At 46.2% G+C, this 72,089-nt stretch overlaps 1 protein-coding gene across 1 annotated transcript; it reads left to right on the forward strand.

Annotated features, from left to right (window-relative positions):
• The first annotated feature begins 12,607 nt into the window (after window positions 1-12,607).
• On the forward strand, window positions 12,608-57,232 carry LOC147092053 (putative G protein-coupled receptor 139). Its single transcript, XM_085975611.1, has 2 exons — window positions 12,608-12,875; window positions 56,328-57,232. The coding sequence occupies exons 1-2, from the start codon at window positions 12,737-12,739 to the stop codon at window positions 57,227-57,229; spliced, it is 1,041 nt and encodes a 346-aa protein (XP_085831737.1). The 5' UTR covers window positions 12,608-12,736; the 3' UTR covers window positions 57,230-57,232.
• Window positions 57,233-72,089: the final 14,857 nt, after the last annotated feature.

Consider the following 72,089-nt stretch of genomic DNA (forward strand, 5'->3'; position numbering starts at 1 on the left):
ACGGTACCACCCTACAGTATATATATAGGGAGAGAAAGAGAGAGATAGAGGAGGAACGAAAGAGAGAGAGAAGAGGCGAGAGGGAGAGACAAACAGCGAAAAGGCTGAGATTCAGAGGCAGAAAGAGAGACAGAGAGGGAGATCGGGGGGGACCGGGGTTGATTGATAGAGACAAACAGGGAGACAGAGACAGAGTGAAGCATAGAGACAAAGAGAGAACGGGAAATGGGAGACAGAGAGAAATAGATGCTGAGAGAGACAGAGGCAGAGAAAGAGAGAGAAAATGAGAAAGAGGGGAGAGAGACACACTCACACAGCGTGAACAAATGAAAGAGGGAGAATGAGAGCCTGAGAGAGGGAGATTGTGAGGAAGACACAGAGAGAGACGGAAAAGAGCAGAGAGAGAGCCAGAGAATGGGGAGAGACTAAGAGGAGAGGAGCAAGCGACATTGAAAGAAAGAGAGACAGTGAGACTAGAGATAGAGAGAGCAACACAGAGAGAGGCAGCGACAGACAGAGTGCCTAAAACACATTCCGAGAGTGAGAGGCAGATAGGGAGAGGGAAAACATAGGGAAGGGAGAGAAAGAAGGACCTAGACAGAGAGAGGGACAGAGAGAGGGAGAGAGAGGGTGAGAGAGAGAGAGAGAGAGACACAGCGACAGAGAGAGCGGGGCTATAAAAGAGAAAAGGATTAACATACAAAGAGAGAAAGAGAGAGTGGGAACGGGGGTGAAAAGAGAGACAAGGTGAAACAAACAGAGTGGGAGAGACAAAGGGTGATTCATAGCGAGAGACAGGGGCAGAAACAGAGAGATGGACAGTGATAGTTTGGAGAGGGCGAGAGACAAAGAGCAAGAAAGAAAGGGAGTGATAGACAGAGAGAGCAAGAGAAGCAAATAATGAGATAGGCAGAGGGAGGAAGAGAGAAAAAAAAGTGCAAGAAAATGGGAGATAAAGATGTTACCAGAGAATAGAAACATAGAATGGTTACAACACAGAAGGAGGCCATTCGGCCGGTCGAGCCCGTGCCGTCTCTTTGCAAGAGCACTTCAGCGAGTCCCACTCTCCCGCACTTTACCCTCAGCCCTGCAATTGTTTCCTTCAGTAACTTAGCCAATTACATTTTGAAAGTCATTATTTAATCTGCCTCCACCACCCTTTCAGGCCGTGCATTCCACTTCAAAACCAATTGCTGTATAAACAAGGATTTCCTCATGTCGCCTGTGGAACTTCTGCCAATTACCTTAAATCTCTGTCCTCTGATTCTCTACCCTTCCACTAATGGGACCAGTTTCTCTCTATCTCGCTTTCTCAACCTGCCCTGCCACCTTTAGCGATTTGTGTACATATGCCCCCAGGTCTCTCTGTTCCTGCACCCCTTTAGAATCGTACCTTCAGTTTATATTGCGCCTCCTCGTTCTTCCTACCAAAATGTATCGCTTCGCACTTGTCTGCATTAAAATTTATCTGCCTGGTGTCTGTTCATTTCACCAGCCTGTCTATGTCCTCGGGAGGTCTATCCCTATCCGCCTCTCTGATCGCTATACCTCCAAGTTTTGTGACATCCACAAATTTTGAAAGAGTGCCCTGTCCACCGAAGTCCATAACATTAATATATATCAAGGAAAGCTGTGGTCTGCGTACCGGCCCCTGGGGAATACCAATGTATACCTTCCTCCAGACCGAAATAACACCGTTCACCACGACACTTTGTTGCCTGTCACTTTGCCAATTCCGTATCCATGCTGCCACTACCCCTTTTATTCCATGGGCTTCGGCTTTGCTGCAAGCCTGTTATGCGGCACTTTATCAAATGCCTATTGGAAGTCCATGTAGGCCACATCAACCACATTACCCTTATCAACCTTCCCTGTTACCTCCTCAGAAAATGCAAACAATTTGGTTAAACATGATTAGCCATGAAGAAATTCGTGCTAGGTTCCCTTAATTAATCCACACTTGTCCAAGTAACTGTTAATCTTTTCCCCGATTATCGTTTTGAAAAGCTTCACTACCATCGAGGTTAAACTGGCTTGTCCTTCCGCCCTTTTTTGAACAAGTGTGTAACATTTGCAATTCTCCAGCAGTCTGGCACCAGCCCCGTACTCGAGGAGGATTGGAAGTTTATGGCCACAGTACATCCGCAATTTCCACCTTTACTGCCTTCAGCATCCTAGGATGATTCCGTCCGGTCCTGGTGACTTATCTACTTTAAGTACAGCCTGCCTTTCTAACAGCTGATTTTATCAATTTTTATTCCATCCAATATCTCAATTGCCTCCTCTTTCACTGTGAGAATAGGGAGAGGAAAACAGAAATGGGAGAGAGAGGTAGACGCAGCGAGAGACACACAGAGTAATAGAGACAGAGAGATAGAGAGATACAGAGTGGGACAGTGAGAGACACAGAGTAATAGAGACAGAGAGATAGAGAGATACAGAGTGGGACAGAGAGACACACAGTGTAATAGAGACAGAGAGATAGAGAGATACAGAGTGGGACAGAGAGAGACACACAGTGTAATAGAGACAGAGAGATAGAGAGATACAGAGTGGGACAGAGAGAGACACACAGAGTAATAGAGACAGAGAGATAGAGAGATACAGAGTGAGACAGAGAGACACACAGAGTAATAGAGACAGAGAGATAGAGAGATACAGAGTGGGACAGTGAGAGACACATCAGAGTAATAGATACAGAGAGATAGAGAGATACGGAGTGGGACAGAGAGAGACACACAGAGTAATAGAGACAGAGAGATAGAGAGATACAGAGTGGGACAGAGAGACACACACAGAGTAATAGAGACAGAGAGATAGAGAGATACAGAGTGGGACAGAGGGAGACACACAGAGTAATAGAGACAGAGAGATAGAGAGATACAGAGTGGGACAGAGAGACACACAGTGTAATAGAGACAGAGAGATAGAGAGATACAGAGTGGGACAGTGAGAGACACACAGAGTAATAGAGACAGAGAGATAGAGAGATACAGAGTGGGACAGTGCGAGAGACACACAGTGTAGTAGAGACAGAGAGATAGAGAGATACAGAGTGGGACAGAGAGAGACACACAGAGTAATCGATACAGAGAGATAGAGAGATACAGAATGGGACAGAGAGACACATAGAGTAATAGAGACAGAGAGATAGAGAGATACAGAGTGGGACAGTGAGAGACACACAGAGTAATAGATACAGAGAGATAGAGAGATACAGAGTGGGACAGAGAGAGACACACAGAGTAATAGAGACAGAGAGATAGAGAGATACAGAGTGGGACAGAGAGACACACAGTGTAATAGAGACAGAGAGATAGAGAGATACAGAGCGGGACAGTGAGAGACACACAGAGTAATAGAGACAGAGAGATAGAGAGATACAGAGTGGGACAGTGCGAGAGACACACAGTGTAATAGAGACAGAGAGATAGAGAGATACAGAGTGGGACAGAGAGAGACACACAGAGTAATCGATACAGAGAGATAGAGAGATACAGAATGGGACAGAGAGACACACAGAGTAATAGAGACAGAGAGATAGAGAGATACAGAGTGGGACAGAGAGAGACACACAGAGTAATAGATACAGAGAGATAGAGAGATACAGAGTGGGACAGAGAGAGACACAGAGTGTAATAGAGACAGAGAGATAGAGAGATACAGAGTGGGACAGAGAGAGACACACAGAGTAATAGAGACAGAGAGATAGAGAGATACAGAGTGGGACAGAGAGACACACAGTGTAATAGAGACAGAGAGATAGAGAGACACAGAGTGGGACAGAGAGACACACAGTGTAATAGATACAGAGAGATAGGGAGACACAGAGTGAGTGAGAGACACACAGAGTAATAGATACAGAGAGATAGAGAGACACATAGTGGGACAGAGAGCGGCTGTGAAAAAAACTACAGAGAAAGTGAGAGAGACAGCGAGTGAGTGAGAGAGACACACAGAGTAATAGAGACAGAGAGATAGAGAGATACAGAGTGTGCGAGCGACACACAGTGTAATAGATACAGAGAGATAGAGAGATACAGAGTGACACAGAGAGAGGCTGTGAAAAAAACTACAGAGAAAGTGAGAGAGACAGCGAGTGAGTGAGAGAGAGACACAAAGTGAGTGAGAGAGACAGACAGAGTAATAGATACAGAGAGATAGAGAGATACAGAGTGGGACAGTGAGAGGCTGTGAAAAAAACTACAGAGAAAGTGAGACAGACAGCGAGTGAGTGAGAGAGAGACACAAAGTGAGTGAGAGAGACAGACAGAGTAATAGAGACAGAGAGATAGAGAGATACAGAGTGGGACAGAGAGCGGCTGTGAAAAAAACTACAGAGAAAGTGAGAGAGACAGCGAGTGAGTGAGAGAGAGACACAGAGTGAGTGAGAGCGAAAGATTGAGTGAGAGGGACAGAGAGTGAGTGAGAGAGACATTGGGTGTGTTTGAGAGACAGAATGAGTGAGAGAGAGGCACAGAGTGAGTGAGAGAGACAGCGAGTGAGTGAGAGAGAGACACAGAGTGAGTGAGAGCGAAAGATTGAGTGAAAGGGACAGAGAGTGAGTGAGAGAGACATTGGGTGAGTTTGAGAGACAGAATGAGTGAGAGAGAGGCACAGAGTGAGTGAGAGAGACAGCGAGTGAGTGAGTGAGAGAAACAGAGTGAGTGAAAGGGACAGAGAGTGAGTGAGAGAGACAGAGGCCGAGACTAAGTGAGTGGGCGCGACAGAACGGAAGGAAGATGGACAGAGTCACAGAAATAGAGAGATAGATGGAGATAGAGAGAAGAGAGATAATAGATGTAGACAGGGAGAGAGAGAGGTGGTAACAGACATAGAGGAGAGACAGATGGAGATAGACCGACGTGATATTATTAGATAGATAGCGGGTGAGACAGAGATGGAAGGCAGATCGACAAACGCAGACAAACACGGAGCGAGAAGCAGATTATAGACAGAGGTAGATGTGTTTCCCTCTTGGTTCTGTAAATTTCTGTGTGCTGTGGGCCCTTTGAGCTATTAATGATCCTTTGAGATAATGTGCTTTATTACTGGGTGTGATCCCTGATTTTTTATCTTCAAAAATGGCACAGAACTGAGCTGTTGCCAGCTAAACAATATCAACTTGTTGGAACGACAGTAGAGTTATTTCCAGAAGAAAGTGGATTAATTTAAATATACTGCGATGAGCGAAGCAGGAATGATACCTCAACACTGATCTGACAGAGAGACTGAATCAAACCATTCCAAGGAGGGACACCACTGAGATTTTGGGGAGGCAATGATAATTGGGAAATGCCCAGGGTCCATCATGGCCTGCGTTGAGATAGCCTGATCTCACACCCGCTGTGGTACTGAGGCCCCCAATAGACACTCAGAGCAGGAGAGGCCCAGGCTCCATCCCCGGCCTTTGCTTAGTGAGCTGATTTCACAACCGCTGTGGCACTGAGCCCCACACACGCACACACACACAGAATGGGACCTTTTAGAGCGAGCTTTGCTTTACATCTCACCAAAGCTGTATCTGCCCTGGGCGAGTATCAGGGGGCAATGTAGAGGGAGCTTAACTCTGTATCTAACCCCGTGCTGTACCTGCCCAGGGAGTGTTTGATGGGCCAGTGTAGAGGGAGTTTTACTCTCTATTTAACCCGTGCTGTACCTGCCCTAGCAGTGTTTGATGGGAAAGTGTAGAGGGAGCTTTACTCTGTATCTAACCCGAGCTGTTACTAACTGGGAGTGTTTGATGGGAAAGTTTAGAGGGAGCTTTACTCTATATCTAACCCGAGCTGTAACTACCTGGGAGTGTTTGATGGGACTGTGAAGAGGGAGCTTTACAATGTACGTAAACCTGTGCTGTACTTTCCAGAGTAGCAGTTTAAATTAAGATAAGTGTCATTCCCCACGCATCACATTCCAGAGCATTAATCTGAAACAGTGTTTGTGTTTGTCAGTCCTGATATTACAAAGCTCCTTCTGTTCACCCTGTAAGATTATGTTTCTCGGTTGGGTCCATGTTCCTCAGGCAGTTCATTCATGGGTCACTGCTGAGTCATAGAGTCATCGAGTTATACAGCACAGAAAGAGGTCCTTCAGCTCATCGTTCCACGCCGGCCATCAAGCCCTGTCTATTCTAATCCCATTTTCCCGCACTTACCCCAAAGATTTGTATACTTTGGCGTTTAAAGTTCTGATCTAAATGCTTCTTGAATGTTGCGAGGGTACCTGCATCTACCACCCTTTCAGGCAGTGTTCCAGATCCCAAACACCCTGTGGGTGAAAAAGTTTTTCCTCAAATCCCCTCTAAACCTTCTGCCTCATGCCTTGAATCTATGTCCCCTGGTTATTGACCCCTCTACTAAGGGAAAAGTTCCTTTCTATCAATCCTATCTATGACCCTCAAAATTTTGTACACTTCAACCGGTCCCTCCTCAGCCTTCTCTGCTCTAAGGAAAACAACCCCAGCCTCTCCAATCTCTCTTCCTTGCTGAACCGCTCCTGTCCAGGTAAGATCCTGGTGAATCTCCTCTTCACCCACTCCAATGCAATCACATCCTTCCTATAGTGTGGCGACCAGCACTGCACACAGTATTCCAGCTGTGGCCTAACTAGCGTTTTGTACAGTTCCATCATAACCTCCCTGCTCTTATATTCTATGCCTCGGCAATAATCTCCAGTTTAATACCCTTTTATATTGCGTGCTATCTGGAGAATATTCCAGCTTCACTTGTCTCTCCACATAAATTAAGTCCTTCAACCTTTGTATCATTGTAGTAAATCTCCTCTGTGCCCACGCCAAGGCCTTGACATCCTTCCTAATGTGTACTGCCGAGAATTGGACACAACACACCAGCCGAGGCCGAACCAGTGATTTATAAAGTTTCAGCATTACTTCTTTGCTCTTGTTCTCTGCCCCTACTGACAAAGTTAAGGATCCCATGTGTTTTTTTAATAATCTTGTCAACTTGTCCTGCCATCTTCAAAGGCTTGTGTACGTAAACTCCCAGGTGTCTCTTTTCCTGCTTGATACAATTGTACAGTTTAAATTATATTGCCTCCTCATTTTCCTCACAGATTTACCCTTCACTCCTCTCTGCATTAAACTTCAGCGTTTTTGTTTAAATTTGTATTATTTCATGGGATGTGCCATGGCTAGCTTGGCCAGCATTTCCTGCCCATCCCTCATTGCCCTTGAGAAGGTGCCATTGAGCCGCCTCCTTGAACCGCTGCAGTCCGTGAGGCGACGTTTCTCCCACAGTGCTGTTACAAGTGGAGTTGTAGGGTTTTGACCCAGCGACGATGAAGGAACGGCGCTATGCTTCCAAATAAGGAAGTTGTGTGACTTTGAGGGTAACTTGGAGGTGCTTTGTTTGCATGCGCCTGCTGCCCTTGTCTTTCTACGTGATAGAGGTCGCGGGTTTGGGTGGTGCTGTCGAAGATGTCTTGGCGAGTTGCTGCAGTGCATCTTGTAGATGGTAAACACTGCAGCCAATGTGCACCGGCGGTGGAAGCAGTGAACGTTTAAGGTGGTTGATGTGTTGCCAATCAAGCCAGCTGCTTTGTACTGGATGATGTCGAGCATATTGAGTGTTTTTGGAGCTGCACTCATCCAGAAACCTGGAGAGTATTCCATGACACTCCTGACTTTTGCCTTGTAGATGATGGAAAGGCTTTGGGGTGTCAGGGGCTGAGATAATCGCCGAAGAATACCCAGGCTCTGACCTGCTTTTTTAGAGACAATTTTTACGTTGCTGGTCCCGGTCCAGTTAAGCTTCTGGTGAAAGGTGACCCTTAGAATACTGATGGTGAGGAATTTCGCGATGATATTGCCATTGACTGACACAGGGAGGTGGCTCTTTTTGGAGATCGTCTTTGCCTGGCACGTCTGTGGTGCGATGGCTACTTGCCACCATTCAGCCCACGCCTGAAAGTCGTCCTTGCTGCATGCGGGCATGGACTGCTTCATTATCTGCGAAGTTTTGAATGGAAGTGAACACTGATATTGTAATTGAACTAGCCCTTGCCTGACCATACGTTGGAGGGAAGGTCATTGATGAAGCAACTGAAGTTGGTTGAGCCTAGGACCCTAACCTGAGCAAGTACTGCAGCGATGCTTTGGGGCTGACAATATTGACTTGCAACAAATACAAGCCATCTTAATTTGTGGTTGGTATGACTCCAGCCAATGGAGAGTTGTCGCCCTCATTCCAATTGTTTCAATTTTACGAGGTATCCTTGATGCCGCACTTGTTCAAATGCTGTCCTGGATGTCGAGGGCAGTCACTCTCACCTCAGCTCTCGAATTCTGCTCTTTTTCCATGTTTCGACCAAGGCTGTAGTGAAGTCTCCAGCCGAATGCTCCTGGCTGTACGCTAAATCAGCATCGGTCAGTAGATTATTGCTGCGTAAGTAACACATAATAGCACCGTCGACGACACCTTTCAATGCTTTGCTCATTTCACCAGATTGTCTATGTCCTCCTGAAGTCTACTACAATCCCACTCAGTGTTTACTACATTACCAAGGTTCGTGTGATTTGCAAATGTTCAAGTTATGCCCTTTATATTTATATACTAGCTGAAGTGCCCGGTGGTGCCGAGGGTCTTTTGAGGGCATGTTGTTGTTGGAAGAGAGAGAGAGAGCGACTGGGGGGAAGAGAGAGAGCGACTGGGGGGAAGAGAGCGAGCTACTGGGGGGAAGAGAGAGATCGACTCGAGGGGAGAGAGAGAGCGACTGGGGGGAAGAGAGAGAGCGAGAGACTGGGGGGAAGAGAGAGAGCGACTGGGGGGAAGAGAGAGAGCGACTGGGGTGAAGAGAGAGAGCGACTGGTGGGGAAGAGAGAGAGCGACTGGGGGAAGAGAGAGAACGACTGGGGGTAAGAGAGAGAGCGACTGGGGGGAAGGGGGGGAACGGGGAGGCGGGGGAGGAAAGGAGGAGGGAGTGGAAAGGGGGAGGGGGAAGGAAAGGGGGAGGGGAGGGGTGGAGGAAAGGGGAGGGGGAGGAAAGGGAGAGGGGAGGGTGGGAGGGGAGGAGGAGAGGAAAGGGGGCACGGTGAGGGGAGTGGGGAGGAAAGGGGGAGGGGTGAGGAAAGGGGAGGGGTTTGGAAAGGGGGAGGGGTGGAGGAAACAGGGAGGGGGGTAGGAAAGGGGGAGGGATGGAGGAAAGGGGGAGGGGGAAGGAAAGGGGGAGGGGGAGAGGGGGAGGAAAGGGGGAGGTGGAGGGTGGGAAGAAAGGGGGTAGGGGGAGGAAAGGGGGAGGTGAAGCGGGGAGAAATGGGGGAGGCGGAGGGGGGAGGAAAGGGGAAGGGGGAGGAAAGGGGAGGGGGAGGAAAGGGGGAGGAAAGGGGGAAGGGGGGAAGAAGGCGGAGCTGGGAATGAGGGGGAGGGGGAGAAGGGGGAAGAAGGGGGAGGTGGTAGAAGTGGGGGAAGAAGGGGGAGGGGGGAAGAAGGGGGCAGGGTGGAAGAAGGAGGAGGGGGAGAAGGTGGAGAGGGGAAGAAGGGGGAGGGGGAGAGGGTGAGGGGGGAGAGGGGGAGGGGGAGTGGCGGAAGAAGGGGAGGGGGGCAGAAGGGGGAGGGTGAGGGGGGAAGAAGGGGGAGGGGGAGAGGGGGTAGAAGAGGGGGGGGAGGGGTAGGAAGGGGGAGGGTTGAGGGGAGGAAGAAGGGGGAGGGGGGAGGGGGGAAGAAGGGGGAGGGGGGAAAAGGGGGGAAGAAGGGGGAGGGGGAGGTGAAGAAGGGGGAGGGGGGAAGAAGGGGGAGGGGGAAGGAGGGGGAGGGGCGGAGAAGGGGGAGTGGGGGAAGGGGGATGGGGAAGATTGGCGAGGGGGGAAGAAGGGGGAGGGTGTAAGTAGTGGGAGGGGGAGAGGGGGGAGGGGGAAGCAGGGGGAGGTGGGAAGAAGGGGGAATGGGAAGAAGGGGGAGGGGGAATAAGGGGGAGCAGGGAGGGGGGAAGAAGGGGGAGAGGGAGGGTGGGAGAAGGGGGAGGGGGAGGGGGGAAGAAGGGGGAGCGGGGAGGCGGGAAGAAGGGGGAGGGGCTGAAGAAGGGGGAGGGGGAGGGGGGGAGGAAGTGGGAGGGGGAGGGGGAGGAAGGGGGATGGGGGAGTGGGGAAGAAGGGGGAGGGGAGGAAGGGGGACGGGTGAGGGTGGAAGAATGTGGAGGGTGGGAGGGGGACGAAGGGGGTTGGGGGAGGCGGGAAAAAGGTAGAGGGGGGAGGGGGTAAGAAGGGGGAGGGGGAGGGGGCAGAAGGGGGAGGGGGAGGAAGGGGGAGGGGGAGTGGGAGGAAGGGGGATGGGGGAGTGGGGAAGAAGGGGGAGGGGAAGAAGGGGGGCGGGTGAGGGTGGAAGAATGTGGAGGGTGGGAGGGGGACGAAGGGGGATGGGGGAGGCGGGAAAAAGGTAGAGGGGGAGGGGGGAAGAAGGGGGAGGGGGAGGGGGGAAGAAGGCGGAGGGGGGAGGGGGAAGAAGGGGAGTGGGGGAGGGGGGAAGAAGCGGGAGGAGGGGAGGTTGGATGAATGGGGAGCGGGGGAGGGGAGAAGAAAGGGGAGGAGGGGGGAAGAAGGGGGAGGAGGGGGGAGGAGGGAAGAAGCGGGAGGGAGAGGGTGGAAGGAGGGGGAGGTGGTAAGGAGGGGAGAGGGGGAGAGGTTGGGAGGGGGGAGAGGGGGGCGAGGGGAGCGCCCTCTCAGCCCGAGACCTGCCACCCGCCCCCCCTGAGCCACGGCCCCCTCCTCCCCGAACCCCGCCCCCCGATCTCCCGATTCCCGCCCCTCGATATCCCGCGGCCCGATCTCCCAAGCCCCGCCCCCGATCTCCCGAGACCCGATCTCCCGAGCCCCGCCCCCCGATCTCCCGAAGCCTGATCTCCTGAGCCCCGCCTCCCGCCCGCCCTAGCCCCGATCTCCCGAGGCCCGATCTCCCGAGCACCGCCCCCCGATCTCCAGACCCCGCCCCCCATCTCCCGATGCTCGCCCCCCTCCGATCTCCCGAGGCCTGATCTCCCGAGCCCCGCCCCCCCCGAGCCCCGATCTGCCGAACCCCGATCTCCCGAGCCCCGCCCCCCACCCGAGCCGGCTTCAGGAGCGGAGAGAGGCCACCGCGCAACCTACCGCGTGAGGCCCGGACGGACTCAAGTGGCGTGTGCTGACGCCTACCCCACCCGCCTTTACTAAGATGGCAGCGGTGGCGATGCTCGGCTCAGGACCGCCCCTCCAGCCTTCACAAAGATGGCAGTCATCACGAGCCGCTTGTTGAGCGTGATGGGAGGTGCCTAGCTCGGGCGTGGCTGGGCAACAGAGGCCCAGGCTTACAGGCCTGGAAAAACGGTGAAAGGTAGGAAAATTCTAGATGTTAGAGAAAAGATTTACAAATAAATTAACTTTTTTAAAAAACAATTTGTGTTTTAAATGCAACTTTTTTTTTGGTGGAAATGTAGATTTGAAAAGAAACCCGCAGAAAGTGGGAAAAAGAAATGAAGAGTTTGGAATCAAGATGGCGGCCACTCGCCTCGGTTCAGAATGATAAGGCCCGCCCACACATGCACCAATTGCTCAACCGTCAGGTCACTGAAATGTAGGATTGATCAATTAGCACGTCACTCAACTGTAGGGTGGCCCGCCCGCACACACAATGAACCCGCCCCCACTCGATGCAAATGAGCGGATAATGAGCATAATTTTGAATGTTTTTTCGATGCCATCGGCAAAATTTTTGTCCGACCGTCAGCACAATTTTTGTCTGAGCAAAAAGTAAATACGCCTACATGAGTCACCTAATGATGAGCTTTCTTTTGATATAACACATGTACGCTCTATAACTTTTCATTTTATAGCCGGACAGAGAGACAGACAGAGAGACAGGCAGAGAGACAGACATAGAGACAGACAGAGAGACAAATCCTTTTATATATATCGATACGTTAATGTTTAATATTTATCAAAATGATCAGCGATCCGAATAGCGACCCCTGGGTGACATCACTGCAGAATTCCCTCCAAGCTGAACAAAAAGCATTTACCACTGCTCTTTGGTTTCTGTCTCTTAGCCAATGTCAGAACCGCACTGTTACTGTCCCTTTGGTGCTAACAAGTTTATTCAAAGGCACTTTGTAAAATGTGTTTTAAAATTCCATATAAACAACGTCAACCACATTATGCTCATCAGCTCTCTCCATTACTTAATCAAAGAACTCAATCAAAATTATCGGGAATAAGACCTCTAGAAGATTCCCCACCACTGACCTTTGCCTGACTGGCCTGTAGTTGCAGGGTTTACCGCTCTCTCCTTTCTTAACAGTAGCAATTTTTGCAACCCTACAAGCCTCTGGCCGCACTCCCATATCCAATGAGGACTGAAAGGTTCCGGCCAGATCTTGCTCAATTTCACCATTCCTTCCCTCAGCAACCCTCATATATCCTAGCCAGACAGAAGAAATGTTCTACTTTACTGTGTTACAAAACGTGCAGGATTGAAAGGGGTTAACTGAAGTTGTTTGTTCAGTGACTGTAATTCATATCAGTCTCCAGGGGTTAACTGAAGCTGTTTGTTCAGTGACTGTATTTAATGTCATTCTCCATGACCCTTAATTGCATCAGAGCAGGGTTCCCCTCTTTTATTAATAAGGGACTCCTTTCATTTTGTTATCCCATAGTGTCAGTGAGAGCATCACCTCTGGCACTAACAGGGATCAGTGTGCTGCTCAACAGAGAGTGAGTCGGTATCTGAGAACAGTCGATTGGAATGTTACAACAATGGGCAAGAGTTTCTCCTGGGCGTTTGACTTTCTTTCTACATATTATGATTATCTATCATTAGCAAATAAGATCTATTACGGGCTTATGACAATTGAATGCATTTACTATCCACTCCTTGCTGTTGTTGGTGTACCTGGTAAGTCTCTCTATCCTGTTTTATTTGTCTAAACCTTGATTAACTGCATTACTGTTCTTGCCTTGTACTCTCCCCTCCTTGCTGCGAATATTGTTCCTGGTAAGTCTCTGTATCCAGCTATTAACTTTGCCTACTTTATTACAATTCTCATAAGTTACTCTCTCGTCCTTGCTGCTGTTGTTGTTCCTGTTACTTCTCCACATCCATCAATTAGATAGGTACACCACGTCTCTCTGTATTGCTGTGTTTGTCATTTAAATTTGGGAAGACTAAAGCCATTGTCTTCGGTCCTTGTCACAAACTCCCTTTTTTATCTGCCAGTTCATTTCTCCTTCCAGAACAATGCCTGAAGATGAACCAGACTGTTCGAAACGTTGGCATTCTCATTGACCTGAGCTGAGTTCCGACCTCATATTCTCTGAAACATCAGTCCTGCCTACTACAAGCTCCATAATATCGACAGTCTCAGTCCCTCCTCAGCCTATCTGCTGCATAAATCCTCACCCGTGCCTTGGTTAAATTCCAACATGGCTATTCCAATACTCTCCTGGCTGGCCTCCCAGTTACAAGCCTCCATAAGCAAGAGCTCATCCACAACTCTGCAGCCCACATCCTACCATGTCCCGTTCACCATCACCCTTTTGCTCGCTGAGCAGCATTTGCTCCCGATCGGGAAATGCCTCGTTCTGAATATTCACAACCATCAGATCAATTCCCACCATGGCCTCACCCCTCCAATTTGTCCCATTCCCCAGTTCTTTTTCTATAGTCCTCCAAATTGTTACCTCTCAAGTATTTATCCTATTCCCCTTTTAAATTAATTTCTTCACATCTGTACCTCTCCCAGTCATTCTGTCTTTTTTTTCTTTCTCTCTGTCACTCACTCTCCCTATTCTATCTATCTGTCTCGTGCTCATACAAAGATCGAATGGTACAGCACAGAAGGAGAACATTCGGCCAAACATTTCCATGCCATCTCTTTCAATGAGCTGTATTATCAGTCCTACTCTTTAGCCAGAGCCCTGTAAAAAATGTTCCTCTTCGCTAATTATTCAATTCGCTTTCGAAAGTTACTATTGAATCTACTTCCACCACGTTCTCAGACAGTGCATTTCAGATCGCAACAATTCACTGTGTAAAGTAAGTTCTCCTCATCTCTACTCTGGGTCTTTTGCCTACTACCTTAAATCTGTAACCTCTGGTTACCCACCATTCTGCCACTGGAATAAAATAGATTTATGTAATCTTTCAAATCCAATCAAAATTTAGGTTATCTATATTAAATCTCCCCTTATGTAGAAGGACAAAGATAGATCAGGTGTAAAAGTTTTCAATTGTGGAAAGACCAATTCTAAGAAGCTGAGATGTCATTTAGCAAAAGTGAACTGGAAAAATATACTTGAAGGTAAATCAGTGTCAGAGCAATGGGAGGCATTCAAGGAGGAGATAGTAAGGGTTCACTGCCAATATGTTCCCACAAAGAAAATAGGAAAGGAAAGACTTGCATTTATATAATGCCTTTCACGACCACCGGACGTCTCAAATCGCGTTACAGCCAATGAAGTACATTTGACGTGGAGTCACTGTTGCAATGTGGGAAATGCGGCAGCCAATTTGCACACAGCAAGGTCCAACAAACACCAATGAGATAATGACCAGATTATCTGATTTTTTACGGTGATTGAGGGTAAATTATTGGCCAGGACACCGGGGCTAACTCCCCTGCTCTTCTTCGATATAGTGCCATGGGGTATTTTACATCCACCTGAGAATGCAGAAGTTGCCTTTGTATACCATCTCATCTGAAGGCCGGCACCTCAGACAGCGCACACTCAGCAATGTACTGGAGTGTCAGCCTAGATTTAAGTACTCAGGTCACTGGAGTGGCATTTGAACCCACAGCATTGTGACTCAGGGGTGAGTGTGCTACCCACTTAGCCACAGGTGACAAAAAGGATGGGACTGGACACTCAAATCTAGAGCCCACTGGATGTCAAGAAGCATACAGGGAAACATACGTGAAATAAGGGAATCCTTTGACAGAGACTGAGAGCTCACTTATACAGAAAGCCTTGAGGTGTATAGAAAGAGCAGGGGTTGCATACGATTACATAGGATACACGGTGCAGAGACAGGCCATTTGTCCAAATTAACTCAGCTGGAGATCAAGCTGCACTCGAGACTCCTCCCGTGTTCCTCGTCTAATTCTATCAATACAACACTCTATGTCCTTCTCCCTCATAAGTTTATCTAACCGCCCCTTAGCAGAATCCATACTATTCACTTCAACCTCTCCCTGTGGTAGCGAGTTCCATATTCTCCTCCCTCTCTGGGTAAATAAGTTAATTCTGAATTCCCTATTTGAATTCTTGGTGACTGTCATATATTGATGACTTCCAGTTTTGATCTTCCACAAAAGTGGAAACAATCTCTCTGTTTCTACTCTATCAAAACCTTTCATGATTTTAAAGACTTCATTTAGGTCACCACTCAGCCTTTTCTGTTCAAGAGAAAGGATACACAGGCTGTTCATCCTTTCATGATAGGTGTCCCCTCGCATTTCTTGTATCATCTTTGTAAATCTGCTCTGCACCCTCTCACGTGCCTCTATTTTATTTTAATTATTATAGCGACAAAAGTTGCACAGAGTAGTCCAAGTGTGGTCTAACCAAGTCCTTACCAAGGTTCGATAGAAGTTTAGCAGAACTTCCCTACTTTTCAATGCTATCCATCTACAAATAAACCCTAGTGCATGGTTTGCTTTTTGTATGAATTTGTTGAACTCTGTCGATAATTTTCAGTGATGTGTGTATTTGTGCTCCTAGGGCAGCATGGTGGCATAGTGGTTAGCACTGTTGCCTCACAGCGCCAGGGAACCGGGTTCAAATCCAGCCTCGGGTGACTGTCTGTGTGGAGTTTGCACATTCTCCCCGTGTTTGCGTGGGTTTCCTCCGGGTGCTCCGGTTTCCTCCCACAGTCCAAAGATGTGCGGGTTAGGTTGATTGGCCATGATTAAAATTGGCCCTTAGTGTTAGGGGGGATTACATACGTGGGGTTACGGGGTTATGGGGATAGGGCTTGGGTGGGATGGCTGTCGGTGTAGGGACCGGGTGCTAGGGTTTGGATGATCAGCCATGATCTCGTTGAATGGCAGAGCAGGCTCGAAGGGCCGAATGGCCTACTCCTGCTCCTATCTTCTATGTTTCTATGTTAGATCCCTTTGCTCCTCTACCCTTTTATAGATTTATATTTTCCAAGTAATATGTAACCTCGCTATTAGTCTTATCAAAATATAATACATCACATTTATCTGTGGTAAATTTAATTTGCTCATTCTATAACGATTCTGCAAGTTTTTAATGTGTTCTTGTAATTTGTTGCAGTGCTCCTCAGTATTGGCCATCCCCTCCAATTGGGTGTCGTCCACAAATTTAATAATTGTGTTTTTGATTCCAATGTCTAAATCGTTAATATAAATTTTGAACAACAGTGGTCCCAGCACTTATCCTTGTAGATCACCACTACCCACCTTCTGCCTCTCTGAATTGCTACGCTTTACCCCACTCTGTGTTTCAGTCTTGAATCCAGCTAGCTATCCATTCTGCTACTTGTCCCCTGATTCCGCATTCCCTGACCTAATTTATTAGACCCTTATGGGATAGTGTATCAAAAGCCTTGTGAAAATCTAGATGGATTACATCTACTGCGTTACCGTTGTCTACTCTCTCTGTTACCTCTTCAAGAAATTCAACTAGATTGGTTAAGCAAGACTTTTCCTTTTGAAATCCATGCTGAGTATTTCTAGATGTTCTTCTATTTTCTCCTTTAGTAGCGTTTCCATTATTGTTCCTACCACCGATTTAATCTGACTGGTCTATAGTTCCATGGACATGGTCTATCTCCCTTCATTGATAAAAGTGTTACGTTAGCTATCCGCCCGTCCTCTGGCACTACACCTTTTTCTAACGAATTATTAAATGTGTGTTGTGATGCCTCTGCTATCTTTTCCCTAGATTCTCTTAAAATGCGTGGATGTAATCCATCAACACCAGGAGTTTTATGCCCTTTGATTTTGATCAGTTTATTTAGTATATCTCTTCATTTTAATTTAATTACAGTTAACTCATTATTAACCTCATATTCCAATGTCGTCTCCACCTGTTCTACCTACCTGGTAAATACTGAAGCAAATGAATTATTTAAAATCACTGCCAATTCTATATTGCTGCCTGTGATATTATCCTCTCCATCGCTTACTGGCCCTATTCCAAACCTGACCTTCCTTTTTTATTGCTATACCTGTAAAATATTTTAATACTTTCTTTTATGTTCCTTGATAATTTAATTCCATAGTTCGTGGTTGCCTTCCTAATTGTTTTTTGAATTCTCCTCTAATCCCTTCATGTTCTACCTTATCATACTCTCCCCTGTTGTCCATGTACTTAATGTATGCCACATTCCATGTGTTCAATTTTTCCCTTCTGTCTTTATTCATTCACGGTGACTCTTGAGTGTTTATCTTGTTCTTGTTCATAAGCAGAATATATTTTTCTGGATTCTATTGAATACTCATTTAAATGTTTCCCATTGCTGTTCTAAGTCACTGTTTGCCAATGTTCTCCTTTTAATTTCCAAGTGCTAATCTCAGCCCCTCAAAATCAGCCGTTGTCTAACCTATTACCTTGCACTTTGTCATCATTATGTCCTTCTCAATTATTATCTTAAAGCATATTATATTATGGTCAATATTGCCTCGATGTTCCGCTTATCTGTTCTGGCACATTCTCCATTACTACATCCAATAGTGACACATCACTTGTTGGGCTTTTTAAATGTTGTTTTCGAAAGGAATCTTGTACACATTGTAGGAACTCCATGCCCTTATCCCCTTTACCTGCCTCAATTGTCCAAATAATATCTTGGTATTTGAAATACCCCATGATTATTATTCTAGGTTTTTTACTAATTTCCCTAATCTGTCTGCATATGTATTCCTCCAACTCTCTTCCACTATTAGGTGGACTGTTGACTACACTATTAATGTGACTGATCCTTTCCTGTCTTCCATCTCTATCCACATGAATTCTATTTATGTCTTGCTGAGAGCTGCATCACTTTTTTCTACTGACATTATGATATTTCTAATAAGTAGAGCTACACCACCTCCACTTACTCCCTCTCTCTATAATTTCTGAATAACTTATACACTGCAATGCTTACTTTCCAGTCATGATTTTTCAGTAGCCATGTCTCAATGAAAGCAAAGAGAGGGAATGAAAATATATTAACAAGTTGAAACAAGGAAAATCCAAAGATCTTTTATAAATACATAACAAGCAAGATGATAACTAAGGAAAGAGTATGGCCTTTTGGAGACCAAAAACGTAACCTGTGTGTGGAGGCAGAAGACATGGGTAAAAAATTAAAAGCCCATGGGATCCAAGGAAAGTGGCAAGTTGGATCCAATATTGGCTCTGTGGCAGGATGCAAAGGGTAATGGTCGACGGGTAGTTGTATGACTGGAAGGATGTTTCCAGTGGGGATCTACAGGGCTCAGAACCAGGTCCCTTGCTTTTTGTGGTATACGTCAATGATATGGACCTCCATGTAGGGGGCATGATTAAAGAGTTTGCAGATGATTCAAAAATTGGTCACAAGAATATAAGAAATAGGAGCAGGAGTTGGCCAATCGGCCCCTCGAGCCTGCTCCACCATTCAATAAGATCATGGCTGATCTGATCCTAACCTCAAATCTTCTATCACTCTCCATCCCAACCGAACCCATGTGATCTCCCGGGAGAGGTGAAAAACCAGATAAAAAACCCAATGGCCAATTTGGGAGAAAAAATCTGGGAAATTCCTCTCCGACCCATCTAGGCGATCGAAACTCGTCCAGGAGATCACTCTGTCCCTATATTTTCTACAGTACTTACCTTCTGCAAAGGCGATCTCCACCCCAGCCAGGAACAGGAATAAAACCATCTCCTGAAATCTAACACAGAATTAGAACACAAGAAGTAGGAGCAGAACCAGGCTACACGGCCCCTGGGCCCGCTCCACTACCCACAGGGCCATGACCACTCCGAACCTAGACTCATGTCCAATTTCCTGCCTGCTCCCCGTAACCCTTAATTCCCTTTACTTCGAGGAAACTATCTATTTCTGTTTTAAATATATTTAATGATGTAGCTTCCACAGCTTTCTGGAGCAGCAAATTCCACAAACCTACCACCCTCTGAGTGAAGAAGTTACTCCTCATCTCAGTTTTGAAAGAGCAGCCCCTTATTCTAAGATTATGCCCCCTAGTTCTAGTTTCACCCATCATTGGGAACATCCTCACCGCATCCACCCGATCAAGCACCTTCACAATCTTATATGTTTCACTTAGATTGCCTCTCATGCTTTTGAACTCCAATGAGTAGAGTCGCAATCTACTCAACCTCTCCTCATATAACCACCCCCTCATCCCCTGGATTAACCGAGTGAACCTTCTTTGTACTGACTCGAGAGCAAGTATGTCTTTTCTTAAGTATTATTCTGCCCTTGCAGCGCGTTCCTATGCAGAGCTAGACAGGTAGCTAATAACTTGATATCTTCCCATAAAAATCACAAGGCTTGACTTTTCTTGTAAACTTTACCGAAAGATTCTTATTGTGAAACTGAAATACAATACAGAAATGGAAGCACACATTAGTATTCAAGCACATAACTGATATGCATACACAAATTTAGGTACGCCTGAGCAACACAGTACATTTGGCATGCAACTTACCAAACATGTGGAAACACAGCTTACTGTGAATATACATTTAGCAAACTGGAAGGCATTCTCTTTAAATTAGCCCTGAACATAGTGCATCAAAATACAGCTACAAGTTAACCAGCTGGACAGAGAGCGAGCACTTCATGGCTAGCTGTGTAAGTTTGCTTACAAAGAAAAGTTACAAACTAAACATTTTCTGCAAAATATAGTGTACACTAATCATCTATAACATTCTCAAGTACTTACAGACAAATGGTGTCCAAGGCTGGACCGTGACAACAATATAACTTCCCAGACCCTGTGTGGCTGCAGGTCTGTGATATACAGTAGTTTACTTTACTGCACTTTACTGTGCTTTACTGCAGTTTACTGCGCTTTACTGCACTTTACTGCGCTTTACGGCACATGCCAGGTACCAAATATCCACTAGGTGGCGGCACACAATGGAAACCGACCCAAATTACTCAAACCACTGAATTAACTGGAAAACTAACATTAATTCCTAAAGGAAGGCACCACACTCCCCGCTTGGTACCACTACAGATACAAAATAAAACCTAAAGAAAACGTCCTTTGGCTTCAAACATACTCAGAATCCTTTCGCTAGGTTTCTTCAGAAAGGAGGACTACGATCTCGGAGACTGGCCTCAGAAACACTTTGACAGTACCCTCGTTGACAATCTTCACCTCCACCTTCCGGCCTTCTTGTCCCTGCTCGGCAGAGTTTTGACAACCAGTCCCACTGGCCATTCATTTCTGTGTGCTTGGCTGTCTTTCAGCAAGACAACATCTCCCACTTTGACATTTGGCTTGTCTTCTGTCCATTTCCTACGGCTCTGTAGGGTGGACAAATACTCTCCTCTCCATCTCTTCCAAAAAGTGTCTGTAAGACACTGGACTTGCTTCCACTGCTTCCCGTGCAGCTCAGCCATGTCGAAGTTTCCAGAGGGGGCTGAAATAGCACTCACCTTTGGAGTCAGGAGCATCGCTGGGGTGAGGACTGCAGGCATGTCTGGGTCAGTGGACACCGGCACCAGGGGTCTTGCATTCATGATCGCCATGACTTCAGCCATGAGAGTGCTCAAGACGTCGTGTGTGAGACGAGTAGATCCCGTCCGAAGCAGCATAGCATCCAGAATACGCCTGGCAACACCGATGAGCCTCTCCCATGAACCACCCATGTGGGATGAATGCGGTGGGTTAAACACCCACGTGCATCCTTTCTTTTGGAGTTAGCTTCTTACTGCTGCATTGTCCGTGTGGATGTCCAACTCCTTACAGGCACCCACGAAGTTAGTCCCTCTGTTGGAGCGGAGAAGTTTGGCTGGACCACGTATTGAGAAAAACCTCCTCAGGGCATTGATGGTTAGGAAAGCTTTGTCGTCCATGGATAGTGCTGGCTTGTCATCATCCTTGGACCTTTCAAACACTGAGCATCCTAGGCTGTCTGTGCTCACAGTGAGGCCTGCCTCTTCCTCACAGGCAGAGGCGGTTGACCAATGATGCTGCGTCGTGCCATCGTAGCCTTCCTTTACCTTAATCTTGTTTGGGCATGGCTCAGACAGGATGTGCGACCGTTGTGCAACATGTTTGCTTTATAGACGTTGACATCCGCTGGTTTGTTGGCTGTTCCCAGGCAAACTCCACCCACGAGGGCCCATCCCAGGTCAAGCCGCTGCGCAAGAGGAGCATTGTGCGGCCCGTTGATTTTCTCACGCAGCTTGTGCACCCTTTAGAAGTCTCTTCTCAAGAGCAGGAGGATTGGAGCGTCCGGGTCCACAGCTGGAATCTTGTTGGCAACTGACTGTAGGTGGGGCTGATGGCGTGCGACCTCTGGGGAGGGAATTTCTGTCCTATCATCTGGCATCATGTCACACTTAATTAAGGTGGGGAGGGGAAGCTGTAGTTTCCCATCCATGGACTCGATCATGAAGTTGCCGACTCTCCTACCCGTAGTCTCTGTTGTCCCTGAACAGGCTTTTAGCATGTATGGAGCTGCGCTGGCCTTGACTTCAAAGAGACTGAAGAATTCTGTCTTCGCTAGAGACTTGTTACTTTGCTCATCAAGCACTGCATACATCTTGATTGCTTTCTCCTTTCTCCCTGCAGGATATGCTTTAACCAAGCAGAATTTGGAGCATGAGCGTGGGCTGCTTGCATTTTCACAAACCTCTGTACACTTGGAGGTGACTGAAGAAGATGTGCTTTCGCTTTGCTCTCCGCTCTCCTCTTTATCAACCGCAGCACTCTCAGTGTTCGAAGGAGGAGGAGCTGGATGCAGTGCTGTGCTGTGTTTTTCACTGTTGCACTCAAAGCACTTGATTGTCGCCTTGCAGTCTTTTGCCATGTGCATAGTCGACCCACAACACCTGAAGCAGATGCAATTCTCTTTCAGGTATGATTTGCGCTCATCAATAGGCTTGCCTCTAAAGCTTCGACACTTTTTGAGTGGGTGGGGCTTCTTGTGTATTGGACAATAACGATCTGGGTCATGCACTTTATTCCCAGCAGAACTGGATTGGTTGACTGATGGTTCGGCTGGAACATTTGTTTTGTGCACGCTCACAGAGGCTTTGTTGCTGTACTTTGTGCGTTTCTCTGTTCTCGAAGGAGCGTAAATGTTGGAGGTGGAGAAAGTGAAACTTGGATCTTTCCTCACCTTTGCCTGTTGTTGGACGAACCTGGAGAAGAGAGAGAAGGGGGGAAATGCCACCCCGTATTCTTCCTTGAATTTGGATCCCTTAGCTATCCATTTCTCTTGAAGGTTGTAGGGGAGCTTTTCGACTATTGGGTTTACCCCACGAGCTGTTTCCAAATACGAGAGGCGTGTCAGGTAACCGCCTCCCTTAGCATACTCCAGTTCGAGGAGGATGTCACCCAGTTTTCGAAGATCGACATTATCTTTGTTGGTTAGCTTCGGAAAGTCCTCAATCTTCTTAAGCAGTGCGTGTTCAATGACTGCTGGTGTCCCATAACCGTCTTCGAGATGTTGCCAAACCAGGTTGAGGCCTGCTGTGGGATTGTGGACGTGTGCTGAGCAAATTCTCTTTGCCTGTTCTGACGACTCAGCTCCGAGCCACTTTGTCATCAAATCTATTTCTTCTCTGGGTGACAGATTCAAGTCCTTGGTGGTACTCAGGAAGGACGCTTTCCATGACCAATAATTTACAGGATGGTCATGAAATTCTAGAAGACCTGAACTTAACAATTCTCGGCGGATGAGGTGCCTAGCGAGGTCTTGTGCACCTTATGGATCGGCTGAGGACTGCTTGGCTGGATAGGCCATGTGCTGTGGAGGTCTCTGCAGGTAATTCTTACTTGTTTCTTCTTTTTAAGCTCAGTGCCTCCGAAAGCAGGCTGTGTGTTACTGTGGTGAGTAGCTGGTTCTGCGTCGAGCTACCTGGATGTTTCCTTGAAGGACAATTTGGAGTGTTGTTGGACATACTCACTTGTACGTTGCACTGGACTGAGGGGCTTTTCTGGAACATATGGTTCATGGCTGTGCTCCCCGCCTTCATTCTCCTCACCTTCTTCATAAGCTGCAGCTTCAACTTCAGCGGCAGCAGCAGCTCTCTGGCTTTGGAGAATGTGGAGACTGGCGTCGAGGTCAGCTCTCTGCTTTGTCACACTAGCGTCGAGGTCAGCTCTCTGCTTCATCACTCTAGCTTCTTTTTCAGCGAAGGACAATTGAGCCTGGGCAGCTTCTGCCTTGGCATGTGCTTTGGCGACTGCAGAAGCTGTCGATGACGACGGTCTGCTGGACCGCCGAGATGACCTGGAGGATTCTTTAGAGGACTGTGACTTGGCATCATTTGCTCGAGGATGCTCATGCTACTCGGTTGGCTGGACGACGTCCTCTATGGTATATTGTCTTCCTGAGCGTAGACTCATGGTAGCTGAGTGGTATCTTCTTGTGCTTGAGCCCGCTGTGCTGTTGTCTTTTCACTATTCTGCCCTTGCAGCACTTTCCTATGCAGAGCTAGACAGGTAGCTAACAACTTGATATCTTCCCATAAAAATCATAAGGCTTGACTTTTCTTGTAAACTTTACTGAAAGATTCTTATTGCGAAAAGACAAATAGTGTCCAAGGCTGGAGCGTGACAACAATATAACTTCCCAGACCATGTGTGGCTGCAGGTCTGTGATATACAGTAGTTTACTTTACTGCACTTTATTGTGCATTACTGCACTTTACTGCTCTTTACTGCACTTTACTGCGCTTTACTGCACTTGCTAGGTACTAAATATCCACTAGGTAGCAGCACACAATGGAAACCGACCCAAATTACTCAAACCCCTGAATTAACTGGAAAACTAACATAAATTCCTAAAGGAAGGCAGTACAAGTATGAAAACCAAAACTGTATGCAATATTCCAGGTGCGGTCTCACAAATACATTGTACAACTGCAGCAATACCTCCCTGTTTTTATATTCTATCCCCCTAGCAATAAAAGCCAACATTCCATCGGCCTTCTTGATCTCTTGCTGCACCTGCATACTAACTTATTGAGTTTCGCGCACCAGGACCCCCAGATCCCTTTGTACTACGGTATTTTGCAGTTTCTTGCCATTAAGATAATAACTTGCTCTATGATTTTTCCTGCCAAAATGCATAACTTCGCACTTTCCAGTATTGTATTCCATCTGCCAAATCTCTGCCCACTTACTTAGCCTGTCTATGTCACTTTGCAGGTTTTTTATGTCCTCCTCACTCACTACTTTCCCTCCTATCTTTGTATCATCTGCAAACTTTGATATATTACACTCGGTCCCCTCCTCCAAATCGTTAATATAGATTGTAAAGAGTTGGGGACCCAGCACTGAACCCTGCGGAAAACCACTAGTTACTGATTGCCAGTCTGAGAATGAATCAATTATTCCAACTCTCTGCTTTCTGTTAGAGAGCCAATCCTCCACCCACGCCAGATTATTACACCCAATCCCTTGATTTTTTATCTTGCGCAATAATCTTTTGTGTGGCACCTTGTCAAATGCCTTTTGGAAGTCTAAATAAACTACGTCCACTGGTTCTCCTTAATCCACCCTGTATGTTACTTCCTCAAGGTACTCAAGCAAATTTGTCAAACATGACTTCCCCTTCATGAAACCATGCTGAGTTTGTCCTATTAAATTATGTTTATCCAAATGTCCCGTTACTGTCTCCTTAATAATGGAATCTAACATTTTAACAACAACAGATGTTAGGCTAACAGGTCTATAGTTTCCAGCCTTCTGCCTACTACCCTTTTAAATAACGGTGTTATATTAGCAGTTTTCCAATCTGCCGGGATCTTTGCTGAGTCCAGGGAGTTTTGGAAAATTATTACCAATGCATCCACAATCCCTACCGCCACTCCCCTCAAGACCCAAGGATGTAAGCCATCAGGCCCAGGGGATTTATCTGGCTTGAGTCCCATTATTTTACCAATACCACTTCCTTAGTGAGTTTAATCGTATTTAGCTCCTCCCGCCCTAGAGCCCCCTGTTTGTCCAGTGTTGGGATATTCTTAGTATCCTCTACCATAAAGACTGATACAAAATATTTGTTCAGCGTTTTTGCCATCTCTATGTTTCCCAGCTTTAATTTCCCGGTCTCATCCTCTAAGGGACCAACATTTACTTTAGCCACCCTTTTACTTTTTATATAACTATAGAAACTTTTGCTTTTTTAAAAAATATTTTTTGCTAATTTACTTTCATAATCTATCTTCCCTTTCTTAATCAATCTTTTAGTTATTTTTTGCTGTCTTTTAAAGACTTCCCAATCTTCTATCCTCCCGCTAGATTTGGCTACATTATATGCACTTGTTTAATCAGATACTATCCTTAAATACTTTACTTAGCCACGGATGGCTATCATTTCATTTGCACCCTTTTTTCCTCAGTGGAATATATTTATTTTGGAAGTTGTAAAATAACTCCTTAAATGTACACCACTGATCAGGTACCGTCTTACCCTTTAATCTATTTTCCCAGTCCACTCTAATCAATTCCGCTCTCATACATTCATAGTCTCCTTTATTCAAGCTCAGCACGCTTGTTTGAGATCCAACCTTCTCACCCTCTACTTGAACATGGAAGTCAGCCATGTTATGGTCACTCTTTCCAAGGGGAACCTTTACTACGACATTTTTAATTAATCCTGTCTCATTACACAGAACCAATTCTAAGGTTGCTTGCCCCCTGGTTGGTTCAGTTACATACTGCTCAAGAGACCCATCCCTAATACACTCAATGAACTCATTCTCAAGGCTGCTCTGCCCAATTTGATTTGACCAGTTAATATGAGAGGTAAAATCCACCACAACTTTAGCTGTTCCCTTATTACAAGCCTCAACTTTTTCCTGATTAATACTCCGTCCAACAGATTTGCAAATGTTCAGATGCCTACAGAGTACGCCCACTAGTGTTTTCTCCCCTTATTATTCCTTATCTCCAACTAAAATGTTTCACTACCCTGCTCCTTTGACCCAATATCATTTCTCTGTATTATAGTGATTCCTTCCTTTATTAACATAGCCACCCCACCTCCTCTCCCTTCCTGCCTGTCCTTCCTGATTGTTTAATAACCTGGTATGTTTAATTCCCAGTCATGGTCACCCTGCAGCCATGTTTCTGTAATGGCCACAAGATCATACCCGTATGTAGTTTTTGTGCCATTAACATATTCATTTTGTTACGAATGCTACGTGCATTCAGATGAAGATCTTTCAAATATGTTTTGTGACACTTAGTTCCTGTTTTTTCCCCATTACTACTTTACCTTTTGCTCCATACGTTCTGTCCCTTCCTGACACGTTCTGTTTTTTAATATCCCCACTGTTACCTAAGTATATGACCTTCTCCGTTGTCATTTCTGTTATTTGCTCTCTAGAAACCTCCCCCCCACTAACTAGTTTAAAGCCTTCTCTGCAGCCCTAGTTATATGATTCGCCAGGGCTCTAGTCCCAGTGCTGGCCAAGTGGAGTCTGTCCCAATGGAACAGCTCCCTGCTGTCCCAGTGCTGGTGACAGTGTCCCAAGAATCAAAACCCATTTCTCCCACACCAGCCTTTGAGGCACGCATTTAACTCTTTAATTTTATTTATCCTAGCCAAATTCGCTCGTGGCTCAGGTAATAATCCAGAGATTATTACCCTTCAGGTTCTGTTTTTTAATTTGACCCCTAGCTGCTCATACTCCTTTAACTGAACCTTCTTCCTTGTCCTGTCTACGTCGTTTGTACAAACATGGACCACGACAACTGGATCCTCCCCCTCCCACTCCTAGTTTCTTTCCAGCCCAGAAGAGATGTCCTTAACCCTGGCACCGGGCAGGCAACACACCCTTCGGGACTCCCGCTCTTGACTGCAGATAACCCTATCTATCCCCCTAATGATACTATCCCCTACCACTACAACATTTCTTTTTACTCCCTCCACTTGAATGGCCCCCTCTACCACGGTGCTGTGACCAGGTTGCTCATCCTCCCTGCAGTCCCCTCTCCCGCCCTCACAGGGAGTAAGAACCTCGATCCTGCTTGACAAGAGCAAGGGCTGTGGCTCCTTCAACACTACATCCTGGATCCCTGTACGTTCCTCACTTGTAGTCACACTGCCTTGTCACTGACCACGGACTACATCTGCAGTAATTAATTTCATAGATGTGACCACCTCCTGAAACATAGAGTCCAGGAACTTCTCCCCCTCCCTGATGTGTCGCAGTGTCTGAAGCTCGGTCTCAAGCTCTTTAACATGGTGCTTGATTTCCTCTAGCAGCAAACGATTATCGCAAATGTAATCACCGTGAGCCTCAATGGGGTCCACCAGCTCCCACATTTCGCAACAGTGACACATCACATGTTCACCCACATCTGTGTAATTAATTAAATTTCTTATTATTAGTTATGAAGACCCTCTGGCCCGATATAGATTATAATATTACGACACTATTTCATAGGACTTACCAACGTAAAGGTATAGAAGAGAAGGAAGAGGACCTACCAGCCAGCTGAACACCAACCTCCCTCTTGAATGCTGTCTGGGGGACCTGTTCGGTTGAATTGCTTCGCTGCTCCACGTCCTCAGTGTTGGATTAGCCTGAGAGAGGGAAGCAAAATAGAACAAAAAGCACCCCCTCACCTGAACTCTCAAACTTACCAAACTCTACTTACACTCAATGCGACCGCACTCAGCGCTACCGCACTAAGCCCGCCCCTTTTTATACGTGGATTCTACTTCCGGTTTAAACTCGCCAACAGCTCAATTTACTCTAAAAAATTAAACTTACTTCAAATAATTCACATTTTTACTCATTAAATTCAGTAAATGCACTTAAAAGACTTTTTCTGCCACTTACCAGAGTCTGCTTAAAATCAATGCGACTTGCACTCAGCCTGCAGCACTTAGCCGGCCCCTTTTTATACCCGGATTCTACTTCCAGTTTAAACCCCCCAACAGCTTAATTTACTCTAAAAAATTAAACTTACTTCAAATAATTCACTTTTTTACTCACTAAAATTCAGTAAATGTACTTAAAAGAATTTCTCTGCCACTTACCAAAGTCTGCTTAAACTCAATGCGACTTGCACTCAGCCAATATGGTGGATAGTGAGGAAGAAAGCTGTAAACTGCAGGAAGATATCAATGGACTGGTGAGGTGGGCAGAAAAGGGACAGATTAATTCAATCCGAAGAAGAGGCGAGGGCTAACAAGGCAAGGCAATAAAAAATAAATGGTAGGATAATGAGAATTGTGGAGGATCAGAGGGACCATGAAGTGCATGTCCACATATGCCTGAAAGTAGGAGGACAGGTAGATAAAGTGGTTAAAAAGGTATACAAGATATTCCCCTTTAATAGCCGAGGCATAGAATAAAAGAGCAGAGAGGTTATGCTAGAAGTGTATAAAACACTATTTAGACCACAGTTAGAATACTGCGTACATGTCTGGTCACGTTACAAGAAGATGTGAGTGAACTAGACGAGGTTTACGAGGATGTTGCCATGGCTGGACAAGTTTAGCTATGAGGAAAGATTGGACAGGCTGGGACTGCTTACTTTGGAACAGAGGCGGCTGAGGGCAGATTTAAGTAAGGTGCATAAAATTATAAGCGGACTAGATAGATTATATAGGAAACAGCTATTTCCCTTAGCAGGGAGGTCAATAACCAGGGGCATAGGTTTAACATAATCGCTAGAAGGATTCGGGGGGAGTTGTGAATTCCTTTTCCCCAGTGGGTGGTGGGAGCCTGGAACCCCCTGCCTGAAAGTGTGATAGAGGCAGAAGCACTCATCACATTATAAAGTACTTGGATGTGCACCTGAAATGCCACAACATGCAAGGTTACAGGCCAAGAGCTGGAAAGTGGGATTAGGCTGAATTGCTCTTTTATGTCTGGGACAGACACGATGTAACAAATGGCCTCCTTCTGTGCCATACACTTCTATGATTCAATAGTTCTATGTTTCTGAACCTTCGCTGGTGTAAAACGAACAATCCCAGCGTCTCCAGTCTCTGCACATAACGGTAGTCCCAGATCCCTCATACAGTTCTGGTAAATCACTAAACCTTCCCTAATCGTTGACATGCTTGCCAAAGTGCGGTGTCCACAATTGGACACAATGCTCCAGCTGGGGCCTAACCAGTGATTTAGAAAAGGTTAGCTTTCTTCTTGGATTTTGTTACACTGTTTGTAAAGCCAAGGACTCCGTATGCTTTATTAGGATGTTTTGCCACTTGTCCGGCCACCTTCAAAAATTTGTATACGTACTCCCCAGGTCTGGCTGATCGTGCACCCACTTCAAAATTGTACTGTTTAGTTTATATTGCCTCTGCTCATACCTCCTTTCAGAATGTATCACTTCACACTTCTCTGTGTTAAATTGTTTCTGCCATGTAACTGCCCATTTCACCGCTCTGTCTATATGACCCTGAACTCTGTTACTACCCTACTCAATGTTAATTAATATTTCCCAGTTCTTATCATCTGCAAACTTGCTGTATACCCAGGTCCATGGCATGGATATACAAGAAAAGAGCAATGGTCCCAATGCCGACCTCTGGGGTGCACTTCTTTATACTTCCCTCCAGTCTGAAAAACTATTGTTAACCACTACTCTCTGCTTTCTGTCTGTAGGCAATTTCCGAGCCATGTTCCCACTGCCCCTTTAATCCCATGGGCTTCAATTTTGCTATTATATGGTACTTTTTCAAACACCTTTTGAAAGGGTAGGGAAATTGGGAAAGTGTGTGCAGTATCAATCATAAAACCATAGAATTGGCGAGCCAAGTTGCTTTGAAAATTTGTTAAGTGGAGCATGACGTCTGCATGCATCATAAGTCGTGCCTGGTTTCAATCAATAAATTACAAATTCATTGATTTTATTCCCATTTTATTATTTATTAGTATTTGTTTTCAGGTTATGGGTGGCGTTGTCAAGGCCGGTAATACTTGCCCATCCCTGGTAGCCCATGATAAAGTGGTGGGCCTTCATCTTGATATGCTGCAGTCCGTAAGGTGAAGTTGCTCCCACAATATTCTTTTGGAAGGAATTTCAGGCTTTTTACCCAGTGATGATGAAGGAACTGCGATATATATGAGGCGTACGGTAACATAGTGGTTATGTTGCTGGACTGGTAAACGAGATGCCCAGAGGAATCACCATGAGTTCTATTCCAACCAGCTGATGAAATTAAATTCAATGAATTAAATTGATTGATATTTTTTGAGGAGTTAACATGGAGGGTAGATGAGCGTCGTGCAGTTGAGGTAGTGCATATGGACTTTAACAATGCTTTTGATAAAGTTCCACATGTCAGACTCATCACAGCGTTTAAAGCCCATGCGATCCAGGGCAAAGTGAAAAGTTGTATTCAAAACTGGCTTGAGACAGGAAGCAGAGCGTAATGGTTGTTTGGTGTTTTATTGACCGGAAGGCTTTTTCCAGTGGGATTCCACAGGGCTCAGTATAAAGTCCCTTGCTTTTTGTGGTATATATCAACGATACTGACTTGAATATAGGGGTATGATTAGGAAGTTTGCAGATGTTACTAAAATCGGCTGTGTGGTTGATACAAATAAACTTCCAGATTTCGGGGAGCATAGCTTCTATTGAGAGGGAGGAATTGAATGTAATCAGCATTTGTAGGGAAATGGTGTAAGGGAAATTGACGGGATTGAATGCCGTTAAATCCCCAGGGCCTGATAATCTGCATCCCAGGGTACTTAAGGAAGTGGCCCTAGAAATAGTCGAAGCATTGCTGTTCACCTTCCAAAATTCTAAAGATTCTGGAACAGTTCCCATGGATTGGAGGATAGCTAATGTAAACCCAGTGTTCAAAAAAGGTGGTAGGCAGAAAACGGGGAATTATACACTGGTAAGTCTGATATCGGTACTGGGGAAAATGCTTGCATCCATTATAAAAGATGTAATAGCAGAGCATTTGAAAGTCAGTCACAGTTTCTGACAAAGTCAACGTGGATTCAAAAGGTAAATCATGCTTGATTAACCTACTGGAATTTTTTGAGGATGTAACTGGTAGAATAGATAAGGGAGAACCGATGGGTGTGGTTTATTTGGACTTTCAGAAGGCTTTCGATAAGGTCCCGCATAAGAGATTAGCGTGTAAAGTTAAGGCACCTGGGATTGGCGGCAAGGTACTGTCTTGGATAGAGAACTGGTTGGCAGACAGGAAGCAAAGAGTTGGAATAAACGGGTCTTTTTCCGAGTGGCGGGCAGTGACTAGTGGGGTATCACAGGGATAGGTGCTAGGACCCCAGCTATTTACAATATATAGAACTGATCTAGTGGAGGGCACTAGATATAATATCTCCAAGTTTGCAGACGACACAAAGCTGGGTGTGCTTGTGTATTGTGAGGACGATGCAGAGAAACTCCGGTCTGATTTGGACAGGTTGGGTTATTGGGCAGATGCATTGCAAATGCAGTATAATGTGGATAAATGCGTGGTTATCTACCTCGGTTGCAAAAACAGGAAGACAGATTATTTTCTGAATGGCAATAGATTGTGCAAAGGGTAATTGCAACGAGACCTGGGTGTCCTTGTGCACCAGTCGCTGAAGTTAAGCATGCAGGTGCAGCAGGCGGTTAAGAAGGCAAATGGTATGTTGGCCTTCATAGCGTGAGGTTTCATGTACAGGCGCAAGGATATCTTACTTCAGTTGTATAGTGCCTTGGTGAGACCACACCTTGAGTATTGTATGCAGTTGTGGTCACCTTGTCTGAGGAAGGATGGTCTTGCCATGGAGAGAGTGCAACGAAGGTTCACCACACTGACCTTGTCTGAGGAAGGATGGTCTTGCCATGGAGAGAGTGCAACGAAGGTTCACCAGACTGATACCTGGGATGGCCGGAATGACGTATGAGGAGAGATTGGTTTGATTAGGCTTATGTTCGCTCGAGTTTAGAAGAATGAGAGGGGATCGCATTGAAACTTATAAAATTCTATCAGGACTAGACAGACTAGATGCATGTAGGATGTTCCCAATGGCGGGTGAGTCCCGGCCCTTGGGTCAGTATCTAAGAATAAGGGTTACGCCATTTAGGACTGAGATGAGGAGGAACTTCTTCACCAACAGCATGGTGAACCTGTGGGAATTCTCTACCACAGATGCAGTTGAGGCAAATTCATTAAATATATTCAAGAAGGATTTAGACATATTTCTTAATGTTAATTGGATCAAGGGATATGGGGAGAAAGCAGGGACAGTGTACTGAATTTGGATGATCAGCCATGATCTCATTAAATGGCGGAACAGGCTCGAGCGGCCGAATGGCCTACTCCTGCTTCTATCTTCTATGAAGAAGGAAGCTGTAGGCTGCAGTGAGATATCAGCAAATTGCTCAGGTGAACAGAACAGTGGCAAATGGAATTCAATCCAGAGAATTGTGAGGTCATGCATTTGGGGAGGGCTAATAAGGAAAGTGAATACACAATAAATGGTAGGACACTGAGTAGTGTAGAGGAACAAAGGGGCCTTGGAGTACATGTCCACAGATCCCTGAAGGTAGCAGGCCAGGTAGATAAGGTGGTTAAGAATGCATACGGAATGCTTGCATTTCTTGCCGTTATACACATTACAAGAGCATGGGGTTTATGCTTCAACTGTATAAAACACCAGTTAGGCCTCCGCTAGAGTATTGCTAGCATTACTGGATACCGCATTACAGGAAAGATGAGATTTCACTAGAGAGGGTGCAGAGAAGATTTACAAGGATATTGTTGGGAGTAGAGAATTTTGGCTATGAGGAAAGACTGGATAGGCTGGGTCTGTTTTCCTTGGACAAGAGAAGGATTAGGGGAGACCTTATTGAGGTGTATAAAGTTATGAGCTGCTTAGATAAAGTGGATGGAAAGCACCTAATTCCCTTAGCAGAGGGGTCAAAATCCAGGGCTCACAGATTTACAATAATTGGGGGAAGGTTTAGAGGGGATTTGGGGGGAAATGTCTTCACCCAGATGTTTGTGGGGGTCCATAACTGACTGCCTGAAAGGATGGTAGAGGCAGGAACCCTAACTGTAGTGTATGTGCCTTTAAGAGCCCCCTGTGTACTGTAATGCCAGTAATGGCCACTCGGGCTATGTAAGCCTGTATATGGTGTTGTATCAGTTAGTTCACCTCCAGACTTTGTTCAGTAAACACCTGTGAAACTACCTCCTGCCTTCAGTGTCTCTATTAACACACGGATACAACAGTGGTGACGAATTGGAAACGGACTTACCTGCAATTCGGCAGCACCTCAAGGACATCGATTCCTCAGATGTCCAAAGTCGAAGAAAAGGAATTTTAAAAAAAAACTGTGGTTTCACCAGCTAGCCGAGCTGGTGGCAGGTACTGCAATAATCCTTCCTGGGCGGCGGGCTGGGGCTCCATCGGCTGGCTCTGCAGCGAGGCCAAGCAGCGAAGGCGGAGTCAAGCAGAAACAGACAGGGGGGAGCACTCGGGAGACGGCCGGCGCTGCAAAGCACGTCGGCGTTCGGACCTAGCAGAGGGGGGGAAAAGTCCCAGAGAGTCCGGTGGGAACGAGTGCCTGTAAATAATTTTTTTTTTTTTTAAACGCGGAAAACAGCGTTGTCAGCAGCAGCAGCGGCGGGAAAGCGCGAGGAGCGCCATTCTTTTTTCTGCAGGAAAGAAAGGAAAGCGCTGGAAGAGCCATTTTTTTCCAGGATGCCTAAGGCTGGCAATATTGATGCTTTTGATAATGATATAGAGGATTGGACCACATATGTGGAAAGAGTGGAGGTGTATTGCACAGCAAATGGAATAGAAAATGATAAAAAGGCATCAGTACTTCTAAATCTAATGGGCGCAAAGACATACGGGCTGTTACGAAACTTAATCACTCCAGCCAAACCAAAGGACAAGAATTTTAAGGAAATTGTTGATACCCTACAGGAGCACTTAAAGCCAACACCGCTGCTGATAGCAGAACGATTCAAATTCTTCAAGAGGAATCAGCACAAGAATGAATGTAACGCTGATTACCTCACTGAATTTAGAAAGCTATGAAAGCACTGCCAATTCGGGGCAGGACAGGCAGATTCTCTTCGAGACAAATTCGTCTGCGGTCTCCTAAGTGAAGGAACACAAAAAAGGCTGCTTTCTGAGAAAGATTTGACACTGGACAAGGCTTTCAGTATGGCTGTATCATATGAAGCAGCCGCAAGAGGAGCTGCAGAGATACAGCAAAAGACACAGGACTTCAGCACCCATGAAATGACACAGGGTTTCGAGAGATGTTAACGCTGCGGCAGATCCAACCATGACCAGAGGGACTGCTGGTTCAAGGACAAAGCATGCAGGCAATGCAGAAAGATTGGACACATTGCACGAGTATGCCAATCTGGACAAAAAAAATCCACGGACAGGAAAAAAAAAATCAATAAAGAAAAGTACAGAAAGGTACAAATGATGACGGACAGTAGCTCCGAAGACCAGAAGAGCGATAGCGACTCCGGAAACAAGAGACTAAGCTTTCTCAAATTACATAATGTAATTGCCAAAGAAGATTACCAGATTAGTTGGGTTACCCTCACGATAGCAGGGTCCCCAGTTAAAATGGAGCTAGATACAGGATCAGCTCTGACCATCATAAATCGACGGGATTACGAGCGGCTATTTTCACATATACCTTTAAAAGACACATCCATTTTCTTGAAAACATATACGGGGCAGAAAGTATACCCCAAAGGCAAAATAAGGGTGCCTGTTGTATACAATGGCAAGGAAATACAGATGTTGTATTTATACGTTCTACAAGATGGTGGTCCACCGCTGTTGGGACGTGAATGGATCAGGAAGATACGTTTAGACTGGCACTCCATTCAGGCACTGACAGTGACCAGTGAGAAAAAAAATGACAATGACATCATACCTGAACAATTAAAAGACACCTTGGCCAACGCCAAGGAAGTGTTTCAAGAGAAACTAGGAACCTTGAAAGGCATCACCGCCTCAATAAAAGTGGAAGGTGCAGCAATTCCCAAGTTTTTTGAGGCAAGGCCGGTGCCATATGCAATTCGTCCAGCAGTCGAGGCAGAGCTGGAGAATTTTTAAAAGGCTGGCGTATTATCCAAGATAGAGTGGAGTCAGTGGGCAACGCCGCTCATCCCGGTCATGAAGAAAACGTTGAATAATGATAAATCTGAAGAACAGAGAAAAATTCGCATCTGTGGAGACTTCAAGGTGGCTGTAAACCCGGTCCTTCACATGGTACAGTATCCTCTTCCGAGGATAGAAGATATTTTTGCCTCACTATCCGGAGGGAAACGTTTCACCAAAATTGACTTGGCACAGGCATATCTACAGATGGAGGTTGAAGAGGCCTCTAAAAAGTATCTCACGATAAATACACACAAAGGCCTGTACCAGTACAATCGACTGGTTTTCGGAGTAACATCAGCTCCAGCTATCTGGCAAAGAGCTATGGAGCAAGTCCTCCAAGGGATTCCAGGGACTCAATGCCTCCTAGACGACATCCTTGTAACAGGAGAAAACGACAACGAGCACCTTGCCAATTTGGAGCAGGTGCTCACTAGGCTGAGAGAACGGGGCCTACGAGCAAATCGCCCCAAGTGCGAATTTTTCCAGAAACAAATATCATATTGTGGCCATATAATTAATAAGGAAGGATTGCATAAGTCACCTGAAAAAATTTAAGCGGTCATAAAAGCCCCAGCACCTGAAAATGTTTCACAATTAAGGTCGTTCCTGGGATTGATAAATTACTATCATAAATTTTTACCGAACTTATCAAATCTTCTGCACCCTCTTAATGAACTGCGACAAACAGGAGTAATTTGGAAATGGAGCGAAGACTGTAAACGTGCCTTCCATAATTGCAAAGACTTAATCACGCCCAAGGATGTTTTGGCTCATTACAACCCATCACTGCCAATCAGACTGGCATGCGATGCATCCCCTTACGGCGTAGGAGCGGTATTATCACATAGATTCCCTGATGGCTCGGAACGGCCGATAGCTTTTGCGTCACGCTCATTGAACTCAGCTGAGCGTAACTATGCCCAAATCGACAGGGAAGCACTCAGCCTGGTATGGGGAGTGAAGAAATTCAACCATTAACTACACGGACAAAAATTTACCTTGTTGACTGACCATCAACCCCTCATCTCCATATTCAAACCTAAAAAGGGTGTTCCCATTATGACAGCGCAAAGGCTACAGAGGTGGTCCCTTTTTCTAGGGGCACACCAATATGACATAGAATACAAAGTATCAAAACAGCATGGGAATGCTGACGGTTTATCGCGCCTACCATTGCCAATGGTAGAAGAGGCACCTACAGTAGACCCAGTGGAGATGTTCCACTCTACCATAGTGGAATGTCTACCAGTAACAAATTCTGCCATTGAAAGGGAAACGAGAAATGACCCGACTCTCTCACGGGTCTACGATTTAACAGTGAAGGGATGGCCAGCACATGGTGAACCACTGGTGGCAGCATTCTCGCAAAGAAGAGAACAGCTGTCAGTCTGCCGAGGAACCTTGATGTGTGGATCCAGAGTGCTGATTACACCCAAACTCCAGGATAAAGTGCTAAAGGAGCTTCACGAGGGGCATCTGGGTCGAGTGAAAATGAAGAACCTAGCCAGGGCGTTTGTATGTTGGCCAGGTATCGATGAAGACATTGAAGAAATGACGAAGAGCTGCCTAGGGTGCCAGAAGTTCCAAAACGCTCCACCACAAGCCCCTCTACATTCATGGGAGTGGCCCTCATCTCCATGGCAAAGGGTACACATCGACCTTGCTGGTCCATTTAAGGACTCAATGTTCTTAATCGCGGTTGATGCACACTCCAAGTGGCCGGATGTAATAAAGCTGTCCTCCACCTCCACGGAAAAAAACATCACAGTATTAAGGAGCATATTTGCCAGGAATGGGCTGCCGGAACAGATATGTTCTGATAATGGACCGCAATTTGTGTCCGAAGAATTCAGGAAGTTCTTAAAAACAATGGGGTTAAGCACTACACGTCCGCCCCATACCATCCCGCCACCAATGGATTGGCTGAAAGGTTTGTCCAGACCTTCAAGAAGGCCATAAAGGCCATAGGTGATGAAGACATAAAACTTCAGCATAAAGTAGTTAACTTCTTGTTTGCATACAGGAATGCAACACATATGGTTACAAACCAAACTCCCGCCATGATGTTCTTCAATAGAAGCCTAAGATGCCGGCTGGATTTGATCAAGCCAAACATCAAAAGGGACGTGGAGAACCGGCAATTTCAAGGCATGAATGAAAGTCCAACTAGAACCTTCCAGATAGGTCAACAAGTTTTGGCCCGGGTCTACCGTACCGAGAAATGGCAGCCTGGAACTTTTTGCACACGACTAGGACTGCTGATGTATACCGTGGACATTGGAGAAAGCATAATAAGGCGCCATGCTGACCAGATCATAGAGTCATTCGAAAAGTGACAACCTACACCACAACACTATACGCCTAATGATGAAGTAGAGATACCCATAGTATCTACCTCCGATCCGGTGATACTGGAACCAGATGAACCCGACACTGGCATTCAAGCTGAATCAGCCTTGCCAAAAGAACCTACTACACCACCAGAAACAACTAACCCACCGAGGAATAATACAGACCGAGTCAGGAAGCCTCCAGAGAGACTGACTTATAATTGATTAACTGCAGCAATGTATAGATTATTGTTCTTGTAGCATGTAATTAATGATTACTTAAAAAATTATGTACTGGTTGGCTAAAAGGGGAGGAATTGTAGTGTATGTGTCTTTAAGAGCCCCCTGTGTACTGTAATGCCAGTAATGGCCACTCGGGCTATGTAAGCCTGTATATTGTGTTGTAACAGTTCGTTCACCTCCAGACTTTGTTCAGTAAACACCTGTGAAACTAACTCCTGCCTTCAGTGTCTCTATTAACACACAGATACAACACTAACCACATTTAAAAAGTACGTGGATGTGCACTTCGGATGCTGTAACCGGCAGGGCTCCGGACCAAGAGCTCGGACATGGGATTAGGCTGGATAGCTCTTTGTTGGCCGGCACGGACATGATGGGCCACAATGGCCTACATCTGTGCTGTAAGTTTGTATGATTCTATGATTCAAAACAAACCTGGAATTAAAAATCTAGTGCAAGAAATTGTGACCATGAAGCTACCGGATTTTAGTGAAAACCAATCTGGTCACACGGCATCGTGAAGCACGGTGGCATAGTGGTTAGCACTGTTGCCTCACAGCGCCAGGGACCCGGGTTCGAATCAGGCCTCGGGTGACTGTCTGTGTGGAGTTTGCACATTCTCCCCGTGTTTGCGTGGGTTTACTCCGGGTGCTCCGGTTTCCTCCCACAGTCCAAAGATGTGCAGGTTAGGTTGATTGGCTATGATAAATTGACCCTTAGTGTTAGGGGGATTAAATACGTGGGGTTACGGGGATATGGTGGGATATGTGTTGGTGTAGGGGTTACGGGGATCGGGTGGGATATGTGTCGGTGCAGGCTCGATGGGCCGAAATGGCCTCTATCTGCACTGTGGGGTTTCTGTGATTCTGTGATTCTGTGAACAAGATGAACAACCAAAATAACTTGTATTTATACAGCGCCTATTCCAGAGATTAGTGTCTAGGCAAAAGAAGGCACACCCAACATTATTGAGAGTGTATAATCAGGGATGCTCAAGAGGGCATAATTAGAGAAGTGCAGATATCTCGAGGGGAGGGGGTGTGTTGTGGATGAAGGAAATTCCGGAGATAGGGAGGGGCGAGGCCCTGGAGGGATTTTTAAACAAGTATGAGAAATTTGAAATCGAGGCGCTGCTTAACCGGGAGCAAAATGTATTCAGTGAGAACAGGGGTGATGGGCGAGCATTACTTGGTACCATTTAGGCTATGGTCAGGCGAGTTTTGGATGACCTGCAGTTTCCGTAGAGGGTAGAATATGGGAGGCCAGCCTGGAGTTCGTTGTAATAGTCAAGTCTAGCGGTAACAAAGGCAGGGATCTAGATTTCAGCAGCGGATGTGCTCAGGCAGGTGTGCAGATTGTCGAAGTTATGGAGGTGGAAATAGGCGGTGTCAGTTATGCTACAGATATGTGTTCAGAAGCTCATTTCTGGGTTTAGTATGGCACCAGGGTTGAGTAAAATGTGGTTCAGCCTCAGACAGATGTTAGGGAGAGGGATGGAGTAACTGGCTAGGGAACGGATTGTGTGGCAGAGACCGAAAACAATGACATTGGACGAACCAATATTTAATTTGAGAACTTTTCTGCTCATCCAGAAATGTATGTATGACAAGCAGTCTGACAAATTAGAGACCATAGAGGGGTCAACAGAAGTGGTGGTGAGGTTGAGCTGAGTGTCGTCAGCGCACATGTGGAAACTAACGCTGTTTTCGGATGGTGTTACCAACGGGTAACGTGTATGAAATTGTGGGCGTGGCAAAGGATAGATCCTTGCGGGACACCAGAGGTAACGTTGCGGGAACGGGAAGAGAAAAGTGTTGCATGTTATTCTCTGGCTATGATTAGATAGATAAGAAAGGAACCCGGCGAATGCAGTCCCACACAGCTGGACGATGGTGGAGAGGCATTGGAGAAGGATGAGTTGGAGAACCGTGTCAAGTGCTGCAGACAAGTCAAGAAGGACGAGGAGGGATAGTTTACCTTTGTCACAGTCACAAAGGATGTCATTTGTGACATTCATGAGAGCACTTTTGGCACTGTGGAAAGGGCAGAAGCCTGATTGGAGGGATTCAAACATCGAATTGCGGGAACAATGGGCATCGATTTGGGAGGTGACAACGCATTCAAAAGATTTCAAGAGCAAAGGGAGGTTGGAGATAGGGCGATTGTTTGCAAGGCCGGAAGGTCAAGAGTTGTTTATTTGTGGAGAGGGGTGATAATCACAGTTTTGAGGGAGAGGGTGACAGTGCCTGAGGAAAGAGAACTGGTAATAATGTCAGCTAACATGGGAGCAAGAAAAGGAAGTTGGGAGGTCAGCAGTTTGGTGGGAATAGGTCAAGGGAGGAGGAAGTGGGTCTCATGGACAAGATGAGCACGGAGAGGTTATGAAGGAAGATCGGAGAGAAACTGGTGAAAGATGTGAGTTGGAGTTGTTGATAATATACTGGCATGGAGTGAGGATTAGTTAACAGACAGAAAACAAATAGGATTGATAAACGGGTCTTTTTCAGGTTGGCAGGCTGTGACTAGTGGGGAACTGCAATCATTGGTGCATGGGCCCCAGCCATTCACTATCTATATCAATGATTTGGATGAGTGGACTAAATTCAACATTTCCAAATTTGCTGATAATACAAAGCTAGGTGGCAATGTCAATTGTGAAGAGGATGTGAGGAGGCTTCAAGGGGATATCGAAAGGCTCAGTGAGTGGGCGAGGACATGGAAGATGGGATATACTGTAGATAAATGTGTAGTTACCACTTTGGTAGAAAAAAACAGAAAGGCATTGTATTTCCTAAATGGTGAAAAATTGGGGAATCCTTATACATGAGTCACTGAAAGTGAATGTGCAGGCGCAGCAAGCCATTAGGAAGGCAAATGGTATGTTGTCCTTCATTACAAGAGGATTTGAGTATAGGAATATAGAAGTCTTTCTCCAATTATTTCAGGCCTTGGTGAGACCAAACCTGGAGTACTGTATACATTTTTGATCTCTTTATCTAAGGAAGGATATACTTGCCATAGAGGGAGTGCAACAAAGATTCACGAGTTTGATTCCTGGGATGGCAGTACTGTCGTATGAGAGGAGATTGAGTAGACTAGGCCCGTATTCACTTGAATTCAGAAGAATGATAAGGGATCTCATTGAAGCATACAATATGATTACAGGGCTTGATAGGATGGATGCTGGGAGAATGTTTCCCTTGGCTGGGGAGTCTAGAACCAGGGGACACAGCCTCAGGATTAATGGTAGGACATTTAAGACTGAGATGAGAAGAAATTTCTTCACACAGTGGGTGTCGAATCTTTGGAAATCTCTATCCCAGTGGGCTGTGGAGGCTTAGTCATTGGGTATATTCAAAACAGATGTCGATAGATTTCTGACTAGTATGGGCATCAGGGATATGGAGATAGGGCCGGTGAATGGAGTTGAGGCAGAAGATCAACCATGATCTCATTGAATGGCGCTGCAGGCTCGAGGGTTCCAATGGACTACTCCTACCTCTATGTCTTATGCTCTTATATTCTTAGTTCAGGGCTAGGGCAGGGGGGACCCTGAGAGGAATTTTGGCCCGGTGGGCTAAATGAAGGAAGGGAAGTGGCAGAGGCATGTGACAGGATGGTCTCAATCATAGATTCACAGAAGTCCATGAGCTCATTAAACTTGTTATTGGAGGTGAGTGTGGAGGAGACAGGGAAGCGGGATTTATGAAGGCGGTTAGCAGTAGAGAATAGGAGCCAGAGTTTATCTTTGCATAGCAGAGTGATTCTGGTATACTGAGCAATTTTGGCAGAGGAGAGCAGGACCCGATAATGCTTTATCAGGTCCAGCCTAATCTGTCACACCAGTTAAAGCTACATCAGTCACACAAGCTTCTTTAAGAGAAAGGACCATTCTCACAGGCTTTTTAAAGAGATAGAACAAGTCACAATGTTTAATAAAGCGAAAGGACCAGTCACACAGTCCTTTTCAAGAGACAGGACCAGTCACAATGTTTATTAAAGCGACAGGACCAGCCACAATGTTTATTAAAGCGATAGGACCAGTCAGACATGCTTCTGTAAGAGACAACACAAATCACACTGCCTTTTTAAAGGGACAGGACCAGACACAAATGCCTTTTAAAGAGGCAGGACCAGCCGCAGAGGCTTTGTAAAGAAGCAGATAACAGTCACACGGGCTTTTTAAAGAGACTGATACAGTCACACAAGCTTTTTAAGGAGATAGCACAGTTCACGTAGGATTTTTAAAGAGATAGGACGAGTCACACAGGCATTTTAAGGATACAGGACCGGTCACAAAGGCCTTATAAAGAGCCAAGTCCAGTGACACAGGTTTTGTAAAGAGAAAGTACCTGTCTTACAGGCATTTTAAAGAGACAGGACCAGTCACGAAGTCTTTTTGAAGGCCCAGCACCAGACAAGGAGGTATTTGTAAAGAGCCAGCCCAGTAATTCAGGCGGTTTGAAGAGACAGGACAAGTCACAATAGCTTTATAATGAGCCAGAAACACTCAGAAAGGCATTTTCAAGGAACAGGGCCGTCACATAGATTGTTGAAGAGACAGGGTTTTTAAAGAGAAACAACGGTGAAAGCTCAAACGCCTAGAAATCCCTCTCGAGTGAAGAAACTAACCAGACTGTTTCGGATCGGAAATTCTAGGCTCCCATTTATGACTTTACAGATTACTAGACCATTAGTGTTCGTTCACAGGTTGTAATTTTGTCCTGCATATGACCCCTTAGAATCTGCTAATTTTGCAGACTCTTAATTATAATGTGCCTAATTTTTCTTAATGTTGAGAAAGGTTCAGTATTTTTTATTTACTGCTTCATTCACAGAATGTGGGCATCGCTGGCAAGGCAAGCCAATCCCTACTTGCCCTTGAGAAGGTGGTGAAGAGACGCCTTCTTGAACCGCTGCAGTGCTTGATTTTATGATACTCCCACAGTCCTGACTTTGGTACAATTGTTTGGCTTGCTGGGATATTTCAGAGGGCAGTTAAATGTCAACCACATATGGGCAGCCCATTAAGGATGGCAGTTCGCCTTCGTTAAAGGACCTTAGTGAATAAGTGCGTTTTTTCCAACATTCAGGTAGATTGATGCTCTCCATTACTGATGCTAGCTTTTCAATACCAAATTTATTTAATTAACTGAATTTTAATTCTCTAGCTGCAGTGGTGGGATTTGACCTTATATCTCACAGGTTATAATTACAGGCCTCTGGAATACTAGTCCAGCAAAAGAACAACTATGCGGATGTACTCGGTGTCTACAGATAGTAATCGATAACACTCTTGACTTGAGCATTGTAGCTGTTGCAAATGCTTTGGGGAGACAGGACGTGAGTTACTCACCGCAGAACACCCAACCTCTGACCTGCCGTTATGTTCTTTTATGTGGCTGGTCCAGTTGATTTTCTGATCAATGGCGAAGCCTAGAATGTTGATGCTGGGGGATTCGGTGAGGTAAATGCAATTGACTGTCAAAGGAGGAAGTTAGATTATCTCTTGATGGAGTTGGTCATCGTCTGTTGTTTTTGTGGAGAGAATTTACAATAAAGACACCATGGGTGAGGGAATTCAATTATGCGGCGAGACTGGAGAAGCTGGGATTATTCGTCTTAGAGAAGAGAAGGTTAGGGGGAGATTGAATATAAGTGTTCAAAATGTCGAGGGTTTTGATAGAGTAAGTAAGGAGAAACTGTTTACAATGGCTGACTTGTCATTACCAAAAGGACAAACTTTGATCATGCAGTGAGATGATCTGGAATGAACTCTCTGAAAGGCTGATGGAAGCAGAGTCAATAGGCTCAGTTTCTAGCACACTCTCCTGTGAGTCATGAAGGTTGTGTGTTCATTCCTACTCCAGCGACATGAGTTCAAAATTATAGGCTGACACTCCAGTGCAGTACTTCGGGAGCGCTGTACTGTTGGAGGGGATTTACTGAGGGAGCGCTCCACTGTCTGCAGGACAGTACAGAGGGCGCGTTCCACTGTCAGAGAGGCAGAACTGAGGGCGCGCTCCACTGTCCGAGGGGCAGTACTGAGGGTGCACACCACTGTCGGAGGTACAGTACTGAGGGACCACTGCGCTGTCGGAGGGTCAGTACTGAGGGTGCGCTGCTCTGTTGAAGGGCCTGTACTGAGGGTGCGCTGCACTGTCAGAGGGGGAATACTGAGGGTGCGCTGCACTGTTGGATGGTCAGTCCTGATGGAGCACTCTATTGACAGAAGGACAGTATTGAAGTAGTGCTTCACTTTCAGAGTAACATTACTGAAGAAGCGCTCTACTGTTGCAGAAGCAGTACTGAGGGTGTGCTGCACTGTCGGAGGGGCAGTTTGGACGTAGTGCTGCACTTTCAGAGTCACAGTACTGAGGTAGCGCTCTACTGTTGCAGAGGCAGTGCTGAGGGAGCGCTGCACTGTCCGAGGGGCAGTACTGAGAGAGCGATGCACTGTCAGAGGGGTAGTGCTAAGGGAGCGCTGCACTCTCGAATGGTCAGTACTGAGGAGCTCTGTATTCGCGGAGAGACAATGCTGAGGGAGCGCTGCACTGTTGGACGTGCATTGCTGAGGGGTACTTTATTGTCGGAGGGGTGGCCTTTAGGATGCGACGTTAAACCAAGGCTCTGTCTGCTCTCACTCAGGTGGATGTAAAAGGTCGCATGGCAATGTTCGAAGAAGAGCAGTGGAGTTATCCCCAGTGTTCTGTTCAATATTTATCTCAATCAACATCACTAAAACAGGTGAACTGCTCTTTATTGCAATGCTGTCTGTGGGAACTTGCTGTGCACGCACTGGCTGCCGTGCTTTCTACAGTACAACAATGACTTCACTTCCAAAGTACTTCTTTGGCTGTAAAGTACTTTATGTCAACCCATGGTCGAGAAAGGCGCTCTATAAATGCAAGTCTTTCTTTCTTAAGAGAAAATTTCAAAAAGTAATTCAACATATACTAGAATAGCAAAAACTGCCAGGACCATGGGGAAACGGCTTAAATGTTCACTACCATTCTCGAAAGGCTATGACAGCTTTGAAATAATCTGATTTGTTGGTTGTGGGTCCGCTTGAATCTGTTTAATTTCATCCCACTGTGCACGATGGTAGTGGCACATGATACAAAGGATGGTTTCCTCAGTGTGAAGGCGAGGATTATTCTCCACAAATATTGTGCAGTGGTCCATCCTGCCAATAGCGTCATGGACAGATGCATATGCGATAGGTAGATTGGTGAGGACCAGTTCATGCAGGATGATTTCCCGTGTCCGTTCTCCCACCACCTGCCACAATCCCAAACAGACAGCTCTGTTTTCACGGCTCAGTTAATGATGATGCTTCTGAACCAGTCTTGGTGATGGAGATTGAGGTCTCTCCCTCCCCACCCGGAGAATATATGTTGTGCCCTTTCTGTTTTCGGTACTCCCATCGACTGGTGTTTAGCATGAAGCTGTGCTGATTCAGCAGCTGAATGATGGCGGTAGGTACTAATCAGCAGGAATTTACCTTGCTCATGACGGACTAGAAGCCACGAGACTTCATTAGGTCCTTAGGCAATGTTGAGGACTCGCAGGATATCTCCCAGCCGACTGTAAACCCCTGTGTCCCCGCCTCTGGTGTATCTGTCCATGTGGTGGAACAGGACATACACTGGGATGGTGATGGAGGAGTTGGAAATGTAGACTGCTACTTATTGTTCTGTGACTATGATTGTGTGAGAATTCAATGTTTCCAGATCTTTCATGTAGTATTGAGACTGTTACTCGGCATTCATGCCATTGATTAATATTTTAAACATTTTACTTTGATTCCTGGGTGTCAAAACTTTGCACCTTTAATTATTTTCTGCCACTCTGTGAAGCACCATTACAAGTTGGACTGTTTGAGGTAAATCATTAGAAAGACCTTGTTGATCTTATTCTGGATTCAGACAAGCATAATGCCCTGGGAATCAATTTGCTGGACTAATCCGGGAGCATTCCCCTACAGTCATTATTGTAACCTAGAAATAGTGTACATCTGTGCTGGGTTTTCTTTTAAAAAAATCTTAAACAAGACCGAAGTATAACGAGTTTTTCTTTGGAACATTACTACTTGGCATGTCTCTAGCACCACCAACACCTCTTTTGAAGGAAGCACTAGGGTTGAAATTCATTTTGGTTTTTTTTGGGGCCTAAAATTTCTTATGTTCTTATCACTCAGAGGGTTGTGAATCTTTGGAATTCTCTAGCCCAGAGGGCTGTGGGTGCTCAGTTGTTGCATATATTCAAGGCTGAGATCGATAGATTTTTGGACTCTAATGAAATCAAGGGATCTGGGGATCGGGTGGGAAAGTGGATTTGAGGCAGAAGATCAGCCATGATCTTATTGATTGGCGGAGCAGGCTCGAGGGGCCGTATGGCCTACTCCTGCTCCTATTTCTTATGTTCTTATTGTAATCTTGGCGGCCCAAGGAATGAATTTCATGGACAGAGGCCGGAGCATTGTAAACTTATAAACACTGGGAATGAAATTGCTGGACTGAGGCAGGAGCAGTGTAATCCAGGCGAACCTGGGGATTAAATTCCTGGACTGTCGTGGGAGCATTAATAAGTCGATGGCCCAGGAAATCAAATTCCTGGACTGAGATGGGAGCAGTGTTATCTAGGCAGCCCTGTGAATGAAATTCCTGGGCGGAGGCGGGAGCATTCTAATCTAGACGGTTCTGGCAATCAACTTGCTGGATGGAGGCGGGAGCATGCTAATCTAGACGGGAGCAGTGTTATCTTTGCGGTCCTGAGAATGAAATTCATGGACTGAGGTGGGAGCATTCTAATCTTGACGGCCCTGGCAATCACTTCCCTGGACTAAGATGAGAGCATTCTAAAGCGCACGGGCCTGGCAATTAAATTCCTCAGCTGAGGCAGGAACAGTGTAATCTAGGCAGCCCTGAGAATGAATTTCTTGCTATGAGGCGGGAGCAGTGCAAGGTTAGAGGCCCAGGATATTAAATTCATTGACTGAAGTGGGAGCACTGTTATCTAGGTGAGTAACAGAACGTCATTTCTGGAGTGAGGTGGGAGCAGTGTAAGCTAAGTGGCCCAAGGAATTAAATTATTGGACTGAGGAGGGAGCAATGTAATCTTGGCAGCCCTTGGAATTAAATTCCAGGACAGAGGCGGGAACATTCTCATCTAGATTTTATATTATGAAGAAAGGATGAGCAGGTTGGGCCAATACTCATTGGAGTTTCGAGGAATGAAAGGGGAACTTATTGAAACATATAAGATTCTGAAAGGGCTTTACAGGGTAGGTGCAGAGAGGATATTTCCCCTCGTAGGGGAATATAGAACATTAATTCAGGTTAATGGGTCGCACCTGTTCAATCGGAAATGAGGAGGAATTTCTTCTCTCAGAGGGTCGTGAATCTTTAAAATTCTCCTCCCCAGGGAGCTGTGGAGGCTGGGTCATTGTGTAAGGGTTGGGGGCTTCTTTAAACTGGTTTAAAGTAATTTTCCTGGCCTTGCAGCCTTTGCCTGCACACGGACCAATTCCAATAAAAGCAATTTTAAAACAGCGGTTCCGAATCGCTACCCCTCCTTTAGTTCTGAGTGGAGGAACTTATAATTAATTATATTAAAACGGAACAAGTGGTTTGTTTGAGAGAAAAATCAAGTTTTATTACCTAAATGAACTACAATCAAAAGAATAAACTATACCACATGAAAACAGTAATTACATTAAAACTGTATAACAGGGGGGTTGCAGACGGCGAAAACGAGGGATAAAATGACTACAATGTTATTTAAACAATCTTAGCAATTACCCTCAAATCACCACCCCAAACTCCTGCTAGGTTGCCTTGTTGAGGAGCCAGAACACCCTGCTCACCTTTGGTCCAGCGAAGTAAGAGAGAGAGGTAGCTTCTCAGCCGCAATCTTTATACCTGGTGAGGCCCCTGCTGTTCTGCCCTGCAAGGGCTGTGTGCAAAATTACCCGCCCAAAGAGTCCAATACACAAGAGAAAGCTGTGATTGGCTAACCCAAAGTGGTTAGACTGGGTTAATGTGTCTTCCGGAGCTCCCTGGGCTGAAACAAAAGAGAATGCAACAGCCCTATTGTCCAGAATGCTAAGTGGTTTAGACCCATTCAATTGTTAAACGTTTCCCATTCAAGGTACAAAAGTCTCTTCTGCAGTTTAGACGTACCCACTCGATATACAAACAAATGCTAATAGCATTCAGTTGCTTTGTAAACAAAGCATTGTCCTTTGTTTTCATTGAACCTTACTTCCAGACACAGAAAGCTGCATTCCAAGCCTCTTTTGTCTTCGGCCATGTGGTGTGACAGCCAATTTTATCCCTGGAAATTTAAAAGCACAACGCCCAGGGATTCTTTAATCAAAAAAATTGATCTTCAGAACTGAAAATTATTGCGAATTCTTACAATTGAATATATTTAAGGTGGAGATAGACAGATTATTGAATGGTAAGGGTGTCAAAGGTAATGGGGAGCGGTCAGGGAAATGGAGGTGAGGCCAAGATCAGATCAGCCATGAAGATATTGAATGGCGGAGCAGGCTAGAGGGGCCAACTGATCTACTCCTTCTGTATGTCATATGTTCTTATGTTCTAAACCGTCCAAACTAGGGGCCCTGGTAATGAAATTCGTCGACGGATTCGGGAGCATTCTCATCTAAACGGCCCTGGGAATGACATCCCTGGACTGACGTGGGAACAGGTAAATCTAGGCGTCCCTGTGAATTACATTTCTGGACTGAGGCGGGAGCCGTTTAATTTAGTGGCACATGGAATGACATTAATGGACTGAGGCGGGTTCATTGTAATCTAGGCCTCCTTGGGAATTAAATTCCTGGACTCAGGCGGGAGCACTGAGGCCAGAGCAGTGTAATCTAGGCCGCCCAGTGAATGAAATTTCTGTACTAAGGCGGCAACAGTGTAATCTAGGCAGCCCTGGGAATTAAATTACTGGACTGGGGCGTGGGAACAATGTAATCTTGTTGGCCGTGGGAATTAAATTTCAGGATTTAGGCGGGATCAGTGTCCTATAGGCGGGCCTGGGAATTAAATTCCTGGACTGCGGCCGGAGAATTGTAATCTAGGAGGCCTTGGGAATTAAATTCCTGGACTGAGGCAGGAGCAATATAATCTAGGCAGCCTTGGGAATTAAATTCCTGGACTGAGCCGGGAACATTCTAACCGAGAATTACCTGGGAATGAAATTGCTGGACTGAGGCAGAGACAGTTTAATATAGGCGACCCTGGGAATTAAATACCTGGAATGAGAGGGGTCAGGGGTGAAATGCTGTGCATGTGCTCAATTTTAATTTAAAGCTGTGTAAAATTATGTGAGCTAGATTGCATTGTAGTGAAGTTTTGGGTTGACAATGGATCAATGAGTCAGTTTTTTGAATGGCTGTAATTAATGCAATTTACAGTGAGGCCTAATGATGTCACTCGGGGTTTTCCCTCTGCTCTCAATAAGGAGCTCCCTTCACTGTGTTACCTCACAAAATCAGCAAGTTGCCTCAAACACAAAGTCCACCAGCCTCTCACAGATTGAATGTCATGAGTTCCAGGATCTCTATGGAAAGTATACTTCAACAGTGGCAGTTACCAAGGATACTTTGGAACAATAACAGAAAGTATTTTAAACACTCAGCAGGTGAGGCAGCAGTGTGGAGAGATAAACAGTTTTACCATTTCAGGTCTGTGACCCTTCATCAGAACTGGAATAAGCTAGAGATGTAATAGATTTTATGCAGATGCAGGGACAGGGAAAGGCGGTAGTAGTGGAAAGAACAAAAGTGATGTTCTTGGATAGTTTGGAAGGCAGGAGTGGTTAAATATTACAAATGGGGATGGAAGAAACATCAACCGCTGCCGTCTGAAAAAATAGGGGCCGAGCTTTTGGTCCAAAATTGCGGAAATCAATTTTGAGTCCAGAAGACAGTATAGTGCCGAATGGAACGATGGCCTTTAAACGAAATATATGTGGGGCCAGGGGGTTCCTGGTGGAGAGAAATGTAGAATGCTAAATAGAAAAGACAAGGAAGCAGTGCAGGAAAGTGATTGGGATAAGGATAACCAGATTGTGTCCTGGAGGGACAGAGCATACAAACAAAGGAGTGCAGTAACAGATAGGGTCCGCGTAAGCTAAAATGGTAATAAGACAAATAGGGCCATAGTAGCAAAAAATGTTAAGATGGCAAAAAAATTTAAAAAGACAAATCTAAAGGCACCGTATCTGAATGCATGAAGCATTCGTTATAAGGTAGATGAATTAGCAGCACATATACACGTAAATGGATATGATATAATTTTGATTATAGAGACGTGGCTGCAGGGAGTCCAAGGCTGGGAGCTGAATATCCAAAGATATTCGATAATTAGGAAGGACAGGATAAAAGGAAAAGATGGTGGGGTGGCCTTGTTAGTAAAGGATGAAATCAGAGCAAGTGTGAGAAAGGATATTGGCTCAGAAAATCAGGATGTAAAATCATTCTGAGTGGAGCTAAGAAGCACCAGCGGGCAGAAAACATTGGTGCGAGTTGCCTATAGGCCTCTAAACAGTAGTGGAAATGTAGGGGATGGCATCAAACAGGAAATTAGAGATTCATGTAACAAGTGTACTACAGTAATCATGGTTGACTTTAATCTACATTCAGAATGGCCAAGCCATATTAGCAATAATACTGTGGAGGATAAATTCCTGGAGTGTGCATGAGATGTTTTTTCAGATCAGTATGTTGAGGAGACAAATAATGAACAAGCCATCCTAGATTGGGTATTGTGCAATGAGAAGGGATTCATTAATAATCGTGCTGTGCGTGGTCCTTTCAGGTAGAGTGACCATAACATAATAGAATGGAAAGTGAAGAATTCCAATCCGAAGCTAAGGTACTAAATCTAAACAAAGGAAACTACGATGAAATGAGGAGTGAGTTGGCTATGATAGATTGGGTAGCTTCTTTAAGAGGCGGGACGGTGGATAGGCAATGTCTAACATTTAAGGAACGAATGTATGAATTTCAACGGTTATACATTGTTTCCTGGCGCAAAAACAAAAAAGGAAAAGCGGCCCAACCATGGCTAACAAAATAAATTATGGATATTACGAGATCCAAAGAAAAGTTATATAAAGTTGACAGAAAAATTAGCAAGCCTGAGGATTGGGAGCAGTTAGAGTTCAGCAAAGAAGGCCCAACAGGTTGATTAAGAGTGGAAAATTTGAGTATGAGAGTAAACTTGCAAGGAACATAAAAGCGGATTGTAAATGCTTCTACAAGTATGTAAACAGAGAAAGATTAGTGAAAACAAACGTAGGTCCCATAAATTCAGAAACGGGAGAATTTATAATGAGGAACAAGGAAATGGCAGAACAATTAAACACATACATTGGTTCAGTCTTCACGGAAGAGGACACAAATAACTTCCCAGAAATGCAAGGGAACCAAGGATCTAGTGAGAAGGAGGAATTATAGGAAATGATTAAAAGTACAAATAAATTAATGGGACTGAACGCTGTTAAATCCGCTGGGCCTGAAAATCTATATCACAGAGCAATTAAAGAGGTAGCCATGGAAACAGTGGAAACATTGGTTATCAACTTCCAAAATTCTTTAGATTATGGAACGGTTCATGCAGTTTGGAGAGCGGCAAATATAAACCAACTATTGAAAAAAGGAGGAAGAGAGAACACAGCAAAATACAGACCGGTAAGCCTTACATCAGTAGTAGGGAAAATGCTAGAGTCTATTTTAAAGGATGCGATAACAGGACACTTAGAAAATATCAACGGGAGTGGACAAAGTCAACGTGAATTTATGAAAGGGAAATAGTTGTTGATAAACCTACTGGAGATATTTAAGGATGTAACTGGTAGAATAGATAAGGGAGAATCAGTGGATGTGGTGTATTTGGATATTCAGAAGGCCATTGATAATGTTGCACATAAGAGGTTAGTGGAGAAAATTAAAGCACATGGGATTGTGGATAATATACTGGCATGGAGTGAAAATTGGTTAACAGACAAGAAACAGAGAATAGGAATAAATGTGTCTTTCTCGGGGTGGCTGGTGGTGACTAGTGGGGTGCCGCAGGGATCATTACTTGGGCCTCGGATTTTCACAATATATATCAATGATTTGGATGATGGAACAAAATGTAATATTTCCAAGTTTGCTGATGACACGAAACTAGGTGGGATTGTGAGTTGTGAGGAGGATGCAATGAGGCTTCAAGGCGATTTAGAGAAGTTGAGTGAGTGGGCAAATACTTGATAGATGCAGCATAACGTGGATAAATGTTAAGTTATCCATTTAGGTAGGAAAAACTGAAAGGTAGAGTATTATTTAAATTGTGCTATATTGGGAAATGCTGAAGTACAAAGTGACCTGGGTGTCCTTGTACACCAGACACTGAAAGCAAACATGCAGGTGCAGCAAGCAATTGGAAGGCAAATGGTTTGTTGTCCTTCATTGCAAGAGGTTTTGAGTTCAGGAGCAAGATTAACTTACTATACTAATACAGGGCCTTGGTGAGACCACACCTCGAGTAATGTGTGCAGTTTTTTCTCCTTACCTAAGAAAGGATATGCTTACCATAGAGGGAGTGCAGCAAAGATCCACCAGACCTATTCCTGGGGTGGCAGGACTGTCGTATGAGGATGGGTTGCGTCGACTAGGCCTGTATTCACTAGAGTTTAGAAGAATGAGTAGGGATCTCTTTGAAACGTATAAAGTTCTGACAAGTCTAGCCAGACTGGATGCAGGGAGAATGTTTCCCCTGGCTGGGTGTTCTAGCACCTGGGGTCACAGTCTCAGCATACGGGGTAGGATATTTATGACTGAGTTGAGGAGAAATTTATTCACTCATAGGCTGGTGAACCTATGAAATTCCCTACCTCTGAATGCTGTGGAGGCCAAATCACTGAATATATTTAAGAAGGGGATAGATAGATTTCTAGACACAAAAGCCATCATAGGGTATGGGGAGAGAGGAGGAATATGATATTGAGATAGAGGACCAGCCATGATCATATTGAATGGTGGAGTAGGCTCGAAGGGACGAAGGGCCTACTCCTGAACCTATTTTTTATATGTTTCTATGTTTCTATGAAGTGCTGTTCCTTGAGCTTTAATTGACCTTCATTGGAACACTGTAAGAAGCCAAGGACAGAGAGGCCAGAGTGGAAGGGTTGGAGTGAATTAAAGTGGCACACGACCGGAAGCTAGGTGTCATGCTTAAGGACTGAACGGAAGTGTTCCACAAAACATACACCCAATCTGCGTTTGGTCTCCTCAATGTAATGGAGACCGCAGCGTGAGCAACGAATACAGTATAATAAATTGCAAGAAGTACAAGTAAATCGCTGTTTCTCCTGGAAGGTCTGTTTGAGGTCCTGGACAGTGGGAAGGGAGGAGGTAAACGGGCAGGTGTTGCATCTCCTGCGCTTGCATGGGAATGTGCCGTGGGGAGGGGAGCGGCTGTTGACGGTGATTCAGGAGTGGACCAGGGTGTTGTGGAGTGAGCGGTTCCTTCGGAATGATGAATGGGGAGGGGAGGATATAATAAAGATTTACAATCCCCTTCTTGCTGCTGTTAGTGTTACTTGTAAGCAGCTATTTCAAGTTCTTAATTCGATAAACCAAGTTAAACTGTAATATTTTTCTTACTAGTTACTGTGTCATACACAGTTATTAATGGTATTCGGTGTCTCAAGTTGTTGCATTTTGGAATGCAAGATTTTTTCTTTAATAAGACTAGCATATCCTCGCTGCTCTTGGTATACCTGGTAACATAGAAAGATAGAAGATAGGAGCAGGAGTAGTCCAATTGGCCCCTCGAGCCTGCTTTGCCATTCAATGTGATCATGGCTGATCATCCAAACTCAGTACCTTGTTCCTGCTATCTCCACATATCCCTTGATCACCTTAGTCCTAAGAAAGATATCTAACTGCTTCTTGAATATATTTAATGAACTGGCCTCAACTGCCTACAGTGGTAGAGAATTCCACGGGTTCACCACTCCCTGGGTGAAGAAATTCCTCCTCATCTCAGTCCATATAGCTTACCCCTTATCCTTAGACTGTGAACTTGGTTCTGGACTCCCTCGCCATCGGGAACAGCCTTCCTGCATCTAGTCTGTCTTATCCTGTTAGAATTTTATAAGTTTCAATGATTTCCCATCTCATTATTCTAAACTCTAGCGAATATAAGCCTAATCGGCCCAATCTCTCCTCATACGTCAAACCTGCCATCCCAAGTATCTGTCTGGTGAATCTTCGTTGTCTCCCTCCATGGCAAGAACATCCTTCCTCAGATAAGGCGACCAAAACTGCACACAATACTCAAGATGTGGTCTCACGAAGGCTCGGTACAACTGCAACAAGACATTCTTGCTCCTGTACTCGAATTCTCTCGCTATGAAGGCCAACATACCAGTTGCCTTCTTAACCGCCTGTTGCACCTGCATGCTTACCTTCAGCGACTGGTTCACAAGCACAACCCGGTCTCGTTGCACGTCCCCTTTTCCCATTCTATTGCCATTCAGATAATAATCTGCCTGCATATTTTTGACGACAAATTGGATAACCTCGCATTTATCCGCATTATACTGCATCTGCCATGCATCTGCCCAATCACCCAGCCTGTCCAAATCATACTGGAGTTTCTCTGCATCCTCCTCACAGCACACACGCCCACCCAGCTTTGTGACGTTTGCAAACTTGGAGATATTACATATAGTTCGCTCGTCCAGATCATTAATATATATTGTGTATTAATATACGTCTCTGTTTCCTGTTATTAATTCTATAAATCATGTTTAGCTGTATTACTGGTCCTGTCATTTACTCCCCCCACAACACTCTCTACTGTTGGTGTCCCTGGTAATTCTCTGTATCCAGTTATGAGTTCTATAAATCCCGAAGGTATTGCAGTGTTACCAAGAATCAATTGTTCCTGATTCAACTCAAGAAAAGATATTGGATGAGACTCTTTGCTTAACGAATTTGGTTCTGCTATCTACACTGAACATTTGTAACAGATCAGAAGAATGATGTAATGGCAAAAGAGTATCCACCTGTAACGTTAACTCTCTCTCTCTGTACAGATGCTGCCTGACCTGCTGAGTACTTAAAATATTTTCTGTCCTTATTTCAGATTTCCAGCATCTGCAGTAATTTGATTTTGTTTTCGCATAATGCTCGGCATGGTTACTGACACAGAGTCACAGAAACAAATCCTGGCACATCACATCCACATCTTTAAATTTCTAAATATCCGCGAATCATTCAGTTGCAGTCAATGTCTCCTTTCCCACTATCTGCAGTTCTGCATTAGTGGTACTGCTTCTGATGGTTAGAGTCGGATTACAAGAATAATTTACATTCCCAAAAAGCGTACACTCAGCCATATTTAAATGCGCTTATTTCCAATCTTTGTTTTGAATTTACAATTGGATCCCAAGCCCGTCTGTCACAGTTCAGTGGATCTCTCAGTGTGACGCTGAGTGATTCTCTATTGCCTCCTGCTGCACTGCAGGATAAACAATCCCCACGGATTGTAACTGAAGTACTGAGGACAAGAAAATCATTTCATATATTCTCAACTAATATTCTCTGCACAAGTTGAAAACCAAAAGGTGAAAAAGTACAAGTATAAATCTCTTCTTTTTGCATTCAGATACTTTACAAAAGCGTTCGGCAGGTCGTTACCTGTTAGATATGTTGCTGATTATGATGCTAATAAATGCTTTTACTGGGGTTTTACCTGGTCAATGATAACAATTGATTATAATTCAGAGTCCATTCTTTCAAATGTTATTTGATAAATCTTCCTTTCAATGAGCTGCAATTTGAGTATTCCAACACAACTGTAAAAAGCACAATCTTCAAAATACTTCTAACAGCCCAGTTATCGTTATAACTGCATTGCACTTGTATTTATTAGCTTACCACTTGCATATTAGAGCAATATATTTTAAATAAATTTGCCAGTAATTATTGCACGCCAAGATTGCAATTTCTGTATTTTGCCGTTGCATTCATTTTCACTTTGAAATATAATGGATATTCTAACGAGTACCAGGAATCCAAGCGGGATTTCCCCCTACCTAACGAAGGGTACATAAGGGTATCGCACCGCTCTGAATGCTGATTGATCCCGGGACTTGAAGGCTTCCTGAGAGCTTCTGGTCCTTGGTGTCCTTGATACCTTGGGCGGTGCTTTTGTCTTCTGGGCTAAAGGTAGATCTACCATTTAATCTCTCATTGATCAAACATCTGTTACTTTCATGTTGTATTTATCGCTGTTTCATTGATTAATTCCACAATGTATTACCGATTGCTCTTAAAATACCGCCTGTATTCAGCTCCATTGATAATAGAATTAGGAAATAGCATTGAATGTCGCGAATGAGTTGCAGATTTCTCCCCGAATTCCTTCAAACTGCTGCTGGTGCTCCCAGCCCGATGTATAAACTCCTTGTTTATTTCTCTTCCTCACAGTGAACTTATTGACGATTGTGATCCTCTCTCGGGGAAACTGCGGTCTCTCCAAGTGTGTCACTCGCTACCTGGTGGCCATGGCAGCGGCGGATCTACTGGTCATTATCCTCGACCTGATTTTGAAGCAGATTCCGATTGTTTATAGGGATCAGTTTCGTTTCTTTCCGCCCATCCCTGTGTGTAATTTCCACGCCATCCTGCTTTATGCAGCCACAGACTGTTCTGTCTGGTTCACCGTCACTTTCACCTTTGATCGATTTGTGGCCATTTGTCGGCACAAGCTGAAAACTAAATATTGCACCGAGAAAACGGCGGCTGTGGTTCTGGGAACAGTGGCTGTGCTGAGCTGTTTAAAGAACATTTTCTGGTATTTTATGTTCACAGATCGGTATGTGTTTATGAACTTCCCCTGGTTTTGTAATGTAACACTCGATGTTTGGTTTTCACCGGTCTGGGCATCAATCGAGCTCCTTCATTATATTCTCACCCCGGGGGTCCCATTTGTTGTGATCCTGCTGCTCAATGCTCTCACCGTCAGACACATTATAGTGTCCAGCAAAGCCCGCAGGAGACTCCGGGGTCCCAGCAGTGGGGAGAGTCCCAGAGACCCAGAGATGGAGAGCCGCAGGAAATCCATCATTTTACTGCTTGTTATCTCCGGCAATTTCATCCTGTTATGGGCCGCATATATGGGGTTTTATATATGGTACCGTTTGTTGGCTTTGGTGTCTGTATCTGTATACCCACCTGAATATTTACAGGAATTAGGATTGATGCTGCAGCTGCTGAGTTGCTGCACCAACACTGGGATTTATGCCGTGACCCAGACTAAGTTCAGGGAGCAGTTAAAGAATGTGCGTAATGATGCGTTTACTCTGATTGCAAAATTCATTAAATCGTGATGTGAAGCAGAGACATTGCAGCATGATATTGTGGCGAGCTGCTTTCCCCCGGGGCAGCCCGCCCACCTGCGGGGAAATTCACACAACCAAGATAGCTGCCTGGTTGCTCCACGCAAAGATGGCGGACACTCCGCCCCGCACAATACTGGCGGCTCCATTTCTCCGAACAAAGATAATGGCCCCGGAGACTCCCACAAATATCGCGGACGCAGCGCCCCACAGAAACATGGTGGACCCGCCACACCGCGCAAAGATGGCAGACACGGCACCCATCACAAAAATGGCGGCTCTGCTGCCCCGCACAATATGGCGGCTTAGTTCCCCATACAAAAATGGCAGTACCCACACGCTGTGAAAGATTGCGGCTCTGCAGCCCGCACATAGAGAGCGGAACCCACGTACCGCACTAAAATGTTGGGCCTTCCATCCTGCCCAAAATGTCGGCTCCATGTACCCTAGCAAATATGGCAGCTTTGGCTTGGCTGACAAAGATGGCGGCTCTGGCTCCCCTGAAAAATATGGCGGTTCTGGTTGCCCTGATAAGGATGGCGGCTCTGGCGCCCCTTAAAAGATGGCAGCTCTGGCGCCCCTTACTGTAAAGTCTGTGGGTTGTATAGCGAAGTAATACACAGACTACAAGAGTAACTTTAATAGGCCTTTACTATTCGAAGGTCAGGGCGAATCTGCCCAATAAATCCTGACACAGCACTTATATACTGGTGTGGTCACCGTCGGTATTACAGTATACAGCAGCCAAGATAAAGTAGTGCCACACCTAAAATAGTTATCTTAAAGGTGAACGGTTACATACGAAAGTTCTCTTAAAGGTAGAACAGTTACATACACTACAATCCTCCCTTTTTAGCTTACAACATACTTATTCCCCATTAACCATATCATTAGAACATATATACAAATTATGTAAAACAGTTCACAGGTTCAGTCTCTCTGGAGGTCTCCTGACTCTGTCCGGATAACGCCTCGGTGGTGTAGTAGTTTTCGGCGGGGTAGTAGGTTCTTCCGGCAAGGCCGATTCAGCTTGAAGGACAGTGTCAGGATCATCTGATTCCAGTATTACCAGATCGGAGGTAGGTGTTCTGGGTATCTCTGTTTCTACATTAGCCGTGTAAGGTTGTGGAGTAGGTTGGCTCTTTGTGGATGACCCTATGATCTGGTCAACATGGCGCCTTATTATGCTGTCACCAATGTCCACTGTATACAGCAGCGGCCCTAGCCTTTTTACAAAAGTTCCCGGCTGCCATTTCTCGGTACGGTAGTCCCGGGCCAAAACTTGTTGACCTGTCTGAAAAGATCTAGTTGGCCTTTCATTCATGCCCTGGAATTGCCGGTTCTCTACGTCCCTTCTGACGTTTGGCTTAATCAAATCCAGCTGGCATCTTAGTCTTCTATTGAAAAACTTCACGGCGGGAGTTTGATTTGTGACCGCATGTGTTGCATTCCTGTACGCCAACAAGAAGCTATCTACCTTATGTTGTAAGTTGATGTTCTCATTACCCATGGCCTTTATGGCCTTCTTGAAGGTCTGGACAAACCTTTCAGCTAAGCGATTGGTGGCGGGATGGTATGGGGCTGACGTGTAGTGCTTGACCCAATTGCTTTTTAAAAACTTCCTGAATTCTTCGGACACAAATTGTGGTCCATTATCAGAACAGACCTGTTCCGGCAGCCCATTCCTGGCAAACATGGTCCTTAATACTGTGATGGTTTTTTCCGTGGTGGTGGAGGACATCTTTATTACCTCCGGCCACTTGGAGCGTGCATCCACCGCTATTAGAAACATTGAGTCCATAAATGGACCAGCAAAGTCGATGTGTACCCTTTGCCAAGGAGATGAGGGCCACTCCCATGGATGCAGAGGAGCTTGTGGTGGCGCGTTTTGGACCTTCTGGCATCCTAGACAACTCTTGGTTATTTCCTCGATGTCTCCATCAATACCTGGCCACCACACAAACGCTCTTGCTAGGTTCTTCATTTTCACTCCACCCAGATGCCCCTCGTGAAGTTCCTTTAGCACCTTATGCTGAAGTTTGGGTGGGATCACCACTCTCGATCCACACATCAAGGTTCCTCGGCACACTGACAGCTGTTCTTTCCGTTGCAAAAATGCTGGCAGTGTTGGTTCGCCATGTGCTGGCCATCCCTCCACTGTTAGATCGTAGACCCGTGAGAGAGTCGGGTCATTTCTTCTTTCATTCTCGATCATCGAATTGGTTACTGGTAGACATTCTACTATGGATGAGTGGAACATTTCTACCGGGTCCATTGTAGCCGCCTCTTCTACTACCGGCAACGGTAGGCGCGATAACCCATCAGCATTTCCATGCTGTTTGGAGCTTTTGTATTCAATGTCATATTGGTGTGCCCCAAGTAACAAGGACCACCCCTGTAACCTTTGCGCTGTCATAGTGGAAACGGCCTTGTTAGGGTTGAATATGGACACCAACGGCTGGTGGTCTGTCAGTAATGTGAACTTCTTGCCCTGCAGGTAATGATTGAATTTCTTTACTCCCCACACAAGGCTGAGGGCCTCCCTGTCTATCTGAGCGTAATTTCGCTCCGCGGTGGTGAACGATCGGGACGCAAATGCGACTGGCCTTTCCGAGCCATTTGGTAACTTGTGTGAAAGTACTGCTCCAATTCCATAAGGGGAAGCATCACAAGCTAGACAAAGAGGTAACGTTGGGTTGAAATGAGCCAACACTTCCTCAGAGGTAATCAACGCCTTGCTTCTGTGAAAGGCCTTTTTACAGTCCTCGCTCCACTTCCATGGCACTTCTTTCCGTAACAGAGCATTCAGCGGATGTAGCACCGTGGATAAATTTGGCAGAAACTTGTGATAATAATTAATCAACCCCAGAAACGATCTCAACTGTGAAACGTTTTCCGGAGCGGGGGCCTTCACGACAGCTTCTATCTTGTCAAGCGACTTGTGCAGCCCCTCTTGGTCAATGACATGACCGCAGTACGAGATCCATTTCTGGAAGAACTCACATTTCTGGCGATTAACTCGAAGGCCATATTCCTTCAACCTGGTGAGCACCAGTTTCAAATTTGTGAGGTGTTCCTCCTCGTCTTCTCCCGTAATCAGGATATCGTCCAAGTAACCCTGCGTGCTTGGAACACCTTGTAAGACCTGCTCCATTGCCCTCTGCCAAATTGCTGGAGCCGAAGCTACTCCAAAAACCAGTCTATTATAACGATACAAGCCTCTGTGCGTGTTGATTGTGAGATACTGGCGCGACTCTTCCTCGACTTCCATTTGTAAGTATGCCTGTGCCAGGTCTATCTTGGTGAAGTGTTGCCCGCCAGACAATGAAGCAAAGATGTCCTCAATCCGCGGAAGCGGGTATTGTACCGTGTGAAGCACCGGATTAACTGTGATCTTGAAATCTCCGCAGATGCGGACCTTCCCCAGTCCCCCTGGCTTGTTACTTGATGAAGACTTCATGACGGGAACAATGGGTGTGGCCCACTCACTCCAGTCCACCTTAGACAGTAACCCTGAACGTTCAAGCTCTTCCAGTTCTGCCTCCACAGCAGGTTGTATCGCGTAAGGTACCGATCTGGCTTTGAAAAATTTTGGGCTTGCATGTTCTGCAATCTTGATTTTTGCTTTAATTCCTCTCAGTGTTCCCAGTCCTTGCTGGAATACCTCTTTAGCTTCGTCCAATATTCTGGACAACCGTTCAGGTTTGACCTCTTCCTTCCCGGAATCTACCGTCATTATGTTTAGTGAATGCCAGTCTATCTTTATTTTCCTGATCCACTCCCGTCCCAGAAGTGGTGGACCTCCCTCGGGCAGCACATACAAGTCCATCCTTTGGTGATCTTTGTCTTTGTATCTCACCTTGACTTCTATCTTTCCGATGGGGTATACTTTGTGCCCCGTGTATGTCTGCAATACTATCTCCGCATCCCGTAGGGGAATATGTTTGAATAACTTTTTGTAATCATGCTTATTCATGACCGTCACCGCCGATCCGGTGTCCACTTCCATCTTCACTTGGACTTTTGCAATCTGTAGTGTGATCCAGATAGTTTGTCGGTCAGCTTCTTTACTCACATTATGAATCCTCAGACTACCCAGTGCCTTGCTGTTGGAGTCTGAGTCTGAATTCTGATCATCTGGACTCTTCCCAGTCACCTCATGTACCTTTCTGTACTTCTTCTGCGGTGACTTATTATTGTTGTTCTTCTTTCCTGACCGGCATACCTTAGCTATGTGGCCAAGCTTGCCACATTTCCTACAGTCCTGGTTTTTAACCCAGCATTGGTTCTGGTCGTGTGTTGTCTTCCCACAACGAGAACATTTCGTTGTACCCGAAGTCATTTGATCCACACTGAGTACTGCTGTCTTCCACTGCATTTCCGCCGTGCCTCTCGCTGCGGCTTCGTGCGATGCTGCAATAAGGACAGCCTTACCACGTGTAAGATCGTTCTCTTCGAGTAGTCATTTTTGCATTCCTTCCTTTGACAAACCACACACGAACTTGTCTCGCAATGCCTCTGTCAGATTTCCTCTAAACTGGCAGTATTTCGCTAGTCTACGCAGCTCGACCAAGTACTCCGCGTTGCTTTCCTCTTTTCGTTGCGTTCTCCCGTAAAATTTAGATCGTTCCGCTAACATCAGCGGTGCGGGGTTCAAGTGATCCTTCAGAACAGCAACAATATTAGCGAAGGTCTGATCCACCAGTTTAGCTGGTGATAAAAGATGCTTCAATAACCCGTATGTCTTCACGCCCATCGAGTTTAGCAAGGTTATAGCTTTATCATCATCTTCTATTTTATTGGCCTCACAATATATCTCGATACGTTCTACGTACGTGGCCCAATCTTCCACCTCGGCATCGAAGTTGTTGATGTTACCATGCTTAGGCATCTTCACTATCTCTCACTATCTTTCTGCGAAACAACAGGATTTCTCTTTAACTTTTTAACTTTTTCTTTTTTTTTCCAAAAATGGCGGGTTCCTGCGCTTGTCTTCTTCCCCGCCTACTGGCAAAATGGTGGTTTCCCGCGCTTGTCTTCTTCCCCCCTACTGGCAAAATGGCGGTTTCCCGCTCCTGACTTCTTCCTCTGGTGGGAGGGTAAGCTTTGCCCTCGGGCGACGACCGCTGGTTTACGGGGTTTGTAGCCTGTGCGGCGGCTTCAGTTTATTCTGAAGCGCGCGCTAGAAAAGCCGATCACGTTCCTTGTCCCCCCCCCTTCTTCTTTTTGGCAGGGGCAACCGGCGCTGGGGACAACCAGTTGGCGTCGGACAGATCCAGCTCCTGGTCCTTCACGGCAGCTGCTGCAAGCCGCTGGCCGGGACCTCGCTCGGTCTCTCTCTCGGGCTCTGTCTCTCCCGCTCGCGCGGCTCTCGCTCGCTCTCTCTCGGGCTCTGTCTCTCCCGCTCGCGCGGCTCTCGCTCGCTCTCTCTCGGGCCCTGTCTCTCCCGTTCGCGTGGCTCTTGCTCGGGCTCTGTCTCTCCCGCTCGTGCGGCTCTCAATCGCGCCTGCCAGCCCTCTCGCAGTCCGGTGCTTCCCTCCCCGGCTGCGGCTGAGTTTTACTCGATTTATTTATGTTTATATCTTCCCGCGCCTTACGATCCCGGTCGCAGCGCCTCGTGGTCGCGGTATTTGTCCGGCCTTTTTTGCTGTCGCGGTCTAGTCATCTCACGACGCTCCCCAGCCCGCTTGTACCGCGGCTTCTGCTCCACGCTGCCCCAGTCTCAGCGCCTCTGGGCCCGACTTCTGTCCGGCTCCTTTCCCCCTCGACCGTGGTCGAGTGCACCGCCCTTATCCTCCGTTTATTTGTTTCTATTTTCCCTTTACTCACAGTCACCGTGGCCGACTTGCTTCTCGTGTTGATCGGCTCACTCACCACCGTGGCAGAAGGGACAATCCGTGCCTGTTGCTGATGGAAGATTTCATGTTTGAAATCTTCCTCCTTTCTTGGTCTGCTGACTCGAGTTTTCACTCAGCAAAACGACGAGGGCGGGTGCCTCTTCTCGACGCTCGTTTACTTCTTCAGAAGTATTGTTGCCGCAGGGTAAGATCGAACTCGTCGCCACTGTAAAGTCTGTGGGTTGTATAGCGAAGTAATACACAGACTACAAGAGTAACTTAAACAGGACTTTACTATTCGAAGGTCAGGGCGAATCTGCCCAATAAATCCTGACACAGCACTTATATACTGGTGTGGTCACTGTCGGTATTACAGTATACAGCAGCCAAGATAAAGTAGTGCCACACCTAAAATAGTTCTCTTAAAGGTGAACGGTTACATACGATAGTTCTCTTAAAGGTAGAACAGTTACATACACTACACTTACAAAGATGGCGGTGCTGTCGCACCTTACCAAGATGGTGGCTCTGGCGACCCTTACAAAATGGCGGGTCTGCCTCCCCTGACAAGGATGGCGGCACTGGCTCCCCTAACAAAAATGTGTTCTGGCTCCCCTAACAAAGATGGCGGCTCTGACGGTCCGGAAAAATGGTGGCATGGTTTCAACATTATAATCATTCATAAATCATTATGAGCAGTAAAGATCATTTTTCTATTCATTCTTGGAATGTGGACGTCGCTGTCAAGGCCAGTATTGATTGGCCATCCATAATTGCACTGGAGAAGGTCGTGGTGAGCCGCATTATACATCATGCTAGGTCTTGTCAGAGGGCCGTTAATAGGCAACCACGTTGTTGTGGGTTTTGAATCACCTTTCGTCCAGAATGGGTAGCAACGGTAGATTTCCTTCTCTGGACGACATTTTTAAGGCAATCCGGTAGTTTCATGGTCATCATTACTGACACTAACTTTTTATTCAAATGTGTTTAATTAATTCAAATTAAATTCCCCAGCTGTTGGAATTTGAACTCAGGAGCATTCGTCCAGGCATCTGGTTTACAATCCAGCATCATAATCACTGTGCCACACAACCCTTCAATTATATAGCCGTTCCTTCATTGTCACTGGTTCAAAAGTCTAAAATTCGTTCTGTAACATTTATGTGGGAGTCCTTCACCAGACGGTTAAACATGAATGCCCAACATTATCTCATAGTTAACTAGGAATGGGCAAGTAATACCAGCCTTGGCAGCATCACCCATATCCTGAGAATAAATAAATATAAATAATAAAATATGAATAAAATCTCTGCTTTTAAAATTCACGGACTAAAATCAGGCGAGGCCTGTGATCAGAGTGGGTTGTCATGGTCCGCCAAACAAATTGTCAACCCAACTTGGCTCACTAATTCTATGGTTTTATGATTGACACTACTCACACTTTGCCAATGACCCTATATTTTAAATAGGTGCTTGATAAATTACCACATATTAAAAAAATTGATTGAAGTGGCAGTTGTAGGATTCAAAAAATTCCCACATCTCACAATTTATTAACAAGGGACCCTGAAGGACAAGTTATTAACAAGGGTACCCTAAAAGGTAATGGCTTTTGGACTTCATGGCAAGACCTGCAAGGTTAAAGCAGGACCCTGCAAACAGCATGTCAAGTTCAAAACTCAGAACTTGACATGCCCGGGCCTGTGGCAGACAGCTCTGACTTGTGATTTCAAATGAGAGAGCTAAAGGAGACAGAACACGCATTCTTCCCTTTAAGAACAAATCTACGCAGGAAACAACTTAATCTTGCACATACTTAAAGCCATCAAGACTTTGCATATATAATCACTTACAGTTTCAACTGGCTACCAATCCAGGAAGATACCGATTTACATTGTGCATAACAAACACCGAGACATTAAAGACCATTTAGCAACGGGACAGCAACCCAAAAATCAGTTAAGGCGAACGATTATAATTACTTTAAACAAGCCCGCCAAAATTAGACAAAGAACTAGCCCTGATTTGGCACGCAGATAACAAACTCAGAAAGTGTATAATTTTAGGCCCACCAGTAAACAAGGGCAAGCAGGCACATGCTCAGGACCAAGGTTACTCGAAATTAAAAGAGGCAGAGAGACACTGGCAGAAGCCTTCAGGCCACAGGGGCATCCAACTGGAAGGCTCACACAACATCACAGAGAGGAGGCACGGTGGGGCAGGCTCGACCGATGATGACTCCACCGCAACCGTAACCTTACACAAGGACCGACCACGAGCCCCACGGTAACAACGGGCCGGGTAAACCATACATTCAGATCATTACCACTGCATAGGTAATGGTCTAGGCCACCACGACTGAGCCGACACCGAAGACCAACAACCAAACCCCAACCGCAACAAAACTCGATGAGCAGCCCACCACCAGAAGAACAAAACCCGAAGTTTTCTACTCTAAAAGCTAAAGAACCCGACAAAGACTTTACTCCCTATCTTTAATGGAGAAAAGAAGGTACTTACCCAGACAAATCCACAATCGCGCCCTTACTGCATCTGCGGACTCCACCCAACTGAGGAATCTTCACAGATTCTAAGACTGGGACCACGTGGCAATGGCAGACTCCAAATGACACAAACAGCGAACCGCAAAAAATTCACCGTCTTAATTGACAGGAATCGAACTGTCAAGAAACCCCTCTTGGTGAGCATAATCACTGGCACTTGTAGTGCAATTTAGTTAGGTATTGGGGGTAGGACATGGGTAGGTGGATTATGAATGTGATTCTCCCTCGTTGTGCCATGTGTTCCCCATTCTTAATTAAGTGTACTCTTCAGTGCCTGTAATTACTCCAGTAATTTAAGTGTATAATTTTAAGCGTGACTCTAAGTAAAATAAAGTTTTCTTGCACCAAACCAGTTGTCTACTCGAATTCTGTATCGCCGCCTGTACCTAACTCCGGTGTCTAGAACCCAGGGGTGTGGGAGCGATTCGAACCACTCCAAACAGTCAGCAGCAGAGCTGACCGCACACGCCACCCACTACAGAAATGGCGACCGTGGCAGGAGTCTGGCAACAGGGTTGCGATACAGTAGACACTGAATCGTAAGAGCAAACTGTAATGGAAGAGAGGATTTCTAATTATATCTTCAATAAAGTGAATATCACTAAGAAGTGGATCATTAATCTGTTAAAAGCTGGGCATCCGGTAGATGCTGCAGCTAAATGGAAAGAAGGGAAGGATCATAAGAAATCCAGAGAAAAGGCAGTCTGGCTGATGTGCTTCAAGAAACGGATCCAGCTTTTGGACAGGCTCGTTGAAGCACAGACGGCCGAGATACGGGGGTCAGCCGTGGAAGTCCAAAAATGGACACTAGCAGGGGAGAAGTTACTGGTCGCATTGTCGGCCCTGATCCAGGAAAGGGTGCATTTAATGGGGGAGAAAAATGCCAGGCAGGAATATTTACAGTGCCAGGTCACCGAGGCCAAGAACAACGAGCTGAAGTTGCTGGAGAAGAATGCCCACCTAGCAAGACAAGTAAGAGAGCAGGAGGAGAAAGTAAAGGACATAAAGGCAGCCTTTAAAATAGCGAGCGCACAGGGGTTTGAAAATGCAGATCATGGCCACTGCCAGGAACAGATCGAGGATCTGAGCCTTGCTCTAAGGAAGGCAAAGGGCATGGTGTGCCTCATAAGCCTGAAGGCAGCACAGGTCGACATTAAAAGGAACGAGGGGAGAATGGTTCAGGCACCATGGCTAGTGCCAAGGGATGACCCGGTTGAGGAGCAGGAGGACTCACGATCACCACCCATAGCGCTCAGTTTCAGCGAGGTCTGGCAGCAGGGTTAGAAGCTGAGGTAGAAAAACCCCCGCAGGAGAAGCTGGGACCGGGGCCGATGTGCCCGGTCCAGCAGCGGAGGTTTGGCCCGCCCGATGAGGATGGGGAAGAGGGACCCCTCCAAAACCAGTTCACAGTTTCCTACGGCATCAACAGCTTAGGGCTATGGTAAGCCATACACCAAAACTCGCAGACAATGGGGACCCCTCGATCCACTTCAGGGATGGGGAAAAGGCAGCCAGCATCAACGAGTGCGATGTTGCTGAAGAGGCCAAAATGCTGCTATTTTCCCTGGAAAGTAAGCTCCTCCAGTCCCTCGCTGACCAGTGTAAGAAGGGTCAGTGCGAGTATGGGGAACTCAAGGAGGAAGTTCTTGAGGCCATGGGGATGAATCAGGGAAATCGTTTCTCCCGGGTGGAGAAAACAGTGCAGCTCGCAGGGGAAACCCTGCAGGCTTTCGCAGACAAGTTGTGGCCGGTGTATCGGAGTACCTGTCCTGGGGCACCAAACCGGGCTAACCTGGACCAGGATCAGCTGGCCCACTGGCTCCGTTATCTGGTGGCAAACAGCTTGCCACAGGTCAGGGCCAAGGCAGAATTGTGGTTTGACCCAAAGTATCCCCTGACTACCGAACTGACAGTGATCAGACAATTGAACCTGGCTTACCGGAATGGTAAGGGGACAGATGCACACCCACCGAAGGGGAAGGTGCATGAAATTAAACCCCGACAGGGTAGGAAGGAGTGCCATCAGGAAGGAGATAATCCTTCCAACATAAAGCTTAACTGTTATGGGTGTGGGAAGGATGGATACTGGAGGAAGGAGTGTAGAAATCCCTGGAAGGATAACAAGGGAAAGAATTCCTCAGCCCCAGTTCGAAACACAGAGACAGGAATCCCTCCCGCCACGGTCGAGTCATTTTTAGACGGAATGAGTTCCCTATTGACGGGCCCAGAGAAGGTACCAGCCACTACTGGTGCTCTGACCCCATCAGCCGCATCGAACCCACAGCCCTGACTAGAGCCAGCGCAGCCAGTCCACCTGTGTTCCCGAATTATGACTTATGGAAGAGACCCCTCTTTGAGATAGAGGTAGAGAAGGTGAAAGGGACCTATCTGTTGGACACGGGGGCCTCAGGCACCGTGATCCACTCAGCTAACCCCACCACCACACCTCTATCTAATGGTGTCCCATAGAGTCTGTTGGGATTCACAGGTAAGGAACAGGCAGTCTCATTTTTCATCCCGCTGTCCATTCGCTTAGGAACACTCCGCTCTAAGTGGACCTGTATCCTAATGAAGTGGGAAGTGGCGGGTGGAAAAGGGATCCTGGGAGCCGACTTTATTGTAGGCCACGGGATCCTAGTGGATTTAAGGACTCATTGCCTATGGGGGGGCAAACACAGGAAAGGAAGGCGGAGTAGTACTCATCCCAGGAAAACAGGGGAAGGGACACCTGTGCACCATGAAGCCTAAAGAGGGTTATAACCTCGAGCTCATGGTCCATAATACCCCAATGGAGTTCTAGGCATTTGTGCGAATCCACCTAGCCACATTTGCCACACACAAGCACGACTGTGGGAGGATGAACGGGTTCGAGGTTAGTGTAGACGGGGACCCCATTGGCCCGTCCACAAAAGCAGTACAACTTCCCCAAGGAAGCGGAGCCAGACTTGGAAGCAGCAATTTCCCCTTAGTGCAAAAAGGGATCTGAGACCGATGGCCACCCACATAAACTCTCCACTGTGGCCGGTTAGAAAACCGGACAACTCCTGGAGGCCCACAGTGGATTATCGGGGGCTCAATAGTAACATCACAGCCTGTGAACCAACAGAAGCCGCAGTTGCCGACCTGATAGGCTGTATCCCAGCATCCGTGACCACTTTCACGGTGCTGGATATTTCCAATGGGTTTTGGTCCATCCCTTTAAGGAGAGAGCACCAGTATAAGTTTGCCTTTACTTTTAAAGGGCAACAGTACACCTGGAAATGTTTGCCTCAGGGCTTCCAGAATAGCCCTAGCATTTTCCACCAGTGCATGGCAAACAGTTAAAAGGGCTTCAGCCAGCCCAGGCAGCTGGCACAGTATGTGGATGACCTGCTCCCATTCACTGATTTGAGTGAGGAGCATGGCCCACTACTGGCCGAACTGCTGGAACTGCTCAGGCAGGAGGGCTTTAAAGTGAACCAAAAGAAATGCAGATCGGCCAGCAGGAGGTGAAATTCCTGGGCCTGACCATATGCGCTGGGGAAAGGGCCATAGACAAAGCTAGAAGGGAAGCGGTACAGGAGTTACCAGTCCCCAACACAGTCATGGGAGTGCGATCTTTTCTAGGGCTAACCGGGTACTGCAGAGATTTTATTGAGGATTATGCAGCCACAGCGGCCCGTCTGCTCCGAATCCGACATAAGGGAGTGGAGTGCGTTTGGGATGAGTGTTGGCAGGCAGCATTTTTCAGGCTCAAGAAAGATCTGCAGACCGCACCAGCTCTAGGGGCCATAAATGGGGGGAAAGAGTTCTTCCTGGAGGTAGCAACCAGCGGGGAAAGCCTGAGTGCCATGCTGCTCCAAGAGCGGCATGGCAGGCTCAGACTGGTGGTCTAACCCTCCAGGATACTCACGGATGTGGAGAAGAGATACTCCAATTGTTAGAGGCACCTTTTGGCCACTCATTGGGCTGTGAAAAGATCGCTAATCGTTACAGGCACCTCTCCCATCAACTTCCTCACCCATCACACGCCCACCCAGATGCTCCTGGACGGGAGAATCAAGGATGGGACAGTGAGCAATGCCCACATTGCTCGATGGACCCTGCTGATCTCACAGATGGACCTGAAAGTAAAAGGGCTCTGCGAGCCAAAGCTCGCAGCTAACTTGGTATATCCTGGAACAGAAAGGGTCTGGGCAGTAGACATAGGTTTGCGGGCCGGGATACACCCCACTGGCCGTGAAATCTATGTGGATGACTGTAGCACAGTGTCTGCTGGTGAGCGACTCACAGGGTGTGGAGTTTATGACCCAGCGTCAAACGGTGCCCTGGCAATTAAGCTCCCCGGCACCAAGAGCACCCAGCAGGCTGAACTGTCCGTGGCAGTGTTCGTTTGTTACACACCAAGAAATCCTCCCCACCCCATACACGATTTGCTCGGACAGCATGTTCACATGCAATTCGTGTACTAAGTACCTGGCCATCTGGTCCCGCCACGGATACACCTCCCCTGATGGGAGACCCCTCACAGTGAAACCTGTGCTGGAGAAATTCTCAGCAGCAGTGGGGGAGGAAGGGGAGCTTTTCATCCATAAATTGAAAGCCCATTCCTCCAAAGAACCCCGTAGTCAGGGCTACCAGCAGGCCGACATGCTAGCTAAGGAGGATGCCCGCACAGACACTTTCTGGGACATATATGGGTCCAGTCCTATAGCAGCAGTCAGGGGTAGGAATGGGACACAAAGGAGTGCAGGGGTAGCTTTAACCCTGCCATTAAGATTGCCCAAAGCCAGACCCCGTCCTCAAGGCAGTCCCCAGTGCAGTGACTGACGGAGTAAGGGTAGAGGGCCCTTACGGCACAGCAGCCGCTCTTTGAAGGAAGGCATGCTGTTTAGGGGAGGACAATGGGTAGTACCACAGCAGCACAGCAGGGAATTCCTTCAAGTGGCCCATGAGGGTCCAGGAGCGGGGCATCCCGGGCTTGAGACCACCTGGCAGCGGGTGGAACAGGCGGGATGGTGGCCAGGACTCAGAGAAGATGTCCGTGAGTTCTGCGCCGGCTGTCTGGTGTGTGCCGCTAAGAACCCTGACCCCACAAAAGGAAGGTTCCTATGGGACACATGAGGAGAGTAGAGTGACCATGTCAGACGATCCAGGTCGACTACATCAGGCCCGTACCCACCGCCCAGGGAGGCTATAATTACTGCCTAGTCCTGGTAGATGTGTTCACAAAGTGGGTAGAAGTCTTCCCCTGCAGAACAGCCACAGCTCTGGGTACAGCCAGGATCCTGGTCAGGGAGGTGTTCTTGCGATGGGGGCTCCAGCAGTATGCGGTTTCCGACCAAGGGAGTCATTTTAACGGGCAGGTCATGCAGAATACCCTTATGGTACTCAGCATTGAGGGGAAATGGCACGTTGCACCCACAGCCCTCAGGGATTGTGGAGAGGATGAACAGGACCTTGAAAGAAAGGCTGTGGCAAGAGACAGTGGACTCAACTAGAAAATGGGCAGAAGTCCTACCGTTGGTCCTCATGGGGATCCGAGCCAGCCAGTCAAAAAACATGGGCTATTCCCCGCACGAACTGATGACTGGCAGAGTTATGTGGACTTCCACCCATGTACTAGAACTGCTGCTCACAGAGGGTCAGCTCAGGGAGGTAAACCGGGACAGGTTCGCCAGGAACCTATTTGAGCAGCTTAAACAGGTCCATGGGCAGGCGGCTGGGAACATGGGAAAGCAGCATCGGAGTAATCGATTGCTGTTAGGCCCCTGAACACACCACGAGTGGGGAAAAAGCGGATCAGGTTATGGTGAGGAATTTTGACCGGGTAGGAAGTCTAGAACCCTTATACATGGGGCCTTCCAGCATTGTAGACAAGGCAAGCCCTATAGTGTGATAATAATAATAACTTCCAGGAAGTTATGTCATCACTTCCTGTGAACTGTGAACTGTGGTGTATGTGCCTTTAAGAGCAATTGTGGTGTATGTGCCTTTAAGAGCCCCAGGTGTGTGTAATGCCGGTAATTGCCACTTGGGCTATATAAGCCTGTGTATTGTGTATATCCTTTAGAAACCCCCACCCCCAGACTTGCTTAGTAAATACCTATGAACCAACTCCTGTCTTTAGTGTCTTTATCTACACACGGACACTACAGTGGCGACGAAGTGGAAACGGACTTACCTGCAATTCGGCAGCACCTCAAGGACATCGATTCCTCCAGCGTCCAGAAGACTCAAGGAAGTAAGAGAAACTGTGGTTTCACCAGCTGGCCAAGCTGGTGACAGGTACTGCGCTAATCCTTCCTGGGCATCAGGCTGGAGCTCCAGCGGCGGGCTCTACAGCTAAGACAGGCAGCGAAATTGGAGGCAAGCAATAACGGACTGGGAGGGTGCACTCGAGAGATGGCTGGCGCGGCAAGCAGGTCAGCGTTTAGACCTCCGTCGGGACCGAGTCTCCAACAGTGAATA

This window comes from Somniosus microcephalus, unplaced genomic scaffold (assembly GCF_052327205.1).
Source record: "Somniosus microcephalus isolate GS21.2 unplaced genomic scaffold, FLI_Smic_1.0 unresolved_chr2, whole genome shotgun sequence".
Classification (NCBI taxonomy): domain Eukaryota; kingdom Metazoa; phylum Chordata; class Chondrichthyes; order Squaliformes; family Somniosidae; genus Somniosus; species Somniosus microcephalus.

Coding starts and splice junctions, on each gene's coding strand:
- LOC147092053 (XM_085975611.1), top strand. CDS start 12,737: ATGGGCAAGAGTTTCTCCTGGGCGTTTGACTTTCTTTCTACATATTAT. Junction 12,876..56,327: donor TGCTGTTGTTGGTGTACCTG/GTAAGTCTCTCT, acceptor TCTTCCTCACAG/TGAACTTATTGACGATTGTG.